The sequence below is a fragment of the Benincasa hispida genome, chromosome 3 (assembly GCF_009727055.1).
Source record: "Benincasa hispida cultivar B227 chromosome 3, ASM972705v1, whole genome shotgun sequence".
Lineage (NCBI taxonomy): Eukaryota > Viridiplantae > Streptophyta > Magnoliopsida > Cucurbitales > Cucurbitaceae > Benincasa > Benincasa hispida.
This window is the reverse complement of record NC_052351.1, coordinates 48,075,682-48,147,770: the sequence shown is the minus strand read 5'-3', so window position 1 is coordinate 48,147,770 and position 72,089 is coordinate 48,075,682. Positions and strand designations below refer to the sequence as shown.

At 34.2% G+C, this 72,089-nt stretch overlaps 2 protein-coding genes and 1 long non-coding RNA gene across 4 annotated transcripts; 1 reads left to right on the top strand and 2 right to left on the bottom strand.

The window, feature by feature from the left end:
• Positions 1-27,097: 27,097 nt before the first annotated feature.
• LOC120073366 (aspartate aminotransferase, mitochondrial-like) lies at positions 27,098-35,794 on the bottom strand. 2 transcript variants are annotated; one of them, XM_039026172.1, is made up of 11 exons: positions 33,160-35,794; positions 32,642-33,022; positions 32,460-32,545; positions 32,155-32,361; positions 31,969-32,074; positions 30,845-30,949; positions 30,583-30,755; positions 29,315-29,474; positions 29,137-29,232; positions 27,961-28,055; positions 27,098-27,587 (listed from the first exon to the last, which is right to left on the bottom strand). In XM_039026172.1, the coding sequence occupies exons 2-11, from the start codon at positions 32,879-32,881 to the stop codon at positions 27,482-27,484; spliced, it is 1,374 nt and encodes a 457-aa protein (XP_038882100.1). In that variant the 5' UTR covers positions 32,882-33,022; positions 33,160-35,794; the 3' UTR covers positions 27,098-27,481. The 2 variants fall into 2 exon arrangements, with proteins under 2 accessions (XP_038882100.1, XP_038882101.1); XM_039026173.1 differs by having other exon boundaries at positions 34,002-35,794.
• Positions 35,795-38,779: 2,985 nt separating this feature from the next.
• Positions 38,780-41,060, bottom strand: LOC120074022. Its single transcript, XM_039026994.1, has 3 exons — positions 40,847-41,060; positions 39,987-40,160; positions 38,780-39,162 (listed from the first exon to the last, which is right to left on the bottom strand). The coding sequence occupies exons 1-3, from the start codon at positions 40,928-40,930 to the stop codon at positions 39,070-39,072; spliced, it is 351 nt and encodes a 116-aa protein (XP_038882922.1). The 5' UTR covers positions 40,931-41,060; the 3' UTR covers positions 38,780-39,069.
• An 11,807-nt stretch (positions 41,061-52,867) lies between these two features.
• On the top strand, positions 52,868-54,826 carry LOC120073848. The gene is made up of 4 exons (XR_005480825.1): positions 52,868-53,391; positions 53,499-53,573; positions 53,690-53,755; positions 54,764-54,826. It is a non-coding gene; the product is annotated as an uncharacterized LOC120073848 (long non-coding RNA).
• The last annotated feature ends 17,263 nt before the right edge of the window (positions 54,827-72,089 follow it).

Here is a 72,089-nt window from a genome sequence, read left to right as displayed (position 1 = left end):
ACCTATTTTATTAATGATAAATAGTTTATTTATAAAATTAGGAGCTTTAGAGCATAAACCCTTTATCTTCTTGTCTCCTTTGCCTCACCTAAAATAAGTTTACCCACGATTAATTAATTTATTTGATATTTTCTTAAAATAATTTACCCAAAACAATAAAATTCTCTTCTCACCCTCACGGTACTTCTCTTTCCTTAAAATTTATTTCCCTTTCACTTAACACTTAGCCAACAGCAAATTTTCCATTTTTACTTCATCATTTCAATAACACTACAAATGGTTAATTTATTAAGTATTAAAACTTAAACTCAACTTTTGGACAATAACATTTACTTAACCCAAACTTACTTTTGATCGTTTAATCCAAATTTACTTTTTTAGGTTGATTTTAAACTTAAACAAGGAAAAGAGAAGCAAGGCTTATAAATCAGTACCTCTTTTGAGAATTTCATCTTTGGATTTCAGGTGAAGTCATCAGGAGAATAATTGAGGACATTTGACTTTCATCTGTTATTCACTTTCCTAGATTGCTTCTTCCACTGCATGATTCCTCCACAGAACTTTAACTAATGGAATTGTCTTATTTCTCGACACATGTTCCTTCCTATCTAAAATTTGTACAAGTTCTTCTTCATAATATAAATTTTCCTTCAACTGTATGGGTTATATTCAAGGATATGAGTCGGATCTGGAATATATTTTCATAACAAAGATACATGAAACACGGAGTTCGCAACTCACTCAGGATTCAGGTCATGTCACTTATAGTCATCTTGGTGAAATGTAAGTCTTTACTATTAACGGCGTTATATAATGAGACTAATTATTTCATAGTCCGGTCTTATGAAAATCCCTTTGTATAGAACATCCTAGCTCACATGTCTCTACATGAGTTATCAAGGTCAAATCATTTGTAGCACTTTACAACAATTGTAACAACTACAAAGCGGGTCATATTCGTAGTGTCACCAAGATAAGGTACCCAGCCTTATCTATCTACTACAGACCATTTAAATTATCACTTAAACATGATCCACCTGTATGTCTCTACATATATGTTTAAGCAACATAAGAGAACCTCGAATGTTAGTTTATTGGTTTTGTGGGTTAATGCTACTAAATGTCAAATAAAATACCTCGGATTTTATTAAACAAATAAATTGTTTGTACATTACAATTACAAACTACAGGAGCCACAAGGTTTAGGGCATCAACCCCAATATTGCATAGGATGCCTCTACTCGCATGTCTCTATAAGAACGATTCATGATCACATCGTTTGTATCAAATACAAAGTGGACCGCATCTATAGTATTTCCAGGATAAGGTACCTAACTCTATCCCTGTACTTATAGATCGTTTTAACTATATACTTGAACTTGATATACTTTTATGTCTCTACATAAAGTTCAAGTATTCATGCTATAGCAAGGGGTTCGTTAGTTTATTGGATTTAGGCTTCTACAAATTTACATATTCAATACAACTTTACTGAATAAATCTCACTAACATCTTTATTGCAAATAAAATAAGTTTAATGTTTACAAAGTGTGAGTTTTAGGACATACAACCCAACAAACTCCCACTTGTACTAAAATGTTTGTGGGTTTACATATATACAATGTTGAGTATGAGAGAATAAAATACAAATACAATAAACTAGTGCATCTCATACCCATGAATTATCCCACTTGCCCTAGATTTATATATCTCGTAGTCCTAGTCCGACTAAGTGACCCTCGAATACTTTAGCCATGAAAGCCTTTGTAAACGCATACGCTAGATTATCTTCTAAAGCGATCTACGTGACTATCACGTCTCCTTGATGTACGATATCCTTGATGAGATGGTACTTGCACTCGATGTGCTTCTTACGCTTATGGCTTCTCGATTCTTTTGAATTTGCAATTGCTCCATTGTTATCACAATAAAGGGTGATAGACAGATGCATATTTGGAACCACTTCCAAATCGATCAAGAACTTCCTAAGTCATTCTACTTCTTTCGTTGTTTCATATGCATCTACATACTTTGCTTCCATGGTGGAGTTAGCAATATAACTTTGCTTTATGGTCCTCCATACTATAGCTCCTTCATTCAGAGTAAATACCGATCCCGAAGTTGATTATATAGAATCCACATCGGTCTGAAAATCCGAATTAGTGTGTCCTATAATTGTTGGGATTGGTGTCCTAATTCTCCCGAAGTCTCATTGTTTTGTAAAGATACACATTGTTTGATGAATAAAATAATTATTATTTAATTCTGACATTTACTCATATCCAATAAATAAAGGTTTTTGGTTATCTTATGTGAGCCTAAGCATGTATATGTGATATACAAGTGGATCATGTCTTAAGTGATAAGGTATAGGTCTGTAGTATAAGGATTAAGGTGGGATACCTGATCCTGGTGATACTACGGATACGATCCGCTTTGTAGAGGTTTGTAAGTGTTGTAAACTATTATAGATGGTAGATCCTAACCATTCATGCGGAGACGTGCGAGCGGGGGTGTCCTATACAAAGAGTTTGTATAAGACCTGGACCACGAGATGACTAGACTCTGTATATAATATCGTTGATACTAAAGACTTACATCTCGCCTAAACGACATAGGTGACATGACCTCAATCCTGAGTGTTTTGGGAACTTCTGCTTTTGAGGGCTGTCCTTTGATTAGTATGGGTGAGAGTGACCTGATTTCCAACTCAACATGCCTACTTTTTTGGGGACTATCTGATCTGGGTGCTAGGAACTCAATCCACAAAATAGAATTCATTGCTTTTTCGAAGTAGGGATAAGTAGAGAGATTGCTCCCTTAAGGGATGATTCCGAGGCTTGAACATAGTGGCCACAGCTTCTTTTTGGAAGAGGAGACTCAGTCATAGTAGGACTATGACTTATGTTCATTAGAGGGATCAAGAGGGTACTTAAAGAGACAGATGTAACTACAAGGGCATAACAGTTATTGGCCCAGTTGTACTTACGAGCGATCTGTGAATGGTTGTCGCACTCCTGATTGGTTAAGATGGACACATAACATATTTGTGGTAAGGAAAGTTCAGTTGTCGGTCTTTAGTGGAGTGCCTGGTAGTTAACGGATGGTGGATCCCATGACTAAAGAGTTTAGTCAGTTATTCATGTACCGTTGGAGCTTCGAGTTACAGGTCCATAAGGTCCCCTTGATAGCTTAATGGATTCAGTTGAGGATTAGTTCTTGGTGTTGATTTGAAATGTTCACATTGACAAGAGGTATTTTGATTATATATGATATAATCGGTATGATGTATGAGATACATCTAGTGGAGGATTGATGTAAACGAGATTTACATTAAGTACCATGGAATAGAAAAAGAACTATGGTTTATATGTTTCATGAGATGAAATATTAAAACTATAGGTTATAAATATAATATGATAAGTTGGTTATCACTTATATTTATAATAATATTAATTATTGGTTAATTAATTCTTTTTCTTTAATAACCAATTGAGTGGATGGTTATTGGATTTTCATGGTAACCGTGAGTTAAAAAGAAAATGATTTTCCTAATTTTAGTATGTTTTTTTTTTAAAAAAGTTTTTTTTGAGATTTTCTCTCGCAAAAGAAAACTCACGGTAGTTGTCAAGTAAATACAGATTTACTAAACGACAGCTTGGGCGAGCTAAACGATTGTGCAATATTTACTAAGCAACAGCTTGCCCAAAGTAAACAATCGTGTAGTGTCTGTAGGCGACAGACACTAAGCTAAACAATTGGGCATCGACCTATACGATAAGTCTCTGTCTTCTCCCACTTGCCCGATCGTGTACACGATTATTTTTTCCTCCTTCGTCTGCTTCATACCAAGTCGAACAGAGCCCAGCCTCTGAATTCTCACACCAAAAATACCAAGGTAACCTTCTTGGTGGTTCCATACTCAACTCAACACCGTTGAGGTTCTGTGGAAGCCGTTCGTGTTGCTGAGGAGTTTGTGACCGAGATGATCGCTGAGGTCGAGCGTAAAGTGTTCGTGCGGTGTTGCGGTTGTGTTGTTCGAGCGTTCGAGGTTGCTGTGTTCGAGCGTTTATGAGCAAGGAGCATGGAGATGAGTCGACAAATGTTCGTAGAGTTTTCTCCTTGTTCATTTGTTGTTCATGCTGTAATTTCTATATATATTGCATAACTGTATGTTTTTATACGACTGTAATTTGTAATGTTCATTCATGATTGTGATTTGGAATGATCTTATTTCCGCTACTCATGGAAATCTCGAGTTTAATTTCCTTTAATTAGTATCAGAGCTTCGAGGTATCGTAGTCATTTAGATGATCGCAGAAGGTGGGCATTGTGCGGAGCGCGCTAAGCGATCGTGTACCTCAAGCTTCATCGCTTATAAAGGTACGCGATCGTGTAGTAATAGCTAAACGATTGTTTATATTTTCCTAAACGATTTTGTAGTAAATGCTAAACAATCGTTTAGCTCTGGTAGCGCTGATAAACAATAGAGCAAAGTGTTTGTTTGATCTTGTAGACGATCGAAGGGGGCTTAGTACACGATGGTTGGAGACGCGATGCTTAACCCGAGCGGTTCGAGACCCAATTCGCTTGTTTGAACCGTAGACTCCTTGTCTTTGTAATAGTTAGCTTTCCTTTTGTGTTTTAAAGACAATTTCACCTGGTTCATCAACTTTGATTTTTATACATGTGATGTATGGTACTTATATGCCAAAGTGTTTATCATATAGTCAAAACCCACCTTAGGTTGTGCAATTATTCATGCATCATGTATTATAAATGTTATAATATTGCATGAAGAAATTACTTGAAAGCATGTGCATGCATTATGAAATATAAGAGTTATATTTTGCATGCATTGAGCATTATCATGCATCATCCTTTTATTATAAGTGTTATAATCTAAGGATGAATGGAAGCATGTTTTGCTTGTTTCATTGTTGTTTTGTATAAGTGTTATATAAAGAAGTAGCAATAAATGGTCAATGCATTGAGCATGACACTTAGGCTGTTTATAATCGTTATGAATGCCTTGCATGTGTGAGCTTAGCATTGTGGTTGGTTTCCATTTATAATTATTATAAAGGAAATTGAACCTAAAATCAATAATTTAGAGTTGCATGCGGACTTAAGGTGAACTCAAGTTTTTTAAAGGGTTTTAAAATTAGATTAAGATAGACCTAAGTTTAAGTAGTTCTAAAGAGTTTAGTAACCTAGATTAATCTTTTAAAATCGGTTTAATAGAATTAAATTGGTTGGAATAAAAGATTAAATTTGTTGTAAACCTATCTATAAGGGACCTTTTGTTTAAGGCGGGTTCTGGCTAGGATGGGGTTCTTAAGTTGGGAAACGTAACACCCTTACCTGGAAACCTACTTGGAAAGGTGAATTAGATAGATTTTCAACAAGCATACGACGATTTGGTCAAAGACTCCGTGTTTAATGGATGATGATCAAAAGTTGTTTCACTATCCAAGGTAAAAGTCACTCTTGGGTAAACCTAAAAGTTACTTAGTTAAAATCCTTAGCCGTGTTTTTTCTAAGTAAGCTAAACCCTAGGTTATAAAATACTCAGTGGGAGGAAGAAGTGTATCAGATATATATAATTCCACTCACGTTTCTCCTTATATGTTCACATCGTGAGATTCATGTTTGGCCTTGTGGTGCCCAAGGAGCATTCCCCTTCGGAAGGTGTTTGCATGAGTCAATATCAAGGTAGACAGAGAGAGTGTTTATAATAAGTGGGTGAAGGGTGTGTGTCAACACGTCCTATGGTCTCTGTCATTGGTTCACATCGTAAGATCATTCTGTAATCCCTCGTGTCGCCTTTAAGCGTCCCCCTTCAAATGGGTTTTGTGCAGTTGGACAATATCAAAGTGAACTCCAGCAAGAGTTATTCTGGTATTAATGACTGGTTGAGAACTTCTCAATTCAGAGGAGGGATACTGACCTCCCTTCGGTGGCTTTTATCCTAAACCTTTGAAGCGTCATTGTGAAACTAGATGCCACACGGGGTTTATGTTAGTTTTGCTAAAACTTTATTGGATGTTGTTTTGTTTTACAACGAGTATTTGCTTAAAACCTAACGTAGGTCAATGTGTTTTTCTTTTCAGCAACTCATTAGTATTTCTGTTTAAAGCTTTTAAAAATGACCGATTATTTACAGTGGAAAAAATCGTGTGAAATGAATTTCATGGCAAACGACCTCGATCCCACTACTCTCTAAAAGAGGAAACAAGATAGTAGATATGATTTATTAGTCTTGAAGACGTGTCTGGTAGATAATGATGATTCTACCTAGATCCTTGATTCAAGTGCTACCAATCATTCAGTTCCTCTTACCAAGAATTCAGTTCCAGCCAAACGTTGCCACAAGGAGAGATGACTCTTCGAGTCGGTACTGGTGAGGTTGTTTCAGCTGTTGTTGTAGATAGGCTGAAGTTATTTGTTGACAAGAAACGTTATCTGTTACTGGATAATGTTTTTGTAGTTCCTCATATTAAGAGGAACTTAATCTCGGTTTCTTGTCTCATTGAACAAGGCTATACCGTCTCCTTTTCTGAGAATAAAATGTTTATTTTCAAGAATGGAATGGAGATTGGTTATGTTCAATGGAAAATAACTTATATGTATTAAGGCTGTTAGTCATAAAAGCCTTGTTTAACACTGAAATGTTCATTACGACAACAACAGCTAAAAGGCCAAAGGTTTCTCCAAAGGAAAACGCCCATCTTTGGCATCTGAGGTTAGGTCACATCAACCTCAATAGGATACAGAAGTTGGTGCAAAGTTGACTTCTAAAGATTTTAGAAGAAAACTCCTTACCGGTATGTGAATCATGCCTCGAAGGCAAGATGACTAAACGACCTTTTACTGAAAAAAGGTTACAGAGCCAAGGAAGCTTTGAAGCTTGTACATTTAGACCTCTGTAGTCTGATGAATGTTAGAGCTCGAGGTGGGTACGAATATTTCATCTCGTTCATAGATGATTATTCAAGGTTTTAGTATCTCTTCCTAATACAACGTAAGTCTGCAGCCCTTGACAAGTTCAAAGAGTATAAGGTTAAAGTTGAAAACTTATTAGGTAAGAAGATAAAAACACTACGATCTGATCGTAGTGGAGAGTATATGGACCTCCAATTCTAGAACTATATGATAAAACATGAGATTGCATCCCAACTCTCGGCCCCTGGTACACCTCAGTAGAATGGTGTATCAGAAAGGAGAAACAAGATCTTGTTGGACATGGTTCAGTCTATGATGAGTTATGCTCATCTTCCAGACTCGTTTTGGGGTTATGCAGTGGAGATTGCATATTATATCCTGAATAACGTTCCCTTGAAAAGTGTTTCTGAAATACCTTTTGAGTTATAGAGAGGTTGTAAAGGTAGTTTACACCACTTCAGGATTTGGGGTTGTCCGACACATATGCTACGACTAACCTAAAGAAGTTGGAACTACATTCGAAGGTTTGCCTCTTTGTAGGCTGCCCCAAGGAAACGAGAGGTGGATATTTCTATGATCCAAGTGAGAACAAAATGTTTGTTTCCACAGATGCTATCTTCTTGGAAGAAGACCACATGAGGGATCATAAGCCACGAAGTAAGCTCGTTGTGCGTGAGATCTCAAGTGAGACTGAGACTACTGAGGGTTCAACAAGAGTTGTTGAACAGGTCAAAAGATCAACAAGAGTTGTTGAGGTCAAAACGTCTAGTCAACCAGCTCAAGAGTTGAGACTGCCTCAACGTAGTGGGAAGGTTATGAACCCACCAGATCGCTACATGGGTTTGACTGAAGCCCAAAACGTCATTACGAAGGATGGGGTTGAGGATTCGTTGTCTTTTAAGAAAAAAATAGAGGATATTGACAAAGATGAATGGGTTAAGGCCATGAACCAGGAAATGAAGTCTATGTACTTCAATAACATCTGGGAGCTTTTTGATCCACATAATGGGGTAAGACCTATTGGGTGTAAGTGGATCTATAAGCGAAAGTTAGGTGTAGAAGGAAAGGTACAAACCTTTAAGGCTAGAATTGTGGTGAAGGGTTATACCCAGGTTGAGATAGTTGAATATGAGGAAACTTTCTCATATGTTGTCATGCTGAAGTCTATCAGGATTCTCCTGTCCATAACCACATTTTATGATTATGAAATATGGCAAATGGACGTCAAGACTACCTTTCTTAAGGGTAATCTTGAGGAGACCATCTATACGACTCAACCAGAAGGTTTTGTAGTTCCAGATCAAGAGTAAAGAGTTTGCAAGCTTAATAAGTCCATTTATGGGCTGAAACAAGCATCTCAATCTTGCAACATCAGATTTGACACTGCTGTCAAGTCGTTTGGCTTTGACTAGAATGTTAATGAGCCTTGTGTTTACAAGAGGATCATCAACAGCTCAGTAGCTTTCCTGGTACTGTATGTGAATGATATACTACTCATTGGGAATGATGTAGGGTATCTGACTAACATTAAGAGTTTGGCTAGCTGCCTAGTTCCAAATGAAAGATTTGGGTGAGGCACAATATGTTCTCGGGATCCAGATCTTTCGAGATCGCAAGAACAAATGGTTAACCCTGTCTCAGGCATCGTACATTGATCAAATGTTGATCAGGTACAGGATGCAGGATTCCAAGAGAGGTTTGTTACCCTTCAGGCATGGAATCGTTTCGTCTAAGGATTAATGTCCTAAGACGCCTCAAGAAGTTGAGGAGATGAGACGGATTCCCTATGCTTCTATTGTAGGAAGCTTGATGTATGCAATGTTGAACCCAACATTTGCTATGTAGTAGGGATTGTCAGTTGGTATCAATCCAATCCAGGATTTGATCACTGGACGGTGATCAAAATGAACCTCAAGTATTTTCGGAGAATGAGGAACTACATGCTTGTGTATGGAGATAAGAATTTGATCATTACAGGATACACGAACTCTGACTTTCAGACCGATAGAGATTCTCATAAATCGACATCGAGGCCAGCGTTTACGCTGAATGGAGGGGTTATAGTCTGACGAAGCATCAAGCAAGGATGCATCGCGAACTCCACTATGGAAGCCGAATATGTAGCCGCTTGTAAAGTAGCTAAGAAGGCTGTTTGGTTGAGGAAATTCCTTTCAAATTTAGAAGTTGTTCCAAATATGGTTTGCCTATCACTCTCTATTGTGATAACAAAGGGGATGTGGTAAATTCGAAGGAGCCTCGGAGTCATCGCCGAGGTAAGCACATCGAACGAAAATATTACCTGATCAGGGAGATTGTGCATCGCGATGATGTGATAGTCATGAAGATTGCATCGGATCACAACGTTACTGATCCCTTTACAAAGGCCCTCACGGCTAAAGTGTTCGAGGGTCACCTGGAGAGTCTAGGTCTGCAGGACATGCGACATCTTGTCTAGGGCAAGCGGGAGATTATACTGGGGTATGCCCTAGTTTATTGTATATTGTACATTTTTATATTGTATTGTACATTAGTCTCCTGAATCATTAGGACAAGTGGGAGATTATTGGGATTGGTGTCCTAATTCTCTCGGAGTCTCGTTGTTTTGTAAAGATACACATTGTTTGATGAATAAAATAATTGTTATTTAATTCTGGCATTTACTCATATCCAATAAATAAAGCTCCTTTTGTAAAGATACACATTGTTTGATGAATAAAATAATTGTTATTTAATTCTGGCATTTACTCATATCCAATAAAAAAAAGCTCCTTGGATTCTTATGTGAATTTAAGCATGTATATGTGATATACAAGTGGATCATGCCTTAAGTGATAACCTAAATAGATCTGTAGTATAAAAATTAAGGTGGGATACTTGATCCTTATGACACTACAGATACGACCCGCTTTGTAGAGATTTGCAAGTGTTGTAAACTACTATAGATGGTAGATCCTAACCATTCATGTGGAGATGTGCAAGCGGGGGTATCCTTTACAAAGAGTTTGTATAGAACCTAGACCATGAGATGACTAGACTCTGTATATAATGCCATTGATACTAGAGATTTACATCTCACCTAAGCCACATAGGTGACATGACCTCAATCCTGAGTGTGTTGGGAACTTCTGCCTATGAGAGCGGTCCTTTGATTAATATGGGTGAGAATGACTAGATTTCTGACTAAACATGCCTACCTTTTTGGGGACTTGTTTGATCTGGGAGCTGGGAACTCAATCCACAAGATGGAATTCACTCTTTTCCTGAAGCGGGGATAAGTAGAGAGATTGCTCCTTTAAGGGCTAATTCCGGGGCTTGAACATAGTGGTCACAACTTCTCTTTGGAAGAGAAGACTTAGTCATAGTAGGACTATGACATATGTTCATTAGAGGGATCAAGGGTACTTAAGGAGACAGATGTAACTATAGGGGCATAACGGTTATTGGTCCAGCTGTACTTACGAGCGATCTGTGAAGGGTTGTCGCATTTCTGATTGGTTAAGATTGACACATAATATATCTGTGGTAAGGAGAGTTTAGCTATTGGTCTTTAATGGAGTGCCTGACAGTTAACGAATGGCAGATTCCATGACTAAAGAGTTTAGTCAGTTATTCATGTACCGTTGAAGCTTCGAGCTACAGGTCCATAAGGTCCCCTTGATAGCTCAATGGATTCAGTTGAGGATTAGTTCTTGGTGTTGATTTGAAATGTTCAAATTGATAAGAGGTATTTTGATTATATATGATATAATCGGTATGATATATGAGATACATGTAGTGAAGGATTGATGTAAATGAGATTTACATTAAGTACTATAGAATAGAAAAAGAACTATGGTTTATATGTTTCATGAGATGAAATATTAAAACTATAGGTTATAAATATAGTATGATAAGTTGGTTATCATTTATATTTATAATAATATTAATTATTGGATAATTAATTCTTTTTCTTTAATAACCAATTGAGTGGGTGGTTAATGGATTTTCATGGTAACCGTGAGTTAAAAGAAAAATGGTTTTCCTAATTTTAGTAAGTTTTTTCAAAAAAAAAAAAAAAGTTTTTTTTAGATTTTCTCTCGGAAAAGAAAACTCACGGTAGTTGTCAAGTAAATACAGATTTACTAAACGACAGCTTGGACGAGCTAAACAATCGTGCATTATTTACTAAGTGACAACTTGCCCAAAGTAAACGATCGTTTAATGTCTGTAGGCGACAGACACTGAACTAAACGATCGCTTAACTTTTGCTAGACGATCTCTTAGTTTTATCTAAACGATTGGGTATCGACCTATACAATAGGTCTCTGTCTTCTCTCACTTTCCCGATCGTGTACACGATTGTTCTTTCCTTCTTCGTCTGCCTCTTACCAAGTCCGAACAGAGCCTACCCTCTGGATTCTCATATCGAGAATACCAAGGTAACCTTCTTGGTGGTGTCATACTCAACTCAACACCGTCGAGGTTTGGTGGAGGCCGTTCATGTTGCTGAGGAGTTCGTGACCGAGGCGATCGTTGAGGACGAGCGCGAGGTGTTCGTGCGGTGTTGTGGTCGTGTTGTTCGAGCGTTCGAGGTTGCTGTGTTCGAGCGTTTGTGAGCAAGGAGGGTGGAGACGAGTCGAAAAATGTTCGTGGAGATTTCTCCATGTTCATTTGTTGTTCATGCTGTAATTTCTATATACATTGCATAACTGTATGTTTCTGTACAACTGTAATTTGTAATGTTCATTCATGATTGTGATTTGGAATGATCTTATTTCCGCTACTTATGGAAATATCGAGTTCGATTTCCTTCAATAATGATCAAATCCTTAGAGCCATACATAAGTATATAGTCCCTCATTTTCCAACGATACTTGAGGATATTCTTAACGGCAGTCCAATGATCAGATCCAGGATTGGACTGAAATTTGTTGATGATTTCAACTGCATAGCATATGTTAGGTCGTGTACACAACCAGGCATACATTCGACTACCAATTGCTGATGCATAAGGAATTCGTTTTATAGCCTCAATTTTTTGAGGTATCTTAGGATAGTGTTCCTTAAACAGATGAATTTTGTACCTGAAAGGTAATAGACCTCTTTTGGAATTTTGCTTTCTATATTTAGACAACATCTTGTCTATATAAGATACCTAAGGCAAGACTAGTGTTTTATTCTTATGATTCCGAACTATTTGGATTCCAAGAACATATTGAGCATCTCCCAAATCTTTCATTTAAAATTGTGATGTTATCCATCTCTTAACGTCAACTAGAAATCTCACCTCATTCCCAATGAGTAGGATATCATCAACATATAACACCCGAAAAGCTACAGTTTTGTTGACAATTTTCTTGTAAACACAAGGTTTATAAACATTTTATTCAAAGCCATAAGATTTAATCATAGTGTCAAATCTTATATTCCAGGATCTAGATGCTTGTTTCAATCCATAAATGGATTGTTTTAGCTTGCAAACCTTTTACTCTTGATCCCGTTCAGTGAACCCCTCTGGTTGAGTCATATAGATACTCTCTTCAAGATAACCATTTAGAAAGGCTGTATTGGCATCCATTTTCTATATTTCATAATTGTAAAATGTAGCTGTAGACAAGAGTATTCTAATCAACTTAATCATGTCAACCGAATAGAAGGTTTCTTCATAGTCCACCCCCTTTCTTTAAGTAAATCCTTTTGCCACGAGTCAAACTTCGTAGGTTTGTACCTTACCAGTTTGGTCTCGTTTTCTCTTGTAGATCCATTTAAAACCAGTAGGTTTTACCCTATCTGGTTGATTTACAAGTTCTCAGACTATATTGAAGTACATAGACTCCACTTCGAGATTCATGCATTTTTATCTAGTGGACACGGTCTGCATCTTCCATTGCTTGTTTAAAGATTAATGGATCCTCTAAGCTATCATTAGATATGATGACCTAAGTTTTTGTCAAACCCATGTAACGGTCAGACTGTTGAACAACCCTCCCACCACGTCGAGACACTCTCAACTCTTGAGATGGATGTGATTGACAAGACATACCAATTTTATCAATAACTCTTATTGATGGACTGGCCTGATAAAAAACTCTTGTCGGTTTATTTGTAGTTTCTTTGGACATTTCATTCAATACTAGTTTACTACGAAGTTGTTGATTTTTTATGTGGTCCTCCTCTAAGAATGTAATGTTTGTCGATACGAACACTTTATCATCTTGAGGATATCAAATATACCACCTTTTATTTCTTTGGGATATCGTACATATAGGTATACTTTTGAACAACATTTCAATTTCTTCGGGTTCTACACCAACTGTGTATCGGGCATCCCCAAATCTTGAAAGGATGTAAAATACATTTACAGCATCTCCATAACTCATACAGTGTTTCAGAAACATTTTTTTAAAAGGAACCATCTTTAAAATATATACTGCAATCTGTACTGCGTATCCTCAACATGAATTAGGCAACTGAGCATAACTCATCATCGAGCGAATGATGTCTAATAGGGTTTTATTTCTCCTCTCCATTATACCATTCTATTGAGATGTACTGGGTGCTGTGAGTTGAGATTGATTCTGTGTTCTATCAAATAATCCTAGAATTTTAAGTCCATATACTTTCCACCTCGATCTAATCGAAGTGTTTTAATCTTTTTACCTAATAGATTCTCAACCTCTATCTTATACTCCTTGTACTTTTCAAGAGTTTCGGACTTATTATGCACTAGGTAAATTTAGCATATCTAGAATAGTCATCAATAAAAAATGATGAAATATTCAAATCCTCCTCGAGCCTTAACATTCATTGGATCACAGAGGTCTGAATGTACTAGCTCTAAAGGTTATTTGGCCTTAAGATCTTTTCTCGTAAAATATCTTTTGGTCATCTTACCTTCAAAACATGACTCACACGGAGGTAAAGAGTTATCTTTTAACTGATTTAGAAGTCCACTCTTTACCAATCTCCCAATCCTATTGAGATTTATGTGTCCAAGTGTTAAGTGCCAAATATAGACATTAGGAGAAATTTTTCACTTTTTATTTTGAGTTTCAGTTGTTTTAAAAATCTCTGTATTTAAAATAACTTTTGTCTCGGTTGGTTTTAACACATACAAGTTATTTTCAAGTTTGACAGAACATAATTGAACACCTCTTGAACTAATGAACATTTTGATTTCAAAAGGGACTTTATACATATGTTCTAATAAACAAAAGATTGATATTAAGTTCCTTCTCATATGAGGTACATAATAAACATTTTCTAATAAAATGTAAACATCTCCAAAAAATAACTTCGGATCTCCCACTGCATTGGCTAAGACGATTTCTCTTGTTCCCACTTTGAAAGTCATCTCATCCTCTACAAGCTATTTTCTGGAACTAGTTTCTTGAATGAAAATGCAAATATGGTTAGCGACACCCGAATCTAATATCTAGGTCAAATGAGAAATCGCCACTAAACACATTTCAACAACGAGTAAATCATATCTACCTTGTTTCGCCTTCTCAGCTTTTCTTTCAGTAAGGTATTTTGGGCAATTCTTTCTATATTTATCTTTATTGCAATGGTAACATTTATCTTTTGCAACCTTAGCCTTGCTTTTTTTTTTTGCAGGAACTTTTTTTTTCCTTTTTCCCTTCTTCTTCATCGGGATACTGTTATCCTTAGAAGTTGAAGGTCTAGATTTTGTTCCAGTGGATTTAATCCCAGAAGATGATCCTTTCTGGAATTTACTAGGGGTTACAACATTTGCTTCCCCTTCTTGTCCCTTATTCTTTATCAGGGACTGATAAGTCTGAAGCTCATTTAGAAAAGTTGTCATATTATATTCTATTTTATTCATCATAGCATTTGTTCGAAACTACAGGAAACTCTTCGAAAGAGATTCCATGATGAAACTAACCTGACTCTTCTCATCGATGAAAGCCCCATTTGCCTCTGTAATATTGAAGTGAACTATCATTTCCAGAACATGTTCTTTAATAAAGGTCCTCTCTTTTATATGGGAGTTGTAAACATATTTGAGAGCATCATGCCTAATGAATGTGGATGGTTGTTGATAACGGGCAGAAATGCACATTATTACAATACTAAGTTACTAAACAATGAAGGTTTGCGTTGATAAAATATGTTAGATTACGTCCAAAAAGCATTAAGTTCATAACATTGTGGTCGCATGCGTTCATCGCATAAAAACAGTTAACTTTGGTATTTTTATGCAGAATATGCGTTGACGCAAGGCGGAAAGTGTGATCACAAGAAAGCAACGGTCGAGCACAGCGTTACCGCAAGGATTTGCGGTGATTTATGCTCGCAAACATCTGCTCAAGAAGGATTGTCGCATAGAGCCGACACAACTTGGTGGGCGCATTTGGGTGAAAAGCATAATTAACCACGATGGAACAAAAAGTTGATGACGGTCGAGTCCGAATTAAGTTGACAAGCTGCTAATGGTCTACTTAGCAAGTATACTCAGCTTTTCGGTGACATATTCGGCGCATCAATCAGAAAATTAAAGCCATCCCATCAGTGTAATCATAAGAGAGAAGCCGCCTTTCACTCCGAACCTCTATAAATACCGAAGGCAACCTTCAGCAAAGGAGTTCGAATACTTAGAGAATTTTTCCTTAGATAAAATAGCATTGTTCTTAGTTTTTCTTTTATTTTAAGGCGGAGCGAGAGAAGGGAAGAGACGCCAGAAGATCACTCAGGACAACTCGAGAGAGAACCCGGAGGCGTGGAAAGCAGAGAACGGGTCGACTCTCGCGAGACCGAGACTATCTTTTGAACAAAGTAGAAAAGACAGTGTAAAAGCCTTTGGAAGCAAGAGATTGCTACCAGGCTCTTTATTCTTATCTTGCATTGTTATTTTGTATTTCAACTTTATATCTATACAATGGAATTTCTTTATCTACATCTGTTCACTCTCTTGAAAACACGCATGAGTAGATAATCTTATCGAATTGGTTAAAAAGAACTAAGCTAACATGACCTAGGACCTTCATTGCATGCGATTATCTTGTTTTATGTTGTGCCCAACACCCTTTTAGAGCTACTCGAGAGAGGGAGTCTAAAGAAAGAACCTAAAGACTTGAGAGAGCTAGGTTAGAATCTAGATTCGTGAGAGCAAGATTAGATCTGCATAAGCAAGAGATAGGGACTTAGAGATAAGCTCTGTTTGCTAACTTGCATCGCATGCACCCTAGAGATATGTATGATATTATGCGGTTGCCTTATTTGTGTGCATGTCCTTTTATAATCGCATAAATAAGAATAGATGCTTATGTGTAGGTTCTATAGACTTATCGCATATATTGCATGCGTTCTAGTATTAGAAGTCGTAACATTTGCGTTGAGAGATGGTTTGCTATTGTATATGTGTTGCATGATCGCATAACATGAACGCATCCTAGGAAGTGTTAGCGAACCCCTTCTCAACCCGTTCGCCGCATACACATCGCATTTTTCGTATTATCAACTCTTTTTGAAACTCCACCGCATTTATTTATTTTATACCGCAAACAACAACACCAAACAACTATTTGATTTACCGGTTACCACAAAGTCTTTTGGAAAACTATCACTACATACCATTTTCCCTAGTTCTTGAGTTCGACTCTAGACTTACCAGGAAACTCAGTGGGGTTTATACTTGGATTCCACTGAGAAAACTTGTTGCTCAACCAAACATTGCTTGCAATGAATCCATGATCGCCTTTATGTGACCATGCTCTCATGCTTTTTAGAAAAAATATCGTATATGCTTGCTAAGATATAGGGTCGGACTTTCTCATTCGCCCTAACCCATTTTTCATATGCATCCCAAATATTTCGGTTTGTAGTCGAGTTAGGAACTGGAAGACATTCCTCCTTTAAAACAAACCTCAAATCATCTATTACTAGTATCATATTGATATTTGATTTTCAAGTTGAATAACCATTGCCATTAAATTTATCAGAAGCAAAAAGTTGAATAATAGAGTTCGACATGCTGAAAATATAAACAAATTATATTAGTAAACTTCTTTTTAAATCCAATTTAAAATTTAGCAAAAGTAATAATGTACCCATATGTCATTATTAATTGCAATGATACTTTAGTGAGTCAGAATAGATGCTACTGAAGGACAGTCAAATACTCCTTCACTGAAACAAGACATTCTTGACTAAATGCTAATGTCAGAATAACTTTTTATTCCTATAGTCATTTAGCTATCATTTTCTCAAGAGCTTACTACAACTTAGTAACTCTTGTAAGTATGACCCTCCAATTTCATATTTCAGATAACTGTATCAACAGGCTCCTGAATTGAAAGATAATGTTGAAGATGGAATTAAGAAACCCTATTCATTTATGAAGTTTGCGGTGTTCCGATCCCTCTGTTACAACCCTCCAAATGGGTGGTTGCCTAAAACCGACTTCATGTGGGACATAGAAATTTTACGGTGTAACCTAAAGGAAGAGAACGTAGGAAATGTTGACACATTTTTTTCACCCATCTACTATGAACTACTTCCCCTACTCACCTTGTTATTGACCCATGTAAACACTTTCCAAATGCAACAGTCGCAGTAAAAGCGATACGAAGCCAAACATGGATCTCAAAGTGTGAACGCTTAGGGTCGTGAGAGTTATAAATAATATATCATATATATTATTAATCTCCCACTAAAGTGTTCTATTTGTTTGGGTATATATTTACTCAGGTATATTTCAGCTAATAAATATAACCTAAGTCTAGGTGTTTATCCAAGTATAACGTATATATTTGGATTTAACCTACGATGTCTAAGTGATAAACCATTTTATTACCTCACATCACTCATGCATGCTCATAAAATCGGGTTAACAACACTCAAGAACCAATTAAAATCCTCAGGTAGTAGGTATTATGTAAACCATCAACTTAAATACCTCTAGCCTTATACATGATTTAGCCCGGTTGAGGTTTGTAATCAAAGTTTTACAAGATAACGACCTATTTTAATTATTTAAAACAAGTTGTTATTTGTTAACCTAGGTGATCATGCAATTATCTTTGTTATAGATTTTAAATGTCTAATTTATTTTATATCTCTTTATAAAAATAAACATGCTTCCAATCCATAACATTCATCCAACATTTCATAATTGAATATAACTAATTACATTAAACATGAAATCCTAACACATGCATACTATATATTATAACCAATTATAACATACTTTCAATGCATGCTACATGTAACCTATGGTGGGATTTTAAATCCACATGGCATACATTATGCACATACAAGATTTAATTAATAATAACATACATTCCATAATATATAAGTAATTAAACATACACTGATATGGACAAGTTTTGGCATCAAGAGTAATTAAATACAAGTTTTAAACCACTCGAATTGACCTGAACTGACCCGAACCGGCTCCAAATCCCTTGAATCGGACCATTAAGGCATCAAAATGGCTAAAGCGGTCCAAGAACCAATTGACTGGACCTCCATGACTCAAACCGGCCGAACTGAAAACAAGTCATACGTGCCTCATCTGGTTCAATTAAAGAACAACGTTGCAACGCTACGAAGATAGTGGCTTTACTGTTGCTGATTTTTGCGAGCTTGTTTCATTTCTTCTTCAATTACAACCTAATTTCAACACTATCGACTTGAACAAATTTACGGACTCTTAATCACATATTAAGGCTCATAAACAAGGTGCCAATTACAACAATTATAACATAATTGAAGAGAAATCTAATGTTAAAACTATAATATATCTATATCAACACCTATTTCATACAACTTATGAAAATCACCTACCAAGCTAAAATTAATGTAAATTGAGTGCTTAAAACATGTTCTTATACCAATTAATAGTGTTGACATTCAACATGCAGAAGAGATTTGGATCTAAGCATTCTAACTTCTTCAATTTTATCCATTAAGCATACATATACATATTTTTAAGAAAATAGAGTTTGAAAAACAACCTTTGTAGAATCCACAAATTGATCCAATCCACTACTAATTTCTTCTTGTAGGCTCGTTGTAGACTACCAGAAGGACTTCTCTACTATCCTCTTGGTCTTAGTTTGGATGGTGAAATCTAAATTGAGAAGGATTTTAGGTGAAATTCTGGAATTGGAAAGTATTTGGGGAAAAAAACAAGTTTCTTTCAAAATTATCAATTTGTATGAAGTTTTTAATTTAATTAAAAATAACTATTTATAGAAAAATAGGATGCAACATGATTAAACTAGAAAATGACACCAAATAATCCATTAATTTGGTTGGATTAGGTGTAAGAAAATGGAAACGGTGAGAAAATCCCCATTTCCAAATTTTAATTATTTTTCTACTTTAATTCAATTTTAATAAAATCAAATTAAATTAAAGAAATTTTAATTTTAAACTTGAATTTCTAAAACCCAAAAATAAAATTAATTTAATCCAAATAATTAATTAATTAATTTAAAAACTAATTTAATATCAAATATTAAATTAATAAAACACCTAATCCAAATATGAATCCTTATTCATATATAAAATATTTAAACCATATTTAAATATTTTTAACTCTCCAATTTTTTTAACTCGATAATTAAATAATATTAAATCGTATATAATATTTCAATCCCTAATTCGAATTTGAACAATTCAAATTCCAACATACTATTCTAAGGTTTAATCCTAAGCTAGTAGAGGGACCTAATGGACCTATAGATCACGAGATCTAACGATGCGAGTTAATTGACTAAACTTTTTTAACCAAATTAACAATATTCGTTAACTACCTGGACACTCCACTAAAGCCTAGTAGTTGCACTCTCCTCATTGTAGATATATTTTTGTCCACTTGATTTGACCAAGATCAATAAGTCAATCCTTCATAGGTTGTTCGTATTTACAGTTGGGTCAAAATTACCATTTGACCCATATAATACATCTTACTCCTTAAGTATCTACTCATCCACTAATGAGTAATTGGTTTGTGATCCTACCACTAAACCGAGTCCCTCTCAGTCATAGAGAGGGTGGGGTCCCTTGTTCAAGACTAGGAGTCAGTACTTAAAGGAACTACCTGTCTTCTAACCCTAAAACCAGGTAGGAGTAAATGTCATCTTGTAGGACTATATACCCAGCTATCTATTCGATCTTACCACTAAAATGGGAGGCTTATTGAGTCGGCATTGTTAAGCCACTCTCATCCATGCAGATTAAAAGATGATCCCGAATAAACAAGAGTTCATAGTTAACTCAAGATTAAGATCGAGTTACCTTAGGTCATCGAATTGAAACAGTCAGTTTTAATAGTAAACAGCGTTATAAATAAAAGTGACTATTTCATGGTCTGGTCTTATGCAAACATCTTTTGCATAAGATGTTCCCATATGTATGTCTCTACACGAACTATTCAAGATCACATTGTTTGTTTCAAATACAAAGTGAGTCGCATTCATAGCGTTTCCAGGATAAGGTACCCAACCCTATCTCTATACTTATAGACCGTTTTGGCTATATACTTGAACTTGATCCACTTTTATGTCTCTATATAAAATTCAAGTATTCATGCTATAGCCAGGGGTTCGTTAGTTTATTGGATCTTAAGTGTAACATCCCACACCTTTTTTTTTTTTATTATTTAATGATGTAATTTTTCTTTTTCGGAAATTGTCCTTAGTTGAAGGGCATGTTTGGAATTTTTTGAATTTAAAGTTTAAGCACGAGGATTTAAGTGTTAGCATGGAAATTATTCAAATTATTCGATTTTTTTCCAAACCCAATTTGAAAATTTATGCCAAGAATTTATTTCCTTTGGAAAAGGAAAGAAATTAAATGGTATAAAGTGGATTAAGGAAAGGATTTAATTAGAGTTATACTATTTTTCTTTTATTATTTTTTTTAAAAAAAATAAAAAAGGCACCCCCTCCCCCCTCATCTCCTTCACGCATTTCCCTCGCTCGAGCGCCCCACCTCACTGCCTTATCCGACCGCCGCACCTTCACCGCCCCTCACAGTCGTTTGACCACTGTCGAGCCCTCCTCACAACCCAGACTCGTCTCCCTCATCGGATCTGGCAAGCGCACCTCCTCACCAGATCCGGTAGGCAAACCTCTTCACCAAATCCGGCAGACGTGCCGTCGCCCACCGCTCGAGCCAGACCTGTCACCGACCATCACGGCTCCCTCACTGCCTCCCTTCGCCGCCCACCGTGCCGATCTCGCCCAGTCGGTCTGAATCGCCGCTACTGCTCCACCCCCTAACCGTCGCACTCCGCCGCTGTCTACCAGTAGCTTGAGCCGCTGCTACCTCCAGTCGGGTTCTCCACCGTTCATCGCCGCGCTGCCTATTTTTCTGATGCGTGGGTCTTTGTCGGACGCTTAGTTTTTTGTAAGATCTATTTTGTGGTTGGGTTTCTTGAAAGCTTTTGGATGCCCACTAAGTTGGATTAAAGGTTAAATTAGTCACATTATTTTGATTTTAGATTTGAGCTTGGAAAACTACAGCCACGACTGTCCAGCGGATTCAAGATCGTTCGACAAGAGTTTTTGTAAGAGTTATAGTCCTTATTGTTGGCTTGTGGGCACGCTTTGATTACTGAATTAAGTTGACTTAACCCTTGTATCTTTAAGGTTCCAAGCTATCATCCATTGGGAGTTAAAATCTGTTGCAAGGAGATTTTGGAGTGGTTGTTGATCAAGTTCCTTGGGTAAGCTTTTGGGGTATTGTGGTTTTGACTCTGAGATGTCGCAATTATTTTTGGACTGAACCTTAATGGTTCTATTCGTATGTTAGGATTGTTTCTTCAAACTGCGGTCATCGTTTAGTTGTCTGAGTTCATCTGTGGATTTTCGATTAAGGTAAGTAATCTTACCACTGGAACTGCCCACAGGACAGGCTTTATTTGTATGGTAGCATGTTGAGTGTATGTTATGGTAAATGTTAGCATGTTGACTGATAGTATGACCTGAGTCAAGTATGTTCTGGCACGAGTTTTGTTTTGTTTAAATATACAACTAGGCACTTGATCGTTAGTATGAGGTGGTATGTGTTTCTCTATGTTAATATCTGATCTGCTGATGTTGAGGCATACTTGTATGTTGTGGAACTATGATGTTAAAGTATACAGGAATGTTGTAGAATATGTTGTTGAGGATTATGTGTATGTGGTGGAGCCATGGTATCGAGGATTACATGTATGTCATAGATTCGTATGGTGTTGATTTTTTAATGTTGAGACTGTGCGAATGTCCTCACTGATTAGTTAGATGCTCACCAATTTTGTGTTTTCTTCGGGATTCATCAGTTTGTGTTTCCTTCGGGATTCACCAGTTTGTGTTTCCTTCGGGATTCACCAGTTTTGTGTTTCCTTCGGGATTCACCAGTTTGTGTTTCCTTCGGGATTCACCAGTTTTGTGTCTCCTTCGGGATTCACTAGTTTGTGTTTCCTTTGGGATTCACCAGTTTCGTGTTTCCTTCGGGATTCACCAGTTTGTGTTTCCTTCGGAATTCACCAGTTTGTGTTTCCTTCAGGATCTACCAGTTTGTGTTTCCTTCGGGATTCACCAGTTTGTGTCTCCTTCGGGATTCACCAGTTTGTGTTTCCTACAGGATTCACTAGAGGTAGTGGGCATACTTCACTACAGTAGGATAAGACTCAGTCTCTTACCTATTTCATGTGTGTATATGTACCATAGATGGGTATCTAGAGGACATAGATACCTAGCCTGACCCCAGTGGTGGGGTTACTTACTTAGTATTTCATGCTCATTCTTTCTTATGTTGACGTTTCAGGTATGGGTAGAGATGCACCGGTGATGGCACAGCAGAATTCGTGATCGTGCCATTGGGACTAGTTTTTACGCTTCCGCATCATGACATTTAGAGTCCTTATTTTTTTCCCTTAATGTTTAGTTTTACTGTCTTAAACTTATTATTAAGGATTATTTATTTAATATACTCTTAATAGTCTTTACGAATTATGGGTACCCTATTATTGTTTTAACAATTGCATTTAATAAATGTCTTTTAAACTTCTCTTGTTTAATTAGCATTTATTTCAACATAACTGAGCGTCGTTTTAATTTTATGCATGCATTTATTTTAGTAACTATCTAACCTAAGTCCTAGGGGGTCGGGTCGTTACATTAAGATTTTACAAATTTACATATTCAATAACAACTTTACTGAATAAACATCAATAACATACTAATTGCAAATAGAATAACTTTAATGTTTACAAATTACGAGTTTTAGAATATACAACCCCACAAGGATATCGTCAGTTGAAGATTAGAGAATCTGATGTTCCGAAGACAACCTTTAGGACAAGGTATGGACACTATGAATCGAGTATTTCATCCATACCTTGACCAGTTTATGATTGTATTTATTGATGACATTTTGGCATACTCTGAGAACAAAGAGAAGCTTGTTGAGCATCTCAGAGTTGTATTACAAACATTGCAAGATCGGAAGTTATATGCCAATTTCAGTAAGTGCGAGTTTTGGCTGGAGTTGTATTCTTAGGCCATGTTGTATCAGCAGTAGGTATAAGTGTAGATCCTCATAAGAGTGAAGCCATAGTTAAGTGGGAACGACCCGCTATGGTGACAGAAGTCCGCAATTTTCTATGATTAGTAGGCTACTATTGTCGGTTTGTGGAAGGATTCTCGAAGATAGCATTTCCACTGACAAACCTGACCAAGAAGAATGCTAAGTTTGAATGGACTGATAAGTGTGAGTTGAGTTTATAGGAGTTAAAGAGGAAACTCGTGATAGCAGGTGTGTTAACTCTTCCAATTTCGAGGAAAGAGTTTGAGATCTATTGTGATGCTTTAAATCAAGGATTGGGTTGTGATCTCATGCAGGAAGAAAAAATGGTTGCATATGCTTCGAGGTGGTTCAAGAAGCATAAATGAAATTATCCGACTCATGACTTGGAGTTAGCAGCAGTAGTTCAAGCCCTGAAGATTTAGAGACATTACTTGTTTGGGGAGAAATGTCACTTCTATACTGGTCATAAGAACTTGAAATATATCTTTGATTAGAAAGAGTTGAATTTGAGACAGAGAAGATTGTTGAAGTTGATTAAGACTATGACTACACAATAAAGTATCACCCAAGTAAAGCTAATGTAGTAGTTGATGCATTAAGTCAGAAGTCTAAGCTATCTAAAGCTTCACATAATGTTATTAACACATCTTTGTTAATAGAGTTGAAAATTTCTATAGCCAGGGGTTTTTATTCCCTTCCAAAACGCTGGGTTTTCTCTTTTTCCTTGTCGATATGTTTTTTCATTTTATATATAATTTCATTTTGAATATATATAGTTAATTACTTAATTAATTGATATTAATTTAAGAAAATGAATATAAATATTTATTTTAATAAATCAATAATAATCTATTAAAATATTTACTTAACTCGCTCTTAGAATAAAAATTTATTAAACAAATGCAATTACTTTTTTAACATAAACAATTAATTAATTAGTTAACAATTTCTTAAAAATATATAATTAGTAAATCAGGATTAATTAAATTTAGTTAGTACGAAAATTTATTTTCAATAATAGTAATTGATTACTTATTTTTTTAATAATCAAGTAATTTTTTATTGAGATTAATTTTAATTTGATCTTTCATTATAAACATATAAAAGATTTTTTAGTATTTTTTTAATTAACATGTCATATTTTTATCTCATTTTACACTTTTTATGTAATATATTATTTATTAAAATATGTTTATTATATTATTTAATTCAAATTCAAATTACTAATGTTGAACTTAATTGATTATAAAAATGATTAAGTATTAGATTATCATTAATATTATGTTCATTTAATATATTGATCGGTTAATTTTAACTAATATTTATAATTAAAATTGTTATCGGCTCAACCAAACATAGTCATTTTTTATTCATAGATATTCTATTTCCAGGCAACCTTTATTTCCCGACATCTCTAATATCTTAAACCAAACCACTCCTAAGGGTCATTTGGTTAGAGGGTTTTCTGTATAGGAATTAACTCAGACATGCAAAACTCATGCTTGATACACATATTTTAACACTTCGCCTAGGAATAAATTATTCCCATACATCATTTCTCTTCCAAAACTGTGGGTTTTCTCTTCTCCCATCTCTATCTATTTTATATTTTATATATAATTTTTTAATATAATTACTTACTTAATTAATTAATATTAATTTAAAAATTAATATAAATATTTATTTTAGTAAATCAATAATAATTTATTAAAATATTTACTAAACTTATTTTTACAATAAAAATTTATGAACATGTAATCATTATTGATTATTTATAACTAGTTAACCATTTATTGTGATTAATTTTCTTCATTCATTATTAACTTATCATATTTATAATTTTTTTTTAATATTCTTTATTAATTATAAGTTATTCAACTTTTAAATATTTATAATNAATATTCTTTATTAATTATAAGTTATTCAACTTTTAAATATTTATAATTAAAATTATTGTTGATTCTTAATTAATTAATTTTTATCAATATACTAAATGATTTTTTTTTGTTTAATTAACTAAACTATTACCGTTATATAAGATTGTCATGCTTAATTTTATAAATTAAATATAAACATAATTTTTATTCATAAAATTCTGATAGTATTTCTCATACACAACCAACACAATTATCTTTGAATCAGGCTTCTTATTTTCAGACATCTATAGAACCTTAAATCAAACGGTCCCAAAGGAAATTGAAAGCTAGAAAAAATGATCCTTTCCGTTTGATGTGTTTTCCTCTCTACTATTATGATGCATGGAGGAAACGTTAAGTAACTAAGGAGCTTGAGATAATGTTTGAATACCTTAGAAGAGAGTTATGAACATGTTTAGGGTCTACGAAATAAATTGGGAAAGATTTACTACAAAAGGAGATTGAAAAGAGATTTTTCATACCAATTTGATGCTACCAATGAACAATCTTGTGAAATCTAATAACACTACTTGAAACAACTTTAAGAAGGATAAATACACATTGCTCTCTTTAAGAAGTGTGGTTTATAGCACTAGGATAGAGGTTAGAGAAGAAATTTTTAGATTTCTTCAGGCTCTCTTAAAGGATAAATGAATGAATACTTGGGGAACTTAAAAGACAATGTTATTGGAAAGTAAGCAAACCTCTTTTTCTCCCTCCTCCATGCATGCACGACCAAGAAATATTAAAACAAAGTTTTTCACTCTTCAATTCACTCATCTAAACTCTTGATTACCCTAGGGTGGAAGCTCAAAAGATTATGTTAAGAAAACTATACTGTAGTTGATTTAACTTCCTATTTCTTACGTACCTTCTTATTTTTAATCCCTAATTATCTTATTTTACCTTCTTAATAAATTAATTAAAAACTTATGACAAAAAGTTACAACTACAAAGACTGTAAATAACTATACCATACATCCGCTTATTATCACATGCCTGCCAAGTTAAATAATCTTGTATTTACATTCATTCTTCCCTTCTAATATTCAAATAACTAAATATAAATATGACTAAGTTACTAATATTTGGAGTAAATTTTAGAATTGTAATAATCATATGCAAACAAGTATTGAAATGAAACTGTATATATATATCAATTATGCTCAATCTCTCAATTTTATTAAATTAATTAGTTAACAAAGGATCCTAAACTCAATTTAAATAGTTAATTACATTAGTTTATCTAAATTAGCAAAAGCATAATAATACTATGAACCTTTCACATTTTTTTAAAGTTAAGATGTCATACTCATAAAACCGTGAAAAAAAACATGTCAATGGTAATTTAATACCATCGTTATAATCACATTATTTTGTACTTAAAAGAAACCATTATTTGTGTCAGAAGGAAACATTATTTTATTTTCTAATTAGAAGAATAGTCTACTTTGAAAAAAACATTTCATTTGAAGGTTGAACCAATTAATATCCAAACTAACAATTATATCAATTTTAATTCTAAACCTTCACAAATCACTTTAGACCCTCTCGGCGCTCACAACTGATTTTCAATAAATTTGATTCAAAATCAACTAAAAACCACCCAAATAAGATTATTATTTACTCAAAATCCTACCAAATTAGCGCAAAAGAACTTATTAAACAGTAGGAAAGTACAGAGAAGAGGAGGAAACTAAAAGCCGCTAATATGCAGTTTAACTACAAAATTTTCTTTAATATTACATTAACCCTTACAATGAAACAAATATGATACACTCGTAGAAGTTATGCATTAGCATTTTTGAAATGAGAGAGTTATGTATTAGCGGTATTAAAACAAAATAAGATGGGAGATTTCCTATCCTATCAGGACTCATTAATTTCTGCTTCTTTAGAATGCAAGTTTTTTTCAGCTCTACAGTAGAATTTCATTCAAGTGATCACTGATTGCCATCCAAGCTGACTAAAGGAAAAACAGCTTGTTGGTTGAGATATTAGAGTTTGCCTATAAATAAATAGGATTGACAAATAGGAAGATTTGAACAGTAGGAAACTTATCCTCATCAACTGAATTATTCTTGAAATGACGGCCATTAGAAACTTGCATTGGAGACCTTTAAAGACTCTGGATCATAACTACTGACTTGATGCATTGCTTCCGCTAAATAGCTTACATTTCTCGTCGTCACACCCGCCATGCTGCCCCAAAAATCATAATCGAAAAATGAATATTTCTTATTAAATATCATCTTGGTTCCTGTATTTTGAAACTCGTTCAATTTTAATTTTTTAATTCCTATAATTTCAGATGTCTAAATTTAATCTCTTGTATTAGTTTTTTTTTTTTTCTTAACAAATTATTTTGACATGTGTTCATAAAATGTTTTTTCATACATGAAAATTACTATTATTATTTAATTAGTTTCAATAAAGACTAACTTCAAAAGACTAACAATTAAATTTGGACATTTGAAAAGATATCGATAAAGGAATAAAATCCAAAGTATAGACCAAAATGATATTTTAAATATTATTTTTACTTAGTACAGCTTATTAATGTTGTTAAAGATACCTCATACGTCCATCCCTGGTCATATATATATGAAAATCTCTCGCCAGCTGATCAATCTGCTCACAGTTCAATCCAGAATAGCAAAACATTCCAACCTACATTTTGTTACAATTGGTCAATAGAGAAATATTAAACATCTTTATCTCAATTTAATCCAGATAGTCTTCAAGTTTACGAAGTCTCATCGACAAAACTTACAAGATGTCGTTCTTGTAAACCAATGATTAACAAAATAAAAAATTCAGAATATGATGCTAGCATTAACATAGCTCAGTGATAATTGAGCTACTTTTTCTCTGTCCATACCCAACATTTATTGTATTCAAAAGAGAGAGAAAGAAAGAATAACCCAAAAAATACCAAATAAATTTTAGATTTAAATACTATTTTGGTCTCTGAACTTTGAATATTACTCTATTTTGGTCCCTAAACTTTCAAAAACATCCATTTTAGTCCCTGAACTTTAAGAAGTGCTTACTTTGGTCCCTACTATTAAGATTTTGTTAACTCTTAAAAATAATAATTTTTTTAGAGAACTTTTAAAAATAATAGCGAGATGGTTTGTATTTGTAGATGATTAGATTGCCAAATACTTTAGTCATGCTAAAAAATCCAAGGTTTCAATTTTGAATTAGGTGGTACAACAATTTTCTATAGGAGATCTCAAACATCATTTTGCATCCAAGATTTTGATCGTTCACTATTTTGGCACGTTGGTTGTTGATATTTTACTTCACCTTCATCTTGCTCAATCCATGCTTGATGCAATTCATCCTTAAAATATTTCATCTACATAATCCTAACAATAGGGACTAAAATAACCACTTTTTAAAAGTTCAAGGACTAAAACGGACGTTTTTTAAAGTTCAAGGACCAAAATAGAACAAGGTTCAAAGTTTAAGAACCAAAATAGGATTTAAACCTATTTATGATATCATCTTATTTTAATGTGATGGCATATGGGTCATCGTGATCATACTGATCGAAAATATGGGCATGTTCATAGGACATTATTTTAGTTGGAAAGAAATCAAAGAGCAAGGATGCCAACAATAATAATTGCTAGATAATATTAATTAGTTTAGAGTGCAATGATGATAAGAGTTCTAGAAGTATAGATAGTAAGAAACAGAAATGTAATTTGACCAAAATTGTAATATCATATTCAGAACTGACCTGCTTGACTATGTGGTCCCAATTGAGAGGAGAGTTCAATTTCTCAAGATTATCAAATAAACTAGCTCTCATAGATCGAATGCGATCGGCCATGACCTTGAAATGAAGGAGTATCAAAAGCACATCAGAATCAGTATCCACTTGGAATCAAGAAGTTACAAGATTATTCATCCATTACCTTCAGTTCTTCAATCCATTCAGCCTTCAGACGTGGATCGCTCAAGATTGTTGAGACTAATAACACACCATGAATGGGAGGGCTGCTATACATTGCCCTGGCCAGTCGCTGAAGCTGAGATCTTACTATCATGGCTTGCTTTTGATCTTTGCCAAGAACACTTGAAAAGGGGAGAAAGATGAACAAAGAGATGTAATGTAAGAATTCTAGACAGGAAAGAGGCAGAGGTCACGATTTAAAATGATGCAACGCAATCATAATAAGTAAGAAAAAGGCTTAAGAGCTTAAGATATGCTAACTCCCATCCCATCTATTAGCTTATGAACCCAACTTTACCAGAATTATAGTGCAGACCAAAGGGTGAATCGTTAAAATGGAACGAGCTTCAATGCACTGTACCTCAGTATTTTGATTTTTGTAACGTTATGGTCCCCATGGTTTTATCTATAGCAATTCAGTATTTAACATTTTCTAAATATAAAATTAAGCCCTTTACCTTTAAGTTAAGTTTTCGGTAGAAGTTTTGATTGGACAATCAGCTTTAGTCAATTATTCCTCTAGTATTAATATGCCACATTTCAAACAAAAATCAAGGACTCGGTCATGTTAATGATGACTAAACTATTATTAAAAGCCAACTTGAGTCTAGCACAACATGACATGCTCTGATAGATAGTATATGTTATCTACCAACAACTTAGAGATTCAATCCACCACCTCATATGTTGTTAAAAAAAAAAAAAAAAAAAAAAAAAAAAACTCATTGTTAAGGCCTAGTTTGGAAGCATTTGGATTTTTTGTTTTTTATTTTTGAAAATTAAGTTTATAAAAACACTTATTCCACCTCTACATTTTTTATTTTGTTATTACTGTTTACCAATATTTTCAAAAACTAAGTCAAATTTTAAAAACTAAAAAAATACTTAAAAACTTAATTTTAGAATTTGACTAAGAATTTTCAAATCATTATAAGAAATTTAGAGAAAATAAGTTTAATTTTAAAAAACAAAAACCACATGAATACCAAATGGGACCTAAAAGAACTAAATGGACCAAAATACTACCATTAAAGTGTTCAAACACCGCATGTTGTTTTGTCCTCTAGGCTGTTGTTCCCTTTGTTTCCATTGAGAAGTGGTTTCTGTCCCTTGTCCAAAAAAGAATGATCAAACGTTTCTCTCTCTTATTAAATATAATTGAGACCATCCAATGTCATTTTATGTGTACTTCGACCACTAACACGAGACGATTACTTTACACAAACCTACCTTAGACAACCGACCCTGTGTCCGTATAAACCCATATTCTTCGCAAAGGATTGAGCACATCCCACTATATGTCCATCTTCAAGAAATAGCCGTATAGCTTTGGCATCCTCTTCAAGATCTCCACTGGCAAAACCTTGATACGCCATGTCAAAGAAGGGAAAGTGATGTTTCACCTGGCAGGCAAAGTTGGAGTTAAGTCATATCATTCTCTACAATAATCCTGCAATGGTTGAAGTGGACCCATCAAATTCTTAGCAACTACCATCAACTGATTTGAAATTTCTCGCCATTGTCCATCCGTTGGGTCGACGCCAGTTGGGTTGTGGGCACAGGGATGGAGCAGAAAGAATGAACCTTCTGGGGCATTCTACATCAAATAAGATCGTAAATGACATATATGAGCAGAAAGTTTCTCTTGCTACTGTATGAAGAAACATCATCAAAGGCAAATTAACCAACGTACAACAAAGGGAGCAGTAATGCCAATTACTGCCTGTTGGCTAAATAAGGTTTCAGTTTAAGTTGAAACATTCTGTTTTGAAAAAAAATATTTTTTATACTATCATTGAATAAATTATTTATAACAAATTTTAAACAGATATTTAGTCTCTTTTATAGGTCAATTTGATAACTATTTAATTTTTGGTTTTTGAAAACGATGGTAAACATACTTCCACCATCTATAAGGCCAATTGGCAAGTTATCTGAAAATAAGGTATTCAATGAAAACAAAGTTGTATTTCATATTTTAATATAGGTGTATGATAGCAAATTTAGAAATTGAATTCTAATTTAAATAATTGTTTTAAATGTGTATGAAGTTATATTTAAAACATAAAACTAGTTTTAGTTCATTAAATATTACGTTGCATATAAACTATTATTAATTAATTTATTAATATGTTTTATGTTAAAAAATTTGTATAATTATTATTTTGTAATATTATATAATTTATAATACATCACATAATATATATTTTAATTTTTAAAAAATAATTGTTTCTATAACATCAAATACTATATTTATAAACGTTTTTATCTTTCATAATGTGTGTGAGTGTGCACATTTTAAAATTTAAAATTCAAAATATGAATCCGAATCAATTTTCAAAAACAGAATTCAAATTGCTAACCAACACTAATTTTCTAAACTTAGTGAATCTAGAAACATAAAACAAAATCCAAATTCCAACCAAACCACATCTAACAAGTTTGTTTTTAGTTTTTGAAATTTATGCTTGTAACCTATGACATTTTGTTATATTTAAAAATATTTTCAGCTGATTGACATTTAAAACAACATCCCAAATATATACTATATACATCATATATGGAAGATGAAACAACAAAAATAGCCTTGAACCTGACACCAAATTTCCACCATACCTTGATATCATCCATGAATGCTCCAAAATTTAAACCCTTTGAATCTGGATGATAGTAGCGGTAGGTTCTCACTGGCACTTGGGCATCTCTCCAAATGTTATGGTGGCTGCAGGTCAATCGTAAATTTCAGAGATAGAAAGAAAGTAATGAAGGTTGAAGAAAATTGAATCACAAACAGAAACTTACTTAGACCAGGTTGGCTCAGGCAAGAAAATTGGAACATCGGGATGGAAATGCCTCTGAAATTCAGCAAACAATCGGCATGCTCCAGTCCCGGACAGTGCCTGAAGTCCAGCAAATCTCCTTTCCTTTATAACATCTGAATCCTTTCCATAAATCAACTTAACACTCTCCTCCACAAATCTTGAACTCGCCGCAGCAGAAATTGACTCTCTAAAGTTTTAAAGAAAACAAAATGCAAGACTCAGCAAACCATAAAACTCAACTCAACCTCGCTAGTTTTTCCATCTAAACAAAGCATTGAAACTTACAAGAACTCGCTCCCAGCAATTTTCGATTCAGCATCCCTAACACATTGAAGCACAACCGGTTTCCCCTCGTCGTCGCGATAAGCTCCCTTCCAAAAGTGGATCATTCAAAAAAATTATAAAAAAAAACATGAAAACCTTCAACGAATTCAAAAGAAATCAGAAAAACAGAGTTACTTCAGTACCACTCCAAGGTTGATTTTGTTAGGGCTCGGATCGGCCAAGAAAGCCTCCGTAATTCCGATGATTGGATCCTTCGGAGCCGGTTTCACATGATCGAACCATCCGAGACTAAGAGCTTTCGAAGTTGAAGTTGAAATGCATCTTCTCGTCAGTACGAAACTCCTCCACATTACAATCGTTCGAAGAAGAAATACCACCGTTGAAGTTGAAGTTGAAGTTGAAGCTGAAGGCGTGTGTAGCATCCATGATTAACGAAGCTTTTCCTTTATAGCCTTCTGAGACCGATCCTCTCCGTTGATTCTTTGTTGACGAAAAAGAAGAAGAAATACCACCGCTGTTTCTTGTTTGCCGGCAGCCAGTGGAAATGATTGGATTTCCTCCGCCTGTTTCAGAAAACCGGGGGAACTCAATATTGAAAACTGAAAAGTCAGTAGGTGAGAGAGATGGCCCAAATTGTCAACAAAGCCCAAGTAACGATTTGTGATATTGGGCTAGGCCCAGTTTTGAATTGGGTACGTACGGACTCCATATGTGGGCCTTGTTCAAAATGATACTTTATTGGGCCGGCCTTCAGAATCTCGCGGTTGCACCGTAACCATCTTTGTCTTATGTATTTGGAATGCATTTCAAGTGTTTAATTTAAAAAATAAGTTATTTTGAAAAAAAATTAGAACATTTGACAATTACTTAAAATAACTTTTGAAGTATATTTTCAACAATTTTTGTAAGTGTTTAAATAAAGAGTCAACCAAATAAATGGCTAAAATAAAATGTTGTGTTTTAAAGAATGATAAGAAATTAATGATCAACTAAATCTAATACTTTTAAAATCTGTAAATGGACTAACATATCCCAATAGTAACATCCCTATAATTATGGTGTAATTTAAAAAAGAATCTAATAAACTAAAAATAATGTCTTTAACAAAATCTAAACAAACCAAAAAAAATATAGGAAAACGCAGTTTAACCAACTAAAAAAACAACGTTATATGTCGACTTCATAGGTTAAAAAAGCAATGTTTAACCAACTGTATATATGTGGGAGATTTGGGACAACCTCCAAAGAAAATACATGGTATAAGAACGAGAAGCAAGCTTTAAGTGACGATTAATTCCCCACTAACCTCAAAAACAAGTACCTTATACTAAAAAATAATGTTACAATTTCTTTTGTTAAGTCATGAAAATACACTGTACATAGAAAAACAGGAGGTTAGGAGTAAACACCTTTAGAAACTTTAAAAATTTGAGACATTCTACAATAACTTTTTCAGGTAACCTCAAATTACCAATATTCACTATAAATCGGTAGCGCAACCAAAATACAAAAGAAAAATTCAATTTGCAAGAGGAGATGTACCATGTTGAATGCATTAGATCCACTACTAGTATGTTATATGTCAACTTCATAGATTGTGGAGTGAAGCGTCCCGTGAAGTGAATTACCTTTCATTCTCACATACACTGTCGAAAATAAGTTACATTCTTAAACTTGGATTTGTAGAGAGGTATAGTGAAAGTGGAGAGAAGAAGGATGAATTGGAATGAAAATCATATCTGATATGATCTTGCTCTTTGTAGTTGGAAGTTTGGTCATTGTCTTAACAATTATAATACTTTTTGTTCCCTCCCACTAAAATTGAAATGATGAATTTCTTACCTTTAGTATCTTAGTTCACTATAGGACCATAGGAAGGTTGGAGTCATTTAATTGAACTAGTTTAAGAACATGTGCAATACACATGAAAACTCATAATTTTAATTAAAAATTATAAAATAAATGAAACTTCTAATATGTAACAAAAATTATATAGTTTTTTTCTCAGTGTTTTCATATTATTGCGTTAGTTATTAAATTATCAAATAAATGTATAAATGAAACTTCTAATATGTAACAAGAATTATATAATTTTTAAACTCAGTGTTTTCGAACAAATTTTTTTAAAAAAAATAAAGGGATAATGTGTATAATATAATTGAACCACAATCATATTTTAAAAATTAAAACATGAAAGATTTCCTTCCCCATTTTCTCAAATCACCCCTTTACATCTCCCTCATGCTTCTTCGTCAATCAAAAATCACAGTATTATTAAGAACATAGAAGGAAGAATCGAAGAAAAAAAGAGAAAGAAAACAAAAGGCAAAAAAAAAAAAAAATACACACGTATCAATGGTAGTTACCTTTGGAGGAGAGAGATTGTCATAAATACAAATATATAGATAGAAATAAATTTCCCTAAAAATAATGTTCTTTGTTTGGTTGTTGGCCCCAGGTGGTGAGGTTTTGTTTCCTTTTCTTTGTTTTTCTTCCAGGTGGATGGTGTTGTTTACATTTGTTGTGTCTTTGTTTCGGTTGAGTCCTATCTTTGTTTGTATTTTGTTGTTTTGATGCCTTGATCCCGAGCTGTGGGATCCCTTGTTGTTGTATAATAATCTCACCTATTCTAAAAAAAAATCCCTAAAACTAATGTCGGAGATTTTATTGGTGAGAGTGCAATTATAAGGGGAGAACTGGAAAAAAAAAAAACAAAAAGGCAAAAAAAAACACGCAACACACATCAATGAGGATTTTCTTTGCTTTGAAGGAGGAACAAAGGAAAAAAAAATTAAAACAAACAAAAAAAGAAAACACACATGTCAATAGTAATTTTCTTTATTTTTGATTAAAAAAAAAAGTACACAACAATGTTGGGGGACCGGGGGTAAGCCTCTAACAAACACAAGTACTTAACAATATTTTTGTTATTACAAGTTATGAAAAACAACTTCAAAGGTTGTTAAAAAATTAGTTATACAAGTTGTCTTTAAATACATCTGTAAATTTTTTATACATATATGATGGAAAAAAGATTGAGAGATCTAGGTAGCTAAAATTACTTATCTTGTAATTCTTGTTGTAGCTCCCCGATTAAGAAATCACCGACTTCTCCATGGACGTAGACTCCTTTTGGCCGAACCACGTAAAAATTCTTGGTGTTCTTCTTCTTCCTTTATCTTCTTATCGTTTACCTCAGCACCTTCATCATATAGACGAAACTCGTCAGCACCTTCATCGTCTAGACAAACTCGGCAATACCTTCATCATCTAGACGAATCTCGACAGCATCTCCCTCTGGTTTTTCCCTCTTTTCTCTCTCGTTTTCTTCTGCAAGAAAGAAAAGATTAGGGTTATTCATTAAAGTGTCTTCAATTCTCTGAGTGCTTGAAGTGAATCTTGACCATCAAAGTGTAGGGTGAAGATCAATCTTCACGAGGATTGTGCTTTTAGCACACTGTTTTGTTTAAGATTGAATTTCATCAGTGGTCTTGGTTTTAATTCGGGCCAGGCTTTCAACTAAAGCCCAAATAACTTTGTTTCAATCAGTAATTGTTCTTTCAAGCCCATCAAGCCGAACAATTTTATTAGAAAGCTTCCCTAGAGATGTTATCAATGAACATATCAATGGTGTTTTACTTCTCAAGAAGTTTAATATTTCATGAGAGAGCTTATTTGGAGATGTTATCAATTAATACATCAATGGTATTTTACCTTTGTTGTCAAGAAGATAAATTATCTAAAAATCTTTAACATCTCCTTTCACATTAATTAAATACATTCCGAAGAGGTCGAAAAGGTGTGAAGATGTGAAAGTTTTAAAAGACTTTGGATCGTAGGTTGAAAAAAGTTCGTTAACAGCTCACAATTAAAAGCAAATGCTATATAGATCAATCAAATTGTTTTATCCTATTTTGTAATATTAAAATATGTTTTTCTTTTATTTTAAAAGAAAATTCACGAATAATAATAATAGAAAAAAAATCCACGTATCTCTCAATTGCCGTATGAAGAAAGAAAGATTTCGTCATCCAAATTGTACATAATATATAGAAACAAGAATTGACCTAATGGATCCAATTAGACTCATTAATTTTATAGATATTGAGGAAGGCAGTGTCATTTCACTATGGATTGGAATTTATAATTAAATAATGCAGCAACTTCAAGGTGTGTTTGGATTGGTTTTATAGGGACTTAAATATATTATATTTTATTTTATAAAAAAAGAAAAAAGAAGAACAAGTTTTTTTGCACTTGAAAATGTGAACTAAGTATGACAATCCAAATGTCTTTAGACTTCTGTATAAAACGCCATTTTGGTAATGTGTACGTTAACTTTTGTTCTATTTTATAGTTGTTGAATTTTAGTGGGTGTATTTTCACTAAATCCCAAAATTAACTCGTATAGTTAATTTATTGTTTGATTATTTGTAAAAAGAATTAGTCTTCATCCCTTCTTTCCACCGGTCGAGCATTTTCGAACCTTTAACTCTAAAAGACTAAATTTAAGATTTATTAAAAGTATATGAATTAAATTTAAGATTTCTTAAAATTATATGAACTAAAATTGGACAATTGAAAGTAAATTGACTAAAATCGAATGGAACTTAAAGTAAGTAGACTAAAATGATCATGGAGACGGGATGAGGCTTGTTGCTTAGAGGATTAGAGCATGTGGCTACGAACTACGATATCAGGAGTTCGAATCTTGGCCAAAAAGGGAAGTACTTTTCCCTTCGGGGGTAGGAAAATCATGATCAGGATGGCGGACTCGAATCCATGGAATGACCTTATCTTTTGATTTTTTTTTCTTTTTTGTTAGTTGGTTAAGGGCGTAGACTTTCTAAGTGAAGGCAAGCGCAATGAGATATTTCATATCCTCCTTGTCACTAAGGTAGGTCCACAAGGTAGGTCCCGCTATAAAGCCTACCGGCCAAAAAGTCTTCAAGAACGAGAAAGCTGACCAAAAGACTATTTATAACCGACTCTTATTGCCGAATTGGAGGGGTTTGGCTTGTACCAGGCTTTAAAATAATTTTTTTCAAGCGAGTTGTCTTTCGAGATTTTTGGGTTACATGCCCAAGATAATGGTTTTTTTTTCTCTTCAGATTGAGATGGATTGATCTTCACTATTGTGCACCTTCCAACTACCTATTGATGTTGTAGTAGTACCTAATATGAGGTTGCTAGCTCCTGCCTCAGCAGCTTCGAGGTTCCCATCGATCAATTACAGAGGTTGAAACCACCGAACTTGCTTATGCTCCCGAGTGCTCTTTCTATAAAAAAAAATTGAGTAGAAAAAAGTCGAATTGGCTTCAATCAAGATTTCCTCAGCTTCGTAGGCACATGAGGAATCAGCTTAACATCTTTTCAATCAAAATCCCAATCAAAGACAAGTTCTACCAAGGCTAGGATCTAAATGAGAATATTCACTCGTGGAATTCTGGGTGACATGATTCATTCCTTCTTTAGCTAAAGTTGAATGATCGAAGTCTCATTCAGATTCAGTTGAAGAGATCGAAGCGAAGTCGTCAATTCAACCATTCACACGGTCACCCGACCTCTTTTCCAAATGAACCAAACCTCGATTCCACATTCAAAAAGAGATACAACCATCTCTCTAGGTTGCGCACCGCCTTTAGATCATTCTATTTGTATTTGACAAGACCCCGTCGGTCTGCTCCTTTTAAGGAACATTCTTAGCCATCTTTCGAGAATTAAGACTCCATAGTCAGACCGTCACTCTTTTAGACCCTTAGTTTCACTTGGTTGGGGCATAATATTTTTTACCTAAACTTTATCATTATTGATTTATATTACTAATTTAAGTTTAGATTCATGTATTGAGTTTTGTGAACTAAAATAACTCATCTAAGTATATTTAATAGAAGGAACATTAATTGTTATCTCAAAAGTTGTTAGTTCGTTCTCTTACTAGCTCTAATAAATCAAAATTTGAAGTCATATATAATATATATAATATATATATATATATTATATATATATATATATATCAAAAAGACTATTTTATTTGAAGGAACTAAATGACTTTATTCTTATAGGCAAAAGAAATAAATGTTTATTTCATTTAGCTTATGTATCAAAAATCCATGTATTAATATTAGATGGTATTCATATGAAAATTGACTTTCTTAATAGAAGAATCGCGAAGAGACAAATAATTTAACTAATTATTTAACATAATTGGGAGATGAAGATTTCTCAATATCAACTCCTGGAATATGATTTAGCTAGAGATCAATTGAGGTAAAAATAGCAACATAATTAACTGGCGAAAATTGAATGAGACTTGGAAAAATGAAAATTTAAGTACACATTATATATATATAGTTTTGGAACAAACAAAATGGAGAGAAAGAAAGAGAGGAGGAAAGTGGGGAAAAAAAACAATTTCTGAATTTCTTCTCAGGGTTTTGAGAAGAAAAACAATTTTTTTTTTTTTTTTTTTTTTTTTAAATTCTACACTTGAAAAAGAGTTGAAATTTTGGTCACCCTATACATAAAAGGAGATGTGCTATTTGGGGAAAAAGAAAAAGGGGAGAGAAAAAAAAAAGGAAAAATAAAAAATTGTAATATTATATATATTTCATGCTTGCCCATTACTTTCACTCCATTCCTTGATTGCTTGCTTTACTGCATTTTTCACCACTTGGGCCTTTATGATTTTTGTCCCTTCATTCTGTCAAAAATCAGGCATATATTAATATTTATACACCAAAATATTCCCAGTTACAAATATTTAAGGCAGATATGTTTCACATTAGATTTTTTTTTATATGTTTTGTATTTAATTCTAAATACTGTATTTTAATCATGATTCATTTTAGCCCATATAGAATATTTTTTTTTATCTTTCAAAAATGGTCATTTTGATCTTTATTTGAAAAGGATCGACATAACAATCTTAGTAATACAATTTTATAACTACATGCTAAAAGATTTAGTAACTTTAATAAGGTCATCTGCTATAGAAGATACAAGATCAAAATCAAAATGTAAAGATGGAAATCGTCACTTATTTAAAAGTATGGAGATTAAAACAAATGTTTAAAAAATATAGAGACTGAAAATGAACAAAAATTGAAAGTACAAAGTCTAAAATGAATCAAAACTAAAATATATAATATCTAAAGCAAATATGTATATATAAAGTTTGTTTAAAGATGTTTAATTATAAATAAATCACTTTATAAATCATAGAGTATATTGTCATCAATCAATATGACACTTTTTTGAAAGTTTTAACCAAACATTAAAAACAAAATTGTGAACTTACCTACATTAAAACATAGGTAATTAATGACTCATCGATCGATATTTGTTTTTTTCAAATCCTACATGTGATTGTTTCTAAGTACGACATTGGATTATTTTTAAGTAGAACTCGTATGATGGTAAGAATTTGAATTTTCAAAAAAGAAAAAAAAACTATATATTAAGTAGTGAGCTATATTTATATTGGGAACTTCCAAATGTAATGTAATATTCTTAAAGATATCGAACCTCTTCTCCAACAGCTTGGAGTTGGAAACAATCGGAACAAGACACATTAGCGTCGAGGACTTCGAGTCCTAATTTCTCAAAGGCTTCTAGAATTCGAACCAACAATCCAGGTGAATTTCTTTCCAAAAATACGTTTATAAGAAAACCCCTCTCTAGACTCTCCACATTCACCATCTGCACAAGTTTTTTTTTTTTTTTTTTTTAAATTTTTTAAGAAAAAAGAAAAAAAAACTTTGGTTAACTTAATATCAGTTATAATAATTTGAATTCAGATACGTAATGTACAATATTAATAAACCTAAATGTTATATTGAATAATCTAGTAAATAAATTCAATTATTTTTTTACTTAAAAAACTAACAAAATATATCCCTTTTCTGTTTTAGTGTTTCCAATAGAGTTTATTAGAACAAAATTGTGTTAAAAATTTCAATTCTGGTCAACAAAATGAGTGGAATGTTAGTTAATAAGAGATTCTTAATTATTTCTCAACATCATTTTTTTTTAAATATAAAAGTTCTTCTTCTTTTCTCTCATAATTATTAAAATTTAATGATGGACAGTAGAATTATTTTATCGTATAACGATTAAGTATTACATATTGTATATTTTATAAAACAATAACCATCACAAAATCAATGGAATCAAATTAATGTAAAAAATGATCGAACAAAAGTAATTTAAAAGAAAATCACCCGATGTTTATAATTCAAATAGACAAAACCGATCGAACTCACGATTCGACCAATTTTCAGGCAGATCGAAATTGAGAAAACAAAAGTTGAAAATCTCCCAATAAATGAATGAAAGTTGAAAGTTTATAAAGGAATGAAATAATAATTGAAAGATGAGAAAAATACTGCACTAGAGCTTGTGGATGCACGAAATTCTTTTGACTTGTGATGAGAAGAAGCTGCTGCTTTCTTTCGCTCTCTTGAACCCATTTCACGGCCGCCACCGGAGAAATTTATTGCAAGCGCCGCCGTGTCTTCTCCACTCGCCGGCCACGCGCCTCCAGAGGCTTTTGCTTTCTCTTGCTATGAGCTTCTTGAAACAAAGTAGACCACGAGTTTACTCTTCATTTATATTTGCATTTTCTATTTTCTTTTTCTTTTTCTTTTTTCTCATAAAAAAAAATTGTTTTATTTTCCTTTTTGCATGAGTGCTTCTGTCGTTTCACTTGCCAAATTCAAATTTTGTACTTACTTGGAGAAATTTACGTGATTGGCCTTTTGCTTTTCACCTATTTTCCTTTTCCAATTTTAATTATCGTAAAATTAATTGGAAAAAAAAAACTAACATTCTATAGAATCTCATACTATGTTTAATAACTAATGAACTTTTAAACTTTTGTATTTGGAATAAATTTAATTATATCGACATTTATATTTAAGCATACCATACAGTTTTTAAAAATGTTCCAGTGATCATGTTAATTTAGAAGATAAGAAACTATATACTTTTGATAATAATCGGTCTGATTTTCTCAATTTTAGAACTGACTCAGAATTACATCGGACCAATCTGTTTTATAAAAGAAAAAAACAAAAGCAACCAAAATCGATGTCTACTAAAAAAACTAAAACAATGGGTTTGATTCATTGTTTAGGTGTTGGTTTTTTATTTTAGACACAATATATATACTATGTAGACTCTTACAAATAAATTAATTCGGCGATAATATATATTATGGAAACAACAAACAAATAGTTTTCTATAATAACAAAATATTTTTGTAATTTGATCATAACTAGTATGTATGTATTGTGTAAAGGTGCAAATTGACATGTTGAAATTTGTGTAAGGTGCTTAAGAATTTGTTAAGTTTGTGAAAGTAATATGAGAGAAAATTAACGTGGTCCAAATTAGCAATTTGTAATGCAACTCCAAAATTTAATGTGTGGTTCAAGAGTATTAATAACTACTCATCGTCTATACACACATGGTTATTGGTTATATATAAGTTTTTGTTTGATTCGATTATCAATTATTTTTAAAATAAAAATTAACAGAACCGAAAAAATTTGGCCTTCCAAAACAAGAAACCGACATGTCCAATATCTTATATTGAAAAATTGAACCAAGTCGTTAGATCAATATTGATCTAGTTTGGTTCGTTTGTTTTTTGATTTCCTATAACGCCCTATACTTTTGATTGTGGCTTTTTTGTATCATACTTGTTAAATCTGCCAACCTAAGCCTATTAAGTAGGTGTAATTAAATACACATGGATCATGTTAGTAAACTAAGAATTTTCATTTTTTTTCCCTCTTTATATTGTGGCTAGATTTTCCTTTCTCTTGGTTTTTAAAAGGTATTTTGGTATATATATATATATATATATATATATAATCTCTAAAACCAACTATATGCACGAGTTAATTATGAATCTAACAAAGTATATATATATGATTAATTTATTAAGAAATTATGATTACATTTAATGTCAGGTCGAACATCTCTCTATTCGTCACTATTAATGCACGAGAGTCATTAAATCTCGAGATTAGGTAGATACGAAAAGATTATAATTATTCTATCTCATAACATAACTATTCAAATATTCTTTTAGTTAAAAATGTTATGAGCACAATCCAAGATATAAGCAATTTGTTACACCATAGGATATTATAATAAATAGGGGTTGGATATATTTCTGTGAGAGTGTAATATTGAAGACTATAATTTATATCAAGTGGGCATATTCTTTATGCATATCATCGGACTTGACGTAATTTTATTAATTAATTATATAATGGAAGTAGTCGAAGATAATGCTAGAAAGAATGATATTGGATATGAGATCCAAGTTTTCTTTTTTTAAATTTTATTTATAATGAAAAATGAAGATGAAGATCTTTGTAGACAATACAATCCTTTACAACCAGAAATTCAACTCACTTACCAGAAATATTTATACAATCAACTAAACTATTACATGTTATTGGAATGAAAACAACAGAAATATCATCAAAATTTGAGAACTATTCACAGATTTAAGTAAGCCAACACAAATTATCCGACACCGTCTCATCCTTTTTGTTAATAAGATTCACAGCTACCAAACAATCTGATTTAATGGTGCATTTTTTGAGATCCAAATGTATTTATGTTGTAAATGTGATCAAAGTCTCATATTGATTAGATGAGGGGAAGATCATGAATATATAAGGGAGGACAAATATGAGGTCTTTGAAGTGAAACCAAAAGTAAAATTACGAGGATTTATATTCAAAGTGGATAATATCATATCATTGTAGAGATAGTTTGAGGGTTGTTGTCCTTAACAAGAACTTAATGCTTAAAAAAATAGAATTACCTTAACACATCAAATCATCGTTTATTAATTCAACCAACTTGTCATACAATTATTTAAGTAATTATATTACTAACCATGATTTGACATAGAATCACAAATTGAAAATTCTATTTGATTTCTTATATATTTATCTACTATGTTTAGGATATTTCAAAATGTATAGAATAAACAACATGCCGCATAAAATAAATCTGAATCTTTGTGGTTGGATTAATTCAACGACGGATCAACATGATATGTAAAGAGTGAAATGAACAAATTAAAATGGAATTAAAAAACGAAAATGCTAAGACTTATGAAATATTAAGATCACATTCGATAACCATTTTGTTTTTGAAAATTAAGTCAATAGAACTACTTCAATCTCCAAATTTTTTAATTTGTTATCTATTTTTCACTAATGATTTAAAAAATTAAACTAAAATTTGAAAACTAGATGATGAATTCGGTATCTCGTCGCCTCAAACGTAATGTAATAGTAATCCAGAAAAAACCATTCATACTTTTAATTGAAGAACTTTAAAATTCTGAGGTCATTTTGGTAAATATATATAGAGAGAGAGGAGTTTTATGGTCAGTTTGGGCAGGGGGAGGGACGGTGCCCCGTGAGAGAGAGTTGGAGGGATTGACAGCTAAATACCATTTTAACAAACGCCAATTTTCTTTTGCTCTCACATTTCCAAGTCTCTCTCTCTAAAACTCGTATTGTTTGTTGTTGTATTCTTCTCTCATCACGTGCAGATTCCTCCACTGAACACCTTTGGCCCTCCCTTCCCACCCTTGTTATGCACGTGCCGCTGCCCATGAGATTGACTTTACTATTTTCAAAGTAATACAGTGTAACGTACATCTATTTTTCTATAATCCATCTTAATAATAACACGACCAAGAAATTCGAAAATATTTTTTAAAAAAGAACTGTTTACATTGTTACATGTAATTGGATAATTTAGATAGATTCTAGATAGATGCAATCTAGATGTACCTAAATTTTTTCCTTTTTTTTTTTTTCTCTTTTTTCTTTTTGCTGGTTCATTTTCTTCACTCATTTTATTTTGTAACCTTTAATATATGTTTTCTTTTTTTAAATATTACATCGTGTGTGGTGGATGTTTGAAATCTACCTCTATGAAATTATGATGTTGTAAACGCTAAACTATATTCATGTTGGTTTGTGGTCTCTAATTTTTTTTTACAGTATTTTCTGAATTTTATTATATACTCTTTTTTGTTTAATATTTGTAGGTATCCAGACCAACATACACATATCTCGACTAATCTCACGAAATAATCCATCTAACTCTGCAACATTTAAGTGTTAAGTGTTGAGTGAAAATTTAACTTTAAAAAATAAAAGGGAATCAACCTTTGGTTGGAGAATCCCACATTAGAAAATTTGGAGTTAGAAGCCTCCCTTATGTACTTTAATCTTGAGTTTTGGGTTTGGGTCCCAAGGGGTACCCATGTTTTGGAGGGAGTGGGGAGATAGACCAATGTGGGTTCGGTCGGGCGAGGCGTGTGTGTGATTATTAATTTTAATAAAAATATTATTATTTTTGTTTATTTTTTTATTTTTTTAACCGAAAAAACAAAAGAAAATGTCCTCCACGTTCATATAAGTTTGCGCAAGCGATTCGTCCGTGCACGTTCTGAGGCTCACCGCCTATTTTGCTCCCTACCGTTCCACGCTAAAGATCTATAAAAGGCGTGGCCTTTAACAGTTAAAAAACGCAACTATTTTCATTCACTCCATTCCAATTTTCTCTCCTAACTCTTCCATTTTATTTTTTCGAGCAGTGGGTTAGAAAAGGGTGTGTGTTCTGGTCGGTAATGATACATTTCTGATCGCGTTTCTTTGGTTGTTTTATCTTGCAGATGACGTGACATTTTTCAGACCTGCTTGCACACTTGGGTAGAGCCGCGAAACGTCTTAAAGAGAGCGAACTCTTCGATTCAGCCTATAACGAGTTTCTATTTTGCAGGTTTTTGCTCTTTGTTTTACCATCGTGCTTTGACCGTTTGCTGTTCGTCGTTATGAGGATCCTGCCATTTTCAACATTAAGAAAATCCATAAGATATTAAATCACAGGTAAATGACCAACATAAATTGAACCAATAACTTCTTACCCATTTATCAAAATCATGTATATAAGTCATGATTATTTTCCTTTTTTTATTCGTTGATTTCTGATGAGCATCACTAACTTTTTAACAAATGTTCATTTTCTTTGTAATAATAATAATAANTAATAATAATAATAATAATAATAATAATAATAGTAATAATAATAATAATAAAAAATTTATCTCTTCTATGCTTCTCTCTCCCATTTGTCAAAAATTTTGTGATGGATAATAAGCTTGCTGCCCTGCCAGTATGAAAAGTCTTGTCCTCGATTCTTCATTAAAGTGAAATCTTAAAATGCTAATATAGAATTTATTGGAAAGTTTTAAGATTTTGTGTAGTCAATACCTAGGCCTACTCCAAATTAAATTAATTAAAAAGTTGGACATAAATCACTCTAGATTTTTTAAAAAAGTTATCAAAATATTTGTCCATTCGAACAAAGTCAAAATATATAATATATTTATTATATTTCTTAAGATTGAAAGTCTTATATGTTGAACTCAAAATTGAGGAAAATACTATATAAATATTTGAAAGTAGCTACAATGTCGAGGAATATAACTCAATTGAATCTAACTTTATTTTTGAATTGTAATAATTAAAAGTTAAAGTGATAATAGCCAGCATTATTTAACATTTACTTCCTTATTGGAGGTGGAAAGTTCAATTTTAATCCGCTCGTAGTAATAAATAAAATAAAAAATGTTATAGTGAAAAAAAAAGGGAAAAAGGCCCACCAACTCACTTTTAGGGAGTTACAAAATAATTGAAGACTTGCCTCATCACAATGCACTTCTTCGACCAGTTTATTCGCATGTCCAATGGCCTATTTGCTTGATTTTTTTCTTTTTCTTTTTCTTTTATTTTATTGTTTTTCAAAATCAATTATTTCACAATTCTTAATTAATCAGCTTGCCATGGCAATTGGGACAACTTCTTTTATTTTAAGGTTCAAAAGCTTAATTATTTAACCTTTAATTGTCACATTTGATATTTCATATTATATACAACTTTGCTTATTTTATACAACAACTAAACCACGATGTTACAACAAAAGATATTAGGGTGAAAGTGAAACCTTTCTTTAAAGAATGGGTAACTAAGCATATAATTATTTTTCCTTTTTGAATAAAAAAGAGGGGAAGACTATGGTTAAGAACCACATTTTTATTTCTCATTTAAAAAATAATTATCTAAGAAACAATATATCTACCACTTTTATAACCAATTTGATTTTGTAAAAATTAAGTTTATAAACACTATTTCTGCTCATAAATTTTTTTTGTTATATACTTTCTACTAAATTTTAAAAAACAAACTATGTTTTGGAAAACTATATACTTTTTTTAAAATTATTATTGTTTTTAAAATATGACTGGAAATTCAAATGTTTCTTCAATATAAATGAAGATCATAATTTAAAAATTGAGAGACAACTAGTATAAATTTCAAATAAAAAAAACAAAAAACGAAATCGTTATCGGGAGGCCTTAGATCATTTTATAACATGTATTAAGTTACATTAGATTTCTAAAAATATTTTATTTTCGAGTTCAATGACATGTGGAGTAGATTCAAACTTCTGACTTTTGGTTGAGAGTAAATATATTAATCAGTAGAGTTATGTTCATGTTTGACTTTAACATTTTTATACAATATTCTATGACATTCAAAATGTTAAATTTGACGAACTAAAGGTTTATGTGCATGTGTATATATATAATTGATCTTGATCTATCGTTTATTCATGGACGAGAAAATATAAAGAAATAGTATTACAGAATTCAAGACCTTCCACGTTAAGTCACTACTGAACTCAAAATGTTAGGATAATAAATCACGAAACAATATTTGATCTTCTATAGACATATCCTAAACTAATGAAAGTTTAATAATCCTAAATAAAGTATATTATGATATTTAGATTCGAAAATTCAAACACAGCTGTATGATATAGGGAAGAAAGGAAAAAACCAAAACCTAAGTTGCTATTTATGGAGGATTTTTTTTCTTTCTTCTCACAAAACATTGTCTTGATTGCACACAAACAAATCGCATGTGTACCCACCTATTCACGTGTACCGATTAATCATCACAACCAAACAATTTTCCATCACAACACAAAAATTGACTTACTCCCAAGTTATTTCTTTTTCCCCTTTGTTTCAACTTTTCCCCTCTTCTTCACTGCCATATAGCCTTTTCAAAGCCCTAGAAAAACCCCTATATCCAACCATTTTATACGACCCATGCACTCCTCTCTTTTTCCTATTAAAAAATAAAGTGTCGTGTTGGATTGATTTTGAGAGCTTATCGAATCGTATCGAATCAATTCATATTCATGAACTAAAATGAATCCAAGAGAAATGAAAATGACAACCTGAAACAATTAGATTAGATTTGTCCTTTTGACTTACTGCTTATTTCTCTTTATTTAATTATCTTCGAGTTATTTCTATTTATTTCTCTTTTTCACCCTTTAAAGAGCTCCAAAACTCCTTTTCATCTTCTAAAAATATATTATATGGGTTTTTTTTAGAATATAATATTACATAAAGATAAAAGTATGGATTTAAACCTTCAACTTAAAAGAAATGTTATTAACATATCAACCACTGAGATTACATTCATTTCAAATTTGTTATTTTTTTTTTCTCTTTTTAGATATGTGTTAAAAGCTTACTTTTATATATATATATATATATATATATATATATTAGTTTGATTCTATCCTATTTAAATAAAAATCTTATCAAAGACAATTTAATTTAATTTGGTTGAATACAATTCGTCTCTCTAATATATGATAAAAAAATGTTGAGAGGGCCCAATTGGAGATTTGAATTTTACAATAAGTACAAGATTTTGCTGTGTCGAGTTTGGCTGATGCAATTATAGAGATTAATTGTGGTGTGTGTGTGTTTGTATTAGACTTTGATTTGATTTATTTGTCTATGTTTCTTTATTTCCCTTCCTTCCTTCCATTCTCGTGCAGCTGGCCATGATGGACGATTTTCTTTTTATTATTATTTTTTAATTTATTTTCATATTTTTAATAGGATATTCTAAAAAAATAAAAAAATAATAAAAACTATTTACATAAAATAATAAAATTTTAATCTTCTTTAATAGATAGAAGCTCTATCAGTGATAGAAACTTATAAAAATCTATAATTGATAGACGCTGATGGAAGTTTATCCAATATTTTTTTTGTTATTTCTATAAATAGTTTGACATTTTTTTCCTCTCTTTGATTTTTTTTTAAATTATATTTTATTTATTTTTTATTGAGAGAAAAAGGCAATTATGGATGATTGACGATTCAACCCATGCCCAACTTATTCTATTAAATCCACAAAACCTAATAAATAAATAAATAAATGAAAGAAAATTTAATTTTCTTCTTTAATCATTACTTAAGAGGAAAATTTTCTTAATCCCACTAGTGCAAATAAATAAATGAAAGATCTAGATTATGAGGGTTGAAATGATTCTCACGAGAGGGTTTTAAATTTTAAAAGAGATTTCAATCGCTTACGTTCTTTTCAAATGGTTATAGAAATAGATGATGAAATCTCTAACTTCAAAAGAGAAAATACATGTTAATTATTTTTGAGTTAATTAAGATCATTTTTGTGTATTTTATCTTACATTTATCTCTATATTTATGTGATTATAATGTTGGTCGATTCAATGTAGATGTAACTTAGGAGATTCTCACATTTTCTATAATTTTAGACGAGATGATTTTGGGAGACTATGAAATAGATGAAGTTTTACGAACTATGCCACTAATAAAAGTGAAAGACAAAAGGTCGATAAACCTAGTTTAAAGTATATATAAAGTTTTGGCAGACATGTGTAAATGCAACTAACGTGTGTCCATATTGCTACTTTAATTTGAGTCCTTCAGACGATTTGTCCGTCATTATGTCAATTGTTTGATGTGTTTACGTATTGTTTACTTGACTTGGACCTTCTAATGAAAGGATTCTCATGGGTTTTTCCCATAAGAAATTTTTTTCTTGAATCATGTTTCTTGGGGTTCCGTTGTTTGAAGGTTTGATTAGATTCTTATTGTTTTTTTTTTTATAAATTTAGTGATTTGAATTTCTATGTGCCTTGACTTCAAACTACGATGTTCTTTTTCGATAATGCAATTCTATATGTTTTCAAAAATAAAATTATATAAAATTAAAGTTTTGATTGAGATTTTTCTAATGAAATGATTGCAAAATATGTAATTTAACTTTTTTTTCTACATATATTTTCTCAAAAGGTAGTTGAAAAAGGATTGCAAATTGCAAGGGATAGGCATCATAAACGCATTAAGAAAAATGATTTTTTTTAGTCACTGAAGAAGATTTGTATATGAATATAATTAAATATTATTGTTAGAAAGCTGAATTAATTATATATTATATGATTCTTTTGTAGTTAAACGACATAATTAGAGAATGTTTTCTGCATAAACTAAAAATTGGAGGAAGACCAATTTGAAAAAAATATGAATATATAAATTTAAAGTGGTTGATTTTTGGTGTCACATCAAGTTGGAAGAAAGAAAAAAACAAATTTGAAATCAATACAAATAGTGTTTTGATTTGGAAATGTCTCTCGTGATATTCTCTATATTCATATGAGTATTACTATTCATTAAAATTCTAAGCAAATAATGCCTGCAGCAAAGCATAATATAGCTAAACCCTAAAAAAATCTTTGTGTACATTAGACTCCAAACTGAGGGATATATAGATATTAAAATCTTATTACTTAATTAATGACACTTCATACTATTAATTAATTTTTTCCATGTGCAAAGAAGAATTAATTACTTATGCCAATTACCCGAAGTAATCAAGAGTACTAACGGACCCTTTGTTTCACAGACATCCTAGATTTTCATAGAGTGGACATCTCAAGAGTTTTTTATGCTTTCCTGAAACATGGATTTTCCAGGTGTATGTATATATGTGTGTATATATATCACTCTTCTTTATTTGCATTATATAATTAAAATAAATAGGTCTTATGTAAATTAAAATATATGTGTATCTATGTATGTATGTATATATATAATTAAGATATATATCCCTCTTCTTTAAATTTAAATTAATATTTATTTTATAAAAAATCTTAAATTATTATATTTTTATTGAGAAAAATAACATGTAAAAATAATATAAATTTTATTAATTAAAAAAGAAATTCAAATTGATATATAAGTTTAATTTATATTGAATTAATTATAAATTAATAAATAGTNATAAATTTTATTAATTAAAAAAGAAATTCAAATTGATATATAAGTTTAATTTATATTGAATTAATTATAAATTAATAAATAGTCGTAAACGCTTTCTTAGAACATTGTGTAAATCTAAAACATTTTTTATTAGAAATCCTATGAAACAAACACAATTATCAAAATATTTCTAGATATCTAGAAAAAAGAAAAGACAAGAAAAATCATACAAAACAAACATAGTTATTTAAAGATACCAAATATCTAAAATTTTAGACACCTATAAACATTCTCAAAACACAAACGACCGGTTGAAACTCATAGTCTTGTATATATATTTGAATATGGTATTAAATATGTATAAAAAGAGTGGAAATTAGTCAAAACGAGCATAATTCAATTGACACATATACTATGTGTTAGTAACTAAAATGTCTGTGGTTTGAATTGCTCTATTTCTATTGTACTAAACAAAAAGAAGAATGTAGATTTAAATTTTGAATCTATATATAAAGTAATTGTTGGTGCCAAAAAAATGGATCAATTGTAAATAGGAAAAAAAATTGTCCAAATTCACTGCGAAACAAAAGAAATTGAACATTATATGGTGTCAAGTCTCACACACTCTGTCACTCTCAAGTCATTCTCGAGTTCGTGAGTAATTTAACAGTAGAAAATAGTAAAGGAATTTACACATGCCTTTGACTAATGGTTTTGGTCATTTATATAAGTTAGTTATGTAAGAGTATATCATCACGCAGCGGAAGCAACAAGGATTAATAAGCACTTTAATTCACTAATTTTGGCAGAAACTAAAACATGCTGATCTAACATAAGAGGGTTTGAAGTCATACCTTTGTAGAACTCTTCAAGATCTTGATTCTCAACTGTTATCTTCTCCGAAATCTGCTATGAACCACCTCAAGATCTTCCCACTATACTCTTGGGGCTTTAGAATGAATTTTGGGACTCAAGAACAGCTTGAACAACAGGAAACTTGGAGAGAAGCTCACTGTTATAACTCACTTGAAGAACAATTTCTTTAGCCCGAATTTTTCTGTAAAAACTCTTTGAATGCATGCCTCAATTCCACTTCAATCTTCTTTATTTATTGTAGGCTATCATGCAAAGAAGATGACTACATGAGATGCAACTCATGTTTGGAATTATTGAAGCAAATGTGAATGATTTTTATGTGAGCTAGTTGAAGATGATAATGGAAAAACCCATTTTTCCATTTTGTGTAAATTTTTCAATTTTCCAATTTTTCACCAAATGATTCAAAAATCAATTTGATTTTAAAATTGAAAATATTATATATTTTGTAAAATTAATTTCATAAATTAATTTTATAATAAAAGTAATAAATAATTATTTAAATAATTTAATTAATTCTAATTAATTTACATATGAAATTAATTTTTACACAAATCCACCTTCATATATTTAAATATAAATTCTCCTATTCCGTTTAATTCTAATTTGAATGTTTCAAATTAACTTATCATGCTACCCTAAAGCTAATCCATTTACAAGCTAGTAGGGGGACCTCACGGACCTATAGATCATGGGCTCCAACGATCCGAGATTCATTGGCTAAACTCATTATACCGAATTAACGCCCATTAGTTAACTAATGGGTCACTCCACTAAAGCCCATAGTTGAACTCCCTTCACTGTAGATATATTATGTCCATTTGATATAACCATGATCAGTAAGTTGATTTTTCACAAGTCGTTTGTAATCACCGCTGGGTCAAGATCACCGTTTTACCCCTGTGAATACATCTCATTTCTTAAGTTCCTACTAACCCTCTAATAGACAATTTTGATTCATAATACCTATGAATCAAGTCCTTTCTCTATCAAGAGAAGGTGGGGCCCCGATTGTTCAAGACCTGTCAGTACTTAAGAGAAAACCTATCTGCTAATCCTAATTCAGGTAGGAGTGAATTTGTAACACCCCGTATATTTTTTTTAGTAACAATGTAATTTCAGTAAATTTTTACTAATTGAGAAATTTTTTTGAATTTTTGGACATTTAAGTGATATTGTTGGAATTTAAATCATTTAAGTGAAAATTAATATTGGAAATTAATTCGGAGTTTAGTGTTGGAAAAGGGCAAGATTTGTTGTTTTAAAAATGGAAAGGAAGAGATTGGAAAATAATAATAATAATAATAATAAAGGGGAATAGGAAGGAAATAAAATAAAATATCCTTTTCTTTTTCTTTCCTTTTTCTTTTTTCCTCTTTTTCTTCTCCCCTTCCATCTTCTTCCTCACGCAAACCCAGCATCTCCGTCGCCGGCTTCGACCAACATCTCTTGTCGCCGACCTCGACCAACATCTCCTTGCTGCTGACCTTGACCACCAACTCAGATCCAAGCCGCGAGCAACCCAGCTTCGACTTGGGCTTCTTCGCACCTCAACTGTTCGCGGCATCCAGATTTGATTCCAGTCTCCCACGCCGAGCCGCCCGCGTTCGCGTCGCCCAGATCTGATTCCTGTCTCCCACCGAAGCCACTGCCTAGAACTGCTCCCACCAATTGAAGCCGCGACGTCGACGCCCAGCCGCCCAGGTCTGCGCCGCCTAGACATACGCACTCCCAGCCAGCCGTGCCCTCCCCTCGCCGTTAGCTTGACCTTGTCGTCGAACCAGTTTCCACCGCAAATCTCCTTCGCCACTTGGTTCTTATGGAATCTTGGTTGGAGTAAGATTTTTTGCATAAGTTTTTGGGTGTTGTTTTTGTTCTTGGTTGTTTTTTGGATCACTTGTTATGTCTTGGGTTTATAATAGTGTTTCTCCTTGCATTTAAAGGTTAATTGGGGTGGTTTGGAGGAGAATTTGTGCATTGTCCAGCGGGTGTCGAAGTTCCTTCTTCGTGGCGATTTGGTAAGTTCCAAGGCTTGGTAACCCCCATTGTGGTTTGGTTTAGGGATTGTTAGATTAAATTTTATATGTTTGGTTTTGGGTTAAAATTGTTAACATCTCTTGGGTTTGGATTTTAGATTCAAGACTTGAGACGTTTAGGGTGTTGCTCATCAAATTAAAGGCCAATTATCTTTTGAAGTTTGGTAAGTTTGGAGTAAGTTGTTGGGTGGTTATTTTGAATTAATTGTGGAGAATTAAGTTATTAATTTTGAACTTTGTGTATGTTTAGGTAGCCAACAAAATTGGGTTTTGGAATTAAGTTTAGACCGAGCCATAGTTTAGGTAAAGTAAAATTAGAAGTCTTTGAATAATCTGGTTAATTGGAGTTAGACCCAAAATATTGATTTATCTTAGATGTTGCTTGTTTTGAAAAGGATAAGCTTGCTTGGGTTTCTTTGGATTTAACTTTGAGGTAAGTAATCTTACTACTGAAACTGCCCATGGGCCAGACATTAGATGTATGCTAGCATGATAAATTAATGTTATGGCAGAATGATAACATGATAGATTGATAGTATAATATGATCAAAGTATATTCTAGTACGAGATCTGAATTATTTATTTATGCACATAGACACTTGAAGCTAGTATGAGATGGTATATGTTTTCATATGGTTGTATTTGATCTGATGATGTTGATGTATACATGTATGTTGTAGAACCATGATGTTGAAGTTTATATGTACGTCATAGATTCGTACAGTGATGATTATGATGTTGAGACTATGCAAATGTCTTTACTGATTAGTTAGATGCCCATTAGATTTTGTGTTTCCTTCGGGATTCACCAGTTTGTGTTTCCTTTGGGATTCACTAGTTTGTGTTTCCTTCGGGATTCACCAGTTTATGTTTCCTTCTGGATTTACGAGTTTGTGTTTCCTTCGAGATTCACCAGCTTATGTTTCCTTCGGGATTCACCAGTTTGTATCTCCTTCGGGATTCACCAAAGGTAGTGGGCATACTTAGCTACAGTAGGATAGGACTCAGTCTCCTTCTTGTTTCATGCGTATATGTGTCCCATGAGGACTAGAGCAGTTTAGATGTTTCACCAGAGGTGGGTATCTAGAGGACATAGATGCCTAGCCTGACCCCAGTAGTTGGGTTACTTACTAAGTATTTTATACTCATTCTTTCTCATGTTGTTGTTTCAGGTAAAGGTAGAGATGCACCAGCGATGGACAAGCGGAATTCGTGATCGAGCCACTGGGACTAGTTTTTACGCTTCAGCTCATGAGATTTAGAGTTCTTTTCATGTTTCTCTTAACTTGTAGTTTTGATGTTTAAAACTTACTTTTAAGAATCGTTTTTCAGACTTATTTATTGTCCTTTATGATTTATGGGTACCCTACTATTGTTTTAGTATTTGAATTTAATGAAAGTCTTTTAAACTTACCTTATTTAATTAGCATTTATTTCACCATAACCGAGTGTTGTTTTGAGTTCCATGCACGAATATATTTAGTAACAACTTAACTTAAGTCCTAGGGGGTCGAGTCGTTACAGAATTCCATTTTGCAGGACTATGTCCCCAACTATTTATCTGGTCTTATCCCCAAAATGGAAGGCTTATTGATCAGTGTTGTTGGATTACTCTCACCCATGCAGATCAAAGGATAATCCCAAACAAACAGGAGTTCATAGCTAGCTCAGGATTAAGATCGAGTTAACCTAGGTTACTAAATAATGAAATAGTCAGTTTTAACACTAAGCGATCATTATAAAGAAAAGTGACTATTTTCGTGGTCCAGTCTATATGCAAACTCATTCCATAGGATGCCTCCACTCACATGTCTCTACATGAATAATTTGTAGATCACATCATTTGTACTACCTACAAAATGAGTCGCATCCAATAGTGTTACCAGGATGAGATACTCAATTTCATCCATATACTTATTAGAACACTTAGGATATATACTATTGAAGGATCTCTTTACGAAGAGCATCCATGAGCGTGTTCGGATCTTTCCAATTTCATCGTGACTGAAATACAGCGCATATATTCTAACAGAAATTTATATAATTTACACTAATTAATGGTGTGCTTCGAAAAAAAAAAAAAAAAAAGGAAAGAGTTCTTATACTAGTTGAAGACTCTCATCAAACATTGAACTCAAAAGCAGTGGAATCACCTCTACGCGAACTCTATCGTCCAGTAAACTAGTTGGCCGCAACAACATGATCATCTACACGAATGACAGCAACTCGAATAAGCACGAACAAATAACAGCGGAGATGATACCACTAGTGGAGCCCTTGGTATTCTCGGAGTGAGAATCCAAAGCGTGGTCTTTGGTGAATTTGATAGAGTTAGGAGGAATGACAAATCATGTAGACAATAAGCAAGTGGAAAAGCTATCATATAGCAAAGGTGAAGAAGCTACACGATCGGGTAGGTTTTACTAAGCGATCGTTTAATAAAAGGTAGACGATCGTTTAGAAAACTCGGCACACTATGTGATCGTTTAGGAAAGCTAAGCGATCATTTAGGGACGGGCGTGCGATCGTTTAGACGGGAGGTGTGCGATCGTTTACATGATAAAACTCTATCGTATAGGCTCTCGACTATGCAATCGGTTACGTTTCCACACCGATGCGAAAATTCGAATCTGTTGCAAAATGAAACAAAATTTCATTTTATTCTTCAATTACAATAACCGACTTCAGATTCTCCCACTAACGCACGACCAGGAGAAGTTTTCGGCCAATTATCATATAATTAACCAATTTAATTATTAATGAATATAATCATGTTATATTCTTATCCTATAGTTTGATATCACATATCTATTATAGTAATTTCTCATCCACTTGATATAAATCATTTATATCTAATTTCCTCCAAAATAATGTATTTCACATATTTAGTCAATTATATCATACATAATTAACCAGTCCAATTATATCATATATAATCGAACTTCCTTTTGTCAATTTGAACATTTCAAATTAATCCAAACACTGATTTTCGACTTTATCCAACCTACCCAAGGGACCTAGTGGACTTGTGGCTTGAAGCTCCAACGGTACGTGAATAGTTGACTAAACTCTTTAGCCAAGAGATCTACCATCTGTTAACTGTCAGGCATTCCACTAAAGACCAATATCTGAACTCTTCTTACCACATATATATTTTTGTGTCCATCGAATATAACTAATCATGAGTACGATGACCTTTCACCCATGCTCTTAAGTACAGCTGGGCTAATTTACTGTTTTGCCCCTGTAGTTATATCTCACTCCTTAAGTACCACTGATTCCTCTAATTAACAATACAACATAGTCCAACTATGTGTGAACACCTCTCGGGCCAAGAGAAGGTGTGTGGCGCCACATCGTTCAAGCCCTAGAATTTGTCCTTAAGGGAGCTATCTATCTACTTACCCCAGCCTCGGGGAAGGAGTGAATTCCATCTCGTGTATCTGAATTCACAGCTCCCAAATCAGACGAATCCCCAAAATGGTAGGTATGAATCGGCGACTTAGCCACTCGCACCCATATAAATCAAAGGACCGCCCTCAATGGCAGGAGTTCCCAATTCACTCAGGATTGGGGTCATGTTACCTATGGTCATCCTAGTGAAGTGAAGTCTCTATCATGAACGATGTTATATGACGAGACGTTAACACTTCATGGTCAAGTCTTATACAAACTCTTTTTATAGGACGCCCTCGCTCGCATGTCCCCTACACGAATGATCAGGATCAGACCATCTGTGACAAGTCACAACATTTGTGACCATTCCACAATGCGGGCCGCATCCATAGTGTTACCAAGATAAAGTTTTCCTCCTATATCCATTTACTATAGACCATTTTGATTATTACTCAAGACATGATCCACTTGTATGTCACCACATACATGCTTAAGTTACATACTAATTACTGGGAATTTTATGTTTATTGGTTTGTGGTAAAGCAAATAAAACAAACAACTGAGCAAAATCAAAATGTGAAGTAAATATCATATATTCTAAGACACAAATGTTCGTACAAACGGTTTACAAACTATAGAACATGAGACTTTAGGGCAGCAACTCCAACAATCTCTCACTTGTCCTAAAGCGAAGTAAGGTGTACATTAAAACTAGTACAAAACAATAAACTAGGGCATAAAAGCCCAGTACAAGAAAATCTCCCACTTGCCATAGTCCAGCCGCAGTGGATCCTATAGGCCCATACTTTGTAGGTGACTCTCAAACACTGTAGCCATGAGAGCCTTCATAAATAGGTCATCAACATTGTGCTCCAAAGTGATCTTCGTGACGATCACATCTCCTCGATGCATTATCTCGTGTATCAGATGATACTTCTGCTCTATGTATTTGTCACGCCTGTGACTCTTCGGCTCCTTGGAGTTCGCCACTGCCTCACTATTATCACAATATAGGGTAATGGGCCTAGACATATTTGAAACAACTTTCAGTTCTGTCAAGAACTTTCTGAGCCAGACGGCTTCCTTAGTAGCTACGCAAGTCTACGTATTCCGCCTCCATAGTGGAGTCGGCGATGTAACTCTGCTTAATGCTTCGCCACACTACAACTTCTCCGTTAAGAGTAAAGACTGACCTTGATGTGGACTTGTGAGAGTCCTTATCAGTTTGAAAGTCAGAATCCGTGTATCTAGTAAGGATCAAATCCCTAGAACGAGCATGTAGTCCCTCATTTTTCGAAGATACTTGAGGATGTTCTTCACTACGGTCTAGTGACCCTGGCCTGGGTTAGACTGATACCTATTGACTATGCCCACAGCATAGCAGATGTCTAGACGAGTACAGAGCATCGCGTATATCAAACTGCCACGTCTCATCTCTTCAACCTCTTGAGGCATCTTAGGACACATGTCCTTAGACAAAGTGTAGTAGGCCTCTCTTAGAGTCCTGCATCGAATACTTAAGTAACATCTTATCAATGTACGATGCCTGAGACAGTGCTAGCACTTTGTTCTTACAATCCTGAAATATCTGTATACCTAGAACAAACTGAGAATCTCCCAAATATTTCATTTGGAATTGGATTGCTAGCCAGATCTTAACTGCAGTCAGTAGACCTATATCATTCCCAATGAGTAGTATATCGTCTACGTACAATACTAGGAAGACTACTGAAGCGTTGATGATCTTTTGTAGACACAAGGTTCATCAACGTTTTGGTCAAAGCCATATGTCTTGATCGCAGTATCAAACTATATGTTCCAAGATCGAGACGCCTGTTTCAGCCTATAAATGGACTAATTCAGCTTGTAAACTTTTTGTTTTTGACCTTAAGCTATGAATCCCTTGGGTTGCACCATATAAATGATCTCCTCAAGATTGTCATTCAGAAATGTTGTCTTGATGTCCATTTGCCAGATCTCATAGATATAATAAGCTGTAATGGACAAGAGGATGCGGATCGACTTTAACATGGCAACAAGCGAGAAGTCTACTCATAGTCGACTTCCTCTACCTAGGTATAACCCTTTACCACAAGTCGAGCTTTGAAAGTCTATACTTTCCCATTAGCACCCCGTTTTCGCTTGTAGATCCATTTATAACCTATAGGTCTCACCCCATCAGGCTGATCTATAAGATCCCATATTGAATTGAAGTACATTGACTCTATCTCGAGATCCATAGCCTTGACCCATTCATCCCGGTCAACATCCTCCATTGCCTTCTGATAAGACAACGAATCCTTAACATCGCCATCTGCTACCATAGCAAGGATTTCCATGAAACCTAGATAGCAAACGGGCGGGTTCGCAACCCTCCCACTACGTCGAGGTTCCCTCAACTCTTGAGGTGGAACCGACCTACTAGATGACCTCCCATCAACAACTCTTGCTGATGTAGCAGACTCTTCAACAATTCTTATTGAAGTTTTAGTAGTTTCATTGGAAAGCTCACGCAACACAAATTTACTTCGTGGACTGTGCTCCCTTATATGATCCTCCTACAGGAAAGTAGCGTTCATTAAAAAAACACCATATTTTCCGTCGGATCATAAAAATAACCCCCTCGTGTACCTTTGGGGTAGCCGTAGTCTATAAATAGGCATAACCTCGACCTTGGTTCCAACTTCTTGAGATTAGCCTCAAGCACATGTGAAAGGCAACCCCAAATGCGAAAGTGATGTAAAATAGCTTTACGCCCGTTCCACAACTCCAGAAGTGTTCTTGCAACACTCTTTGAGAGAACACAGTTGAGTATGTATAATGCAGTCTCCACTACGAAATCCCAAAATGAGTCTGGTAAGGAAGTGTAACTCATCATCGAGCGAACCATGTCCAACAAGGTCCTATTTCTCCTCTCCGCTACACCATTTTACTAAGGTGTACCCGGTACTGAGTTTTGGGAAACGATTCCATATTCTTTCAAATAGTCCTGGAATGCCGAGTCCAAAAACTCTCCACCTCGATCCGATTGAAGTGTTTTAATACGTCTATCCAATGCGTTTTCAAATTCAGCGTTGAACTCTTTGAAATTTTCAAAGGATTCAGACTTCCGTTGCATAAGATAAACATACCCATACCCATACCTAGAATAATCATCAGTAAAACTGATAAAATACTCATAGCCACCTCAGACTCGCACATTCATAGGACCACAAAGGTTAGAATGTACTAACTCAAGAGGCTCCTTGGCTCTATAACCTTTTCCAGTAAAAGGTTGTTTAGTCATCTTACCCTCAAGGCAAGACTCGCACACTGGTAAAGAATTTTCTTCTAATTCACTTAGAAGTCCATTCTTCACTAATCTCTCAATCCTATTGAGATTGGTGTGCCTTAAACGTAGATGCCAAATATGGCCATTTTCTTTTGGAGAAATACATCGACATTTTATTCTAGTTATGACAGTTTTAAACAATTCTGTGTTATGGAGGGAATTAATGGCTAACGGCCTTAGCACATATAAATTAGATTCCAGATTTGCAGTACAAATAAAAACACCGTCTTTATGAATTATACGCTTTATCCACATTAAAAGAAACAGTGTATTTACATTGCAATAAACACTTTACAGAAATGAGGATCCTCTTAAGTTCAGGTACAATATATACATCATTCAAAACTAGAAACCTATTCTGTAAAGCTAACTGGAGACCTCCCACTGCCACAACTGAGACGACGTGCCTGGTGCCTACTTGCATCGTCATCTTACTAGCCTCCAGCTGTCGCTAGGATCTAATCCCCTGGAAAGAAAAACAAACGTGGTTAATGGCGCCCGAATTAATTATCCAGGCAGAGTTTCAAGTACAAATAAATCACATTTACCTTTATCTGCCTTGGCCTTAGCCTTGGCAGGCTTCATCTCTTTCAGATAGTGAGGTCAGTTCCTCTTCTAATGTTCATCTTGATTGCAGTGGAAACACTTTTCTTTTTCAACCGGTGGACGCCTCCTTGGGGCGACAGGCGGTGGGTTAGCAGGCACCCTCCTTTTTTCCTTACCACACTTCTTTTTCTTCCCCTTTGCAAAGTTAGAACTAGAAGGTGCAAACTTCGTTCCTGAGGTCGAACCTCTATGGAACATCCTAGAGGATGAAGCAACATTTGCCCCAGCCTTCTTTCTCTCCTTACTTTTCAGTAAAGATTGGTAGGTTTGCAACTCATTGAGGAGAGTTGTAAGGTTATATTTCACTTTGCTAACAAAGTGCATGAAGCTCTCCGGCAAGGAATGCAGGATTGTACTAACCTGGCTGCCCTCATCAATGGTAGACCCATTCAACTCTGCCAGATTGAAGTGGACCATCATGTTAAGCATATGTTCACGAACAGAGGTGCCTTCTTCCATTTTGGAGTTGAATATGTACTTAACAGCCTCATGCATAAGCTGTTCAGACGGTTGTCCAAACATCCCCTGTAAGGACTCCATGATCTCACATGCTGAGACCATAGACTCATGTTTCTTGGTCAAGACTTCAGAAAGACTTGCCAAGATGTAGGCTCGGGCCTTCTCATTCTCTTGTATGCCTCCCGAACATTTCGAGCGACATTGGAAAGCTGAAATAGGAGGATAAACCTCTGTAAGAGCGAACATGAGATCCTCAATGATCAGTATTGTCGTGATCATGTGTTTCTATGTTGAAAAATTGTCGCCAGTTAATTTTTCGGCGCTAAGCAAAGCTAACGTGGTTATTGCCATTTTGAAAAGTTGTTGCTGAAAAAATACGAAGCAAAACTTTATTAGATTTTGCTAAACCACTTTTAACCAATCAATTTTGCAAAACAGTTTCAAGTACCCTAAGTTAAAGACTTCTATTTTGCAATGATGCCTTAGTGAGGTAGGATAAACGTTAATGGTGGGGTGATCAGATGCCCCTGCGCTAGGATGAGACATTCACAACCATTAGGCAGAACCAACTCTTGGAACTGAACCTAACAGTCATCATTTTTTGATCCAGAACTGTTAACCTTTAACAATTCCGCGTAAGTGTGACCCCTCGCTTTCGGTACCAGAGTTCCGCCTTAATAAGCCCACCATAGGGAAGAAGTAGATTAGGACAAGAGACTAAGCTACCTTATCCTCTTACAGGAGATCAAATAAAGAAACGTACAAAACTGCCATCCTTTAGGGGGACACTCCAGGGTGCCTCGAGGCGATGCACAGTAACTTTATTCAACCTAATGAGGGAGACCGAGGGATATGTTGTCACACTTTCCACTCGCACTTACTATGAATATTCTCTCTATCCACCTTGATATTGACCTACCCAAACACCATCTGTTATGGGGACACGCCAAAGGTGCCTCGAGGCCGAGGGTAGATCTCACGGTGTGGACTATTTAGGAGAAACGTAAAAGGTTTAAGTGAAGCATCTCATGCCCCAAGTACCTCCCACTAAATGTTCTACCTAGGGGTTCATTAACCTAGACAATCCAGCTACGATTTTAGTCTAAGTCGTCTTTTTAAAACTTTGCCCATAAACAACATTTGTCTATGAAATATGAACAATTTAAGTAGTCACTAGGTGTTTATAACACTTATAAAGAAACCTATATGTCATGCTTCATGCAATGTCTGATCATTACTATACATAAATTTTATATATACACGTAATAACCAAGAAAATATGTTATCATTCACCATTATACTATAAAATTATAATATAAAGATGATGCATGTCAATGCTTTTTATGCATGCATAAATATAACTCTTATATTATATGATGCATGAGCATGCTCTTAGATAATAAAATCATGCTTATCTAAATTATAACATTTACAATAAAGAGATGATGCATGACCAATGCATAACCTAAGGTGGGATTAACTATATGTGCATACCATATGACATATATTACCATACATTGCATGTATTAAACAATAAGGATTAATGGACCGGGATGAACCTTTACAAAAAACCAAAATTAAATAACCCTATCTATTACATTTTTCATCGAGCAAACCGGTTCACAGGCGAACTGGGTCTTGAAACGCCAGGAGGACTCCATCGTGTAGTAAACTCTGAAGGTAGACGATCGCCCAGCGCGCACTAGACGATAGGCGCATAAGCTAAACGATCGTTTAGATGACAACGAGGCTGCGAAGCTTGATCGTCTAGGCGATCGTGTAACGCAGCAAAAGGTAAACGATTTACCATGCATTGCTAAGTGATCGTTTAGTCAGTTATTAAGCGATGAAGCTTGCTAAGTTAAACGATCATCTAGTGCGTGTGGGCTTAAAATGATATGCGAGCATCCCATCATCTAAACGACCTGATACTTAGCATCGTGTACCCCATCGTCTACACAATGCGATCAACCCTTGATTGCATTCTTCCTCGAAGAATTGCAACCCTTTCTCCGATCTTCTTCACGAATGACTCAAGACTCAAACAGACTTTGAATTACAGACTCAATAACGACTATTAATACCCAAAAACGCAGGGGCCTTTACAGACCACCGGAAATGTAAAAGAATTAAATCAAACTGAGGCTAACAACCATGAAAACATCTATTAATCCGCACATCCACAACAATTTAACGATTAAACAGAGCAGACATGCACCCACCAAGAATGTATATGTAATTCATTGCAACAATGAAATTAGAATATCAGAAGCTGGTTCTAATACCAATTGAGAGATCTTTTTACGAAGAGCATCCATGAGCGCGTTCGGATCTTTCTGATTTCATCGTGACTGAAATACAACACTTATATTCTAACAGAAAGTTATACAATTTACACTAATTAATGGCATGCTTCGAACAATAAAAAAACACAAGGAAAGAGTTCTCATACCAGTTGAAGACTCTCTTTAAACGTCAAACTCAAAAGCAGTGGTATCACCTCTACGCGAACTCTATCGCCCAGCAAACCAGTCGGCTAAGCAGCACAATCGTCTATACAAACGGTAGCAACTCGAACAAGCACGAACAAATAACAGCAGGGACGACACCACCAGTTAGAGCTCTTGGTATTCTCAGAGTGAGAATCCAAAGCATGGTCTTTGGTGAATTTGGTAGACTTGAGAGGAATGACAAATTGTATAGAGATAAGCAAATCGGAGAGAAGCTATCATATAGCAAGGATGCTTATCGTTTAAAAGAAGCTACATAATCGTGTAGGTTTTACTATGCGATTGTTTACTAAAAGGTAAACGATCGTTTAGAAAACTCAGCACATTATGCAATCATTTAGGAAAGCTAAGTGATCGTTTAGGGATGGACGTGCGATCTTTTAGACGTAAGGTGTGCGATCATTTAGATGATAAAACTCTATCATATAGGCTGTCAACTATGCGATCGTTTACGTTTCCACCGATGCGAAAATTCGAACCTGTTGCAAAATGAAACAAATTTTCATTTTATTCTTCCGTTACAATAACCGACTTCGGATTCTCCCACTAACACATGACCAAGAGAAGTTTTTGGCCAATTATTATATAATTAACCAATTTAATAATTAATGAATATAATCATATTATATTCTTATCCTATAGTTTTTATATCACAACTATTAACTTGATCTCATTTATGTCACCACATAAAGTTAAAGTATTCACACCATAGCCGTGGATATGTTTATTCGATTTTCATAATAGAATGCAAAATCAACAACTTTATTGAATAAATTACTCAATAATATTTTTATTAAGAAATAGAATGTTTAACACAAACTACGAGTTCTAGGACATTCCCAACAATCTGCCACTTGGACCAAAACTCCATTGAAAACAAATATATATAATATAATGTTGAGAAACATAAAGGGAAAATAAAATAAACTAAGGCATCTATAATACCATAGATATTCTCCCACTTGTCCTAAATTACACCACTCGGAGTCCTAGTCCAACCAGGTGGCCCTCGAACACTTTAGTCGAAAGGGCCTTTGTAAATGGATCAACAAGGTTGTCTTCAGAGGGTATTTTTGTGACGATCACATCTCCTCAGTTATACGATCTCTCAGATGAGATGGTACTTTCTCTCAATATGTTTTCCATGTTTGTGACTTCTTGGTTCTTTCAAGTTGGCTGTTGAGGTTTGTGTCCTAAAGTCTTATGTTCTGTAATTTGTAAACAACTTTATACGAACACTTGTGATGTATAATATAAATGATATTTACTTCACTACTTGACTATGCACATTTAGATATTTTTTATTTTACCACAAACCAATAAACTTAATATCCCTGGTTGTCTTTATGTAACTTAAACATGTATGTAGTGATATACAAGTGGATCATGTCTTAAGTGATAACTAAAATAGTCTATAGTATATGGATATAGGAGGGAAATCTTATCCTGGGAACACTACGGATGCGACCCGCTTTATGGAATTGTTACAAATGTTGTGACTTGTCATAGATGGTCTGATCCTAATCATTCATGTAGTAGACATGCGAGCGAGAGTGTCCAATACAAAGAGTTTGTGTAAGACTTGACTTCAAAGTGTTAATGTCATGTCATAAAACTCCATTCATGAATGAGACTTTACTTTACTAGGATGACCATAGGTAACATGACCTCAATTCTGAGTGAGTTGGGAACTCCTGCCATTGAAGGCGGTTCTTTGATTTGCATGGGTGCGAGTTGCCAGAACGCCAACTCAAATATACTATTTTGAGGATTTGTTTGATTTGGGAGCTGGAAACTCAGCTACACAAGATGAAAATTACTACTTCCTCGAGGTAGAGGTAAGTAGATAGATTGCTCTCTTAAGGACTGATTTTGGGGCTTGAACGATGTGGCGCCACACACCTTCTCATGGCCTGAGAGGTATTCACATATAGTAGGACTATGTTGTATTGTTCATTAGAGGGACCAGTGGTACTTAAGGAGGAAGATGTAATTTCAGGGGCAAAACAGTAAATTGGCCTGTTGTAATTATGAGTATCTTTGAAGGGTCATCGTACTGATGATTGGTTATATCCAATGGACATAGAAATATATCTATGGCAAGAAGAGTTCAACTGTCGGTCTTTAGTGGAGTGCCTGACAGTTAATGGATGGTAGATATCGTGAGTAAAGAGTTTAGTCAACTATTCATGTACCGTTGAAGTTTCGAGCCATAGGTTCATAAGGTCCCCTTGGTAGCTTGTATACAAGTTGAGAGTCAGTTTTTGGGTTAGTTTGAAATGTTAAAATTGACAAGAGGGAGTTTGATTATATATGATATAATTGAAGGAGTTAATTAAATATGATGTATTTAACTTTATATATGAGATACATTAATTTGGAGGAAATTGTATATAAATATGATTTATATCTAGTAGAGAAAAATATTATAAATAATATATGGTATTAATTTATATGTTATGAATATGATAAGATCACATTCATTTGATGGTTATAAAAGAAATGGGAAGGCGCCTCTTCTGTTCTAAATAATGGATGAGTGCATTATAAATATTTGATGGTATGTTAATCTCGGAGTGTGCAGCATTGTGAAAAGATAGTGTCATCGTTTACAATCAGTGCCTATACGATAGTGACTGCACGATAGCTTACATATACTATATTGCTAAGCGATCACATACCGATTACACCGTCGCGCGCTATTATCTAAACGATTGTTTACCTTTTTCCTAAGCGATCGTTTAGCTCCCGGTATTTACTAACGATCGTATAGACGATCGCTTAGTTTTTTCTATGTGATTGTTTGGACGATCGCTCACTCTTTTCGTACACGATCGTTTATACGATCGCTGACCTTTTCTTACACGATCGTATACTTCACCTAAACGATAAAGCATCTTGTCTATGCGATAGACGATCTCTTCTCCCACTTGCTTGATCGTTGTGTACGATCTCTCTTCCTCCTTCCCTCTACCAAATCCGAACAAAGCCCACACTTTGAATTCTCACTCCAAGAATACTGAGGGCTCTGTGTGCTATTGTCTTCTCTATTTCTTTCTGTCCAAGTGGTGATTGTTCGAGGTAGACGATTGGGCTTCAGACTCGTTGTGAATAAGAAATCTTCATCTAGTATGATTTCTTGATCTCTTTAGCATTATGAAAGTGTGTTTGAATGTATATGCGGTAATTCTATCACAATGAATTGGAAAGATCCGCTTCCACTCGTAGGTACTTTTGAATAAGAGTTCCTTCAATTGGTATCAGAGCACTCTAATTCATTGCTAATAAGAATTGCAAATACGTTTTTGGTGGGTGCATTTCTAACTGTTTAATCGTTAAAATCCTGCGGATGTGTGAATTTATGGATTTTTTTATGGATGTTATCCTCGATTCGTTTTAATTCTTTTACATTTACGGTTGTTTGTAAAGGCCTCTACATTTTGGGCATTAATAATCATTATCGAGTCTGTATTCAAAGTCTGTTTGAGTTTTGAATCGTTCGTGAAGAAGATCAGAGCAAGCGTTGCGGTTCTTCGAGGAAGGAGACGATCAACTGTTAATCGCATCGGCTAGACGATGGAGTACGTGTTCACTGTTAATCGCATCGATTAGACGATGGGGTATGTGATCAAGGGTTTATCGCATCGTGTAGACGATGGGGAACGCGATCACTGTTGATCGTATCGTACAGATGATGGGGAATGCGATCACTGTTGATCGTATCGTGTAGACGATGGGGTACACGATCGTTATTGATTGCATTGTGTAGATGATCGGGTATGCGATCAAGGGTTGATCGCATCGTGTCGACAATCGGTTACGCAAACGATGGGATGCTTGCGTGTCACTTAACGCATGCATATACACTAGATGATCGTTTTGGTCAGCAAGCTTCATCGCTTAGTAACTGACTAAACGATCGCTTATTAACGCAAGGTAAATCGTTTACCTGTCTCCTTGTTAAGTGATCGCATAGATGATTGTTTTGGTCAGCAAGCATCATCGCTTAGTAATTTACTAAACGATTGCTTAGTAACGCAAGGTAAATCGTTTACCTATCGCCATGTTAAATTATCGCATACATGGTTGTTTTGGTTAGCAAGCTTCACCACTTAGTAACTGACTAAACGATTGCGCAAGGTAAATCGTTTACCTGTCACCGTGTTAAATGATCGCATAAACGGTCGTTTTGGTCAGATGAAGCTTAGTAACTAACTAAATGATCGCTTAGTAATGCAAGGTAAATCGTTTACCTAACGACGCATTAAGCGATTGCATAGATGATCAAGCTTTGCAGCCTTATTGTCGTCTACTCGATCATTTAATTATTCTTCTATCGCCATAGTGCACGTTGGACGATCGTCTACCTACGACGTTTACTACTCAATGGAGTCCTCTTGGCGGTTCAAGATCCGGTTCGCTTGTGAACCGATTTGCTCGATGAAAAATGTAATAGATAGGGTCATTTCATTTTGATTTTTTTAAAAGCTCATCCTGGTCCATTAATCTTTTATTTATTACATGCGATGTATGTTTTTAATTTTTCATATGGTTTGCACATATAGTAAATCCCACCTTAGGTTATGCATGGGTCATGCATCATCTCCTTATTGTAATAGTTATAATTTAGAGAAGTATGTTTTAGTTTACATAAATGCCTGGTTATGCATCATATAATATAACAGTTATATTTATGTATGCTTTATTTTTTTACATTATATTTATAAGGATTATAAATACTTCGTTATGTGGGATGAATGTTTTAGTTGTTTATTTTATAAATGGTTATAAAATGAAATTAGAACTAAAATAATTAGTAAAAGAATAATATGTAGCAAGTCTGTCTATAGTAGACCTTTTGTCGAAGGCTAGTTCTGTTTAGGTTGGGGTATTTAAGATGACAGCAACGAAACACCCCTACTTGGAAACCTACCTGGAAAGGTATTTTGATAGATTTGATGTATGCATGCAAATTAGGGCCAGTCCATTAAAGAGGTTAATGTGACTACTTGGATTTGTTTTTTGTTTTTTTAATTTCAACGACAAAAGTTGTTTTTGAGCAAACTTAATAAATGACTTAGATCTCATCAGTAGCCGGATTGTCTAGGTTAATAAACCCCTAGGTAGAACATTAAGTGCAAGGTTCTTAGGGCATTTGATGCTTCATTTTCACCTCTCGTGTTTCTCCCTCATAGTCCACACTGCGAGATCTACCCTTGGCCTTGAGGCACCTTTGGCGTGTCCCCCTAACGGATGGTGTTTGGGTAGGTCAATATCAAGGTGGATGGAGAGAGTGTTCATAGTAAGTGGGAGCGGGAAGTGCGATAGAATATCCCTTGGTCACCCTCGTTGGATTGAATACAGTTTTTGCGCATCACCTCATGGCACCCTGGGTGTGTCCCCCTATAGAATGGTTGTTTTGCGCGTTTCTTTACTTAATCTTCTGTAAGAGGATAAGGTTACTTAGTCTCTTGTCCTAATCTATCTTTTCCCTACGGTGAGCACATTAGGGTGGGACTCTAGGGCAAAAAACGAGGGGTTACACTTACGCAGAATTGTTAAGGGTTAACTATTCTGGGCCGAACAAATGGTGGCTATTAGGTTTAGTTCCAAGAGTTGGTTCTGCCTAATAGTTGAGAATTTCTCATCCCAGTGAAAGGACATCCGATCACCCCATCGGTTACATTTGTCTGGCCTTACTGGGGCATCATTGTAAAATAGAAGTTTTTTCACTTAGAGTACTTTGAATCTGTTTTGCTAAAACTATTTGGTTAATTAAAAAATGTGGTTTTTGCAAAGTCTTATAAAAGGTTATTCGTTTTTGTTCAGCAACAGTTTTTAATGGCATCAGGCACTATCAATTTACTTAGCGCCGAAAAACTGAATGCCCAAAACTATTCAAGTTGGAAACATATGCTCACAACGATACTCATCATCGAGGATCTGAAGTTTGTCCTTACGGAGGAATGTCCTCCTATTCCACTCAGGATGCTACTCGAAATGTTCGAGTGGCGTATGAGCATTGGATACGGACAAATGAGAAGGCTCGAGCCTATATTTTGGCTAGTCTTAGTGACGTGTTGGCCAAGACACACGAGTCCATGGTCTCAGCTCATGTGATCATGGAGTTCCTACAAAGAATGTTTAGACAACCGTTTGAACAGCTCAAGCATGAGGCACTGAAACACATCTTCAGCTTCAAAATGGAGGAAGGCACCTCTGTTCGTGTATACATGCTGAATATGATGGTCCACTTTAACGTGGCGGAGATAAAAGAGTCTAAAATCGATGAGGGCAGTTAGGTTAGCATTATTCTACATTCATTGTTGAAGAGCTTCCTCTATTTTGTTAGCAATACGATTCTTAACAAAGTGGAATATTTCCTTACCACTCTCCTCAATGAGTTGCAGATTTACCAATCCTCGCGGAAAAGTAAGAAGAAAAAGGGAGGTAAAGCAAATGTTGTCTCGTCCTCTAAAAAGTTCGATCAAGGTTCGACCTCAGGAACAAAGTCTGCACCTTCAACTTCTAATTCTGGAAAAGAGAAGAAGAAGAAGAGTGGTAAAGGGAAAGGGAATGCACCTTCTAACCCGCCACCTGTCAGCCAGAAGAAGCGTCCACCGCCAGTTGAAAAAGAAAAATGTTTCCACTGTAACCAGAACGGACACTGGAAGAGGAATTGTCCTTGTTATCTGAAGGAAAAGAAGGCTGCCAAAGCTAAGGCCAAGGCAGACAAAGGTAATTATGATTTGCTTGTATTAGAAACTTTTTTAGTGGTGAATGGTGCTTCTGCTTGGATATTAGATTCGGGCGCCACTAATCATGTATATTCTTCTTTTTAGAGGATTAGATCTTGGCGGCAGTGTGAGGCTGGTGAGATGACATTGCAAGTAGGCACCAGGCACGTCTCAGCTGTGACAGTCGGAGACATCTAGTTTATTTTACAGAATAAGTTTCTTATATTAAAAGATGTCTTTGTAGTTCCTAAACTAAAAAGGAACCTTATTTCTGTAAAGTGTTTGTTACAATACAATTACACTATTTCTTTTAAATGGAATAAAGCATTTATTCGTAAGGATGGTGTTGAAATTTGTACAACTAAACTAAAAAATAACTTGTATGTGCTAAGAATTTTAGCCTTAGGTTCCCTTTATAATATAAAGATGTTTAAATCTGCCGTAACTCAATCTAAATGCCAACAAGTTTCTCCAGAACCTTATTAGACATGGTTCGATCAATGATGAGTTATGCTTCCTTACCGAACTCGTTTTGGGGTTTAGCAGTGGAGACTGTAGTATACATTATCAACTGTGTTCCTTCTAAGAGTGTTGCAAGAACATCACTGGAGTTGTGGAACGGGCGTAAAGTTAGTTTACGTCACTTCTGCATATGGGGTTGCCCAGCACATGTGCTTGAGACAAATCCCAAGAAGTTGGAATCACGATCGAGGTTTTGCCTATTTGTAGGCTACCGCAAAGGTACACAAGAAGGTTACTTTTATGATATGTCCGAAAATAAGGTGTTTGTTTCCACGAATGCTACTTTCCTGGAGAAGGATCATATCAGGGAGCACAGTCCACGTAGTAAAGTCGTGTTAAGTGAGCTTTCCAAAGAAATTGAAACTTCAACAAGAGTTGTTGAAGAACTTACTTCATCAACCAGAATTGTTGATGATAGTTCATCTGGTAGGTCGGTTCCACCTCAAGAGTTGAGGGAATCTCGACACAGTGGAAGGGTTATGAATCCCCCTGATCGCTATATGGGTTTCATAGAAATCCTAGCTATGGTGACAGATGGCGATGTTGAGGATTCATTGTCCTATAAAAAGGCAATGAAGGATGTTGATCGGTATGAATGGATCAATGCCATGAATCTCGAGATGGATTCGATGTGCTTCAACTCGGTATGGGTTCTTGTAGATCAGCCTGATGGGGTAACATCTATAGGTTGTAAATGGATCTACAAGCGCAAATGGGGTGCTAATGGAAAGGTGCAAACCTTCAAGGCTCGACTTAAGGCAAAGGGTTATACACAAGTGGAGGGAGTTGACTATGAGGAGACTTTCTCTTCTGTTGCCATATAAAGTCGATCCGCATGATAGTGCATCGAGGAGACGTGATCGCCATGAAGATCACATCGGACCAAAACGTTGTTGATTCGTTTACGAAGGCTCTCACGGCTACTTTGCACTTTTAG

What these genes read in the sequence shown, in the direction of transcription:
- LOC120073366 (XM_039026172.1), bottom strand. Translation starts at nt 32,881, where the DNA reads ATGCTACACACGCCTTCAGCTTCAACTTCAACTTCAACTTCAACGGTG. An exon ending in ACAAAATCAACCTTGGAGTG is followed by an intron (nt 32,546 to 32,641) that starts GTACTGAAGTAA and finishes CACTTTTGGAAG; the next exon opens with GGAGCTTATCGCGACGACGA. An exon ending in ACCAGGGATGGACGTATGAG is followed by an intron (nt 27,588 to 27,960) that starts GTATCTTTAACA and finishes TTTTTGGGGCAG; the next exon opens with CATGGCGGGTGTGACGACGA.
- LOC120074022 (XM_039026994.1), bottom strand. Translation starts at nt 40,930, where the DNA reads ATGGGTTCAAGAGAGCGAAAGAAAGCAGCAGCTTCTTCTCATCACAAG. An exon ending in CATCCACAAGCTCTAGTGCA is followed by an intron (nt 40,161 to 40,846) that starts GTATTTTTCTCA and finishes AAACTTGTGCAG; the next exon opens with ATGGTGAATGTGGAGAGTCT. An exon ending in TCCAAGCTGTTGGAGAAGAG is followed by an intron (nt 39,163 to 39,986) that starts GTTCGATATCTT and finishes GATTTTTGACAG; the next exon opens with AATGAAGGGACAAAAATCAT.